Source organism: Grammomys surdaster, unplaced genomic scaffold (assembly GCF_004785775.1).
Source record: "Grammomys surdaster isolate TR1022 unplaced genomic scaffold, NIH_TR_1.0 126131, whole genome shotgun sequence".
In the NCBI taxonomy this organism is placed as follows: domain Eukaryota; kingdom Metazoa; phylum Chordata; class Mammalia; order Rodentia; family Muridae; genus Grammomys; species Grammomys surdaster.
This window is the reverse complement of record NW_021620939.1, coordinates 2,654,635-2,726,723: the sequence shown is the minus strand read 5'-3', so window position 1 is coordinate 2,726,723 and position 72,089 is coordinate 2,654,635. Positions and strand designations below refer to the sequence as shown.

Below are 72,089 nucleotides of genomic sequence, written 5' to 3'. Positions count from 1 at the left end.
ATAAATCTGTAAAAAGTGCTTGTGATGGTCATTCTTGATTGTCAGCTTGAGTCTATCTGGAATTCATTGAAACCTAAGTGACACTGACAGCTGTGAGGGATTGTCTTTCTTGATAAGATCATTAGAAGTGGGAAGATCCACTGTTATTCTGGGCCATGCCTTGTGTTGGCGGTTGATATAAAGAAGCTGAAGATGTTTATGGAAGGTGTTTAAAGATTTACACATGTTCTGTCTCCGCTGCCCACCCCACTGCTCCCCCAGCCAGGTAGAATTTTCACCAGATGTTATTTACATACTTTCCTGTTGCTGGTGAGTTATTACAACCAAATTCGATACATAATACATATATATATAAACCTAAAACTACAAAAGCTGGAGGGTTACGATGGCTGTGAGGGGTATGAGCTAACCAGGGAGCTGTGTATCTCATCTAAATGTGGGTATCTTGAAAAAAAAGGTTCTTCTGGAAAAGCTTAGAAATTAGTAGAAAGTATTTCTTTAAAAGACAGATTCTGAGACGGACATGGTGTCACAGTCTATTACCCCAGCACCAATGAAGGCTGAAGAATCAGAAGTTCAAGGATATCCTTGGCTACATAGCAAGCTCAAGACCACCCTGGATAACTTGAAAGCCTATTGTGGGGAAAAATAGAGGGAGGAGGAGAAGGGGGGAAGAGGAGGAGGAGGAAGAAGAAGAAGAGGAGGAGGAGACAAAAAGCTGCACCTGACTGGTTTTCTTTTTTTTTTTTTCCTCCAGAAGAGATCAGGAACTTTCAGCTATACCAACAAAAGAAAAAGTATCTTTCCCTCAAACCCACATAAGAGGAGAATCTCTTTTTAGCCTGGTTGACCCTCTACCTGAGTGGGCTTATGCTGTTGGTTTCTTTATCCTGCTATACATATATACATACACATACACATACACATACACATACATATACATGTGTGTATGTATGTATATATGTATGTTTGTATATATATATATATATATATGTATATATATATGTATGATTTGAAAGGTTAAATAAACAGAGCAAAGACTTCAGAACCAACAGGGATCCACAGCGTTGTTTAGGAAGCTCACAGTAGCTGCAGATCACCTGGTTATTAAGAGGTTAAATCCTGTGTGCCAGAGGTAGACATTTAATCGACCAAATTATATGTGTAGTTTTCTGATCCACAGGTCTACAGAGCAGGCAAAGGACCAGGTGCTGCTTACGGAAAACACGAGCTTCTTTAGTATCATCTGTGCTCTTTCCCGGCCAAGGGCACCCATAATTACTGCTCCTAGGCTGAACCCTCAACCCCACTGTGCCACATGTACACACACCCACTGCTGCAAATTGTATTGGCAATTAATTTGTCAGGAAAATGCTAGGGCATGTGAACACTGGTAATTTTATACCATAGATATTCAAATTAAGCCTCCAGCCTGAGTATTTTTGGTGTCAACTTGTAGAATTGTTGTAGAAGAACAGAAACACAACCTTCTCTTGCTAGCTCCTGAGGAGGACCAGAAAGAATGCCACAACGTGTACGTAACAGCCCTGGCTCCATCTGTAGCTTGTCTTGGGAACATGAAGAACAGAAACACTAATTATGGGTGACACCCCCTGTGTTCCTCCTCTAGTGAAAGGAAGTGCAAGGGTTGCTTTTTCTGTACCATTCCTTGAGTGCTCAGAATCTTTTTAATGAAAACCAACTGTATCAGTTACTGATGACCTATGGACCACTCCATTAAGGCAAGGTATTTTCCCAGAATCATGGTACAGGTGTACAAGGATGATAGAAAGACCCTGGGCCCAGTGGTAGGCATGAAAGATTCACCAGGACCTGAGTGCCAGACAGCATCAGCAGGCAGTCCCCAAAACCATCTCGATATGCCTCAGGGATACAGAAGCTTCATTAAAGGGAAATGTATCACCCTGGTTTCACTGTATCACTGTGATAAAACACCCTGGGAAAAAGCAACTTAAGGGAGAAAAGGCTTATTTTTAGATCGCGATTCCAAGTCACAGTCTATCATTGCAGACAGGGCTGAGCAGAAACTTTCACCAGCTAGTCACAATCACAGTCAAGAGCAGAGAGAAAAATGAACGCATGCACAGATTTCCTAGGCTAGTTGGCAAGCAAGCTTCAGGCATCCTCCTGTCTCTGCCTCCCCAGTACAGAGCTGCCAGGTGCACACCGACATACCTGGCTTTGATACATGGGTTCCAGGGATAAAATTTAGGTCCTCATGCCTGATAAACAGCTTACTGCACCCATATTCATTGTTTAGTCTTTAATATATTATACAAACTGAGTGCATGGAATTAATTACATAAGCATGTTGGCATTGTTACAGAAGGAATGGAAGTTACAGATACCAAAGTTTAAGCTCCACAGAAAATACAACTATTTTTCAAAGCAATGAATAGAAGTATGAGAAGCTTAGTTTAGAAAAGACCATTAAACCCGGGCTCGAAAAAAAAGAAAAGAATATTAATATTTTTTGAGACAGGGTCTCACTATTTAACTCTAGCTGATCTGGAACTGACTATGTAGACCAAGCTGTCCTCGAACTTGCAGCAATCCTTCTGCCTCTGCCAACTGGTTAATGGAATTACAGAAATGAGCCACAACACTCCTCTTGAGTAACCTAATTTTTTAAAAAAAAAATCATATTTCTAGTCACTAACTTGGTTCTATTATGCCAAATTTTCTTCATATGGGACTCAAGAAATTACATTTATTTGATGAGTTCTATAGGAGATTATAAAACTCTTAAAGACTGAGAACAACCATTGAAACAAATATTATGAAATAAATGTTAATTACACAGTACTATATCTAACTAAGATTCAAGAAGTGTGTAGGACACAAAGTCTTTAAGAGGTGGGTCTTGTCCTCAGAGAACACAGACTAGCACATTATTCCCAATGGAGAGTTTGCCCATACTGAGATGCATGAGTAGCTTTGAGAACTGTTTCCCTCTTATTCCTCCTCTCTGTTTAGCACAACCATCCTCATTCCTGTTTCATTTGGCTCTGTTTTTCACATTCAGACATGACTTCTTTGACATATACTGGAAGTCAAGGATGGGACTCTATCTCTGTGCCCCTATCATGGTACCTGTGACCAGCTTGTTTAGTTCTGGGATCTGTGAAGAAAGCAAACCCCTGACATGAGAGATACAGAACTCAGACCTCTTAGACTCTAGGTAGACTCTTAAGGTCAACATCAATGGATTTGGCATGACTTCCTGAACACTGCGCTGAGAGAGATTTCCCAGCCACATCCAGCTGAAATGGAAGAGAAGGGATTGATCCTGGAAGCAGGGAGAGAAAACAGCAAGAATTTGCTCTCCTTGCTCAGGGAAATCCTGAGCACCCAACATCAGAGAATTCAGGAAACATCTCCTCTTCTAAATATCCCATATTTAGTGTAAGAGAAGCTGGATGCAGAAAGAATAAATCCCCCAAAGATGCATAAGTACTTGCTAATGCAGAACAAGAGCAGGAACATGTTTTATCCCCTCCCCACCCAGTTCTTTCACACCAGAGAGACATCTCACAATGAGACAATTCCCTCTAACTCCTGCCGTATCTGTTACACAGCTTCTGGAAGAAACATCAAGAAAAATCTTCTCAGTGCCAAGTCAGAGGACAGATGTCCCACACAGCAGGTTGAGGCACCCACCCTCCCCACCACATACAAACCATAAAGAAATAATCTGGAATAGTCCAATTCTTAAATAATCAACTAGTTAGTGACCACCTCCAATCGTCTACACAGACACCTTTCCAGGAAATATGTGGGCAAGGAGGGTTTTTCTGAGACAACATCTGTTCTGTGAAACAAAACAGATACACACAGCAAATACCAAACGCATACTGTGTTTTCTTGCCTGGAAGTCCCTTAGGCTGAGGAATGGAGACCACCACTTGAGAGAGCAGTTACAGATTCTCCTTTTACAGACCCAACAGTGAAAGGGGTGGCCTCCTTCTGGTGGACTCTCACCCCGAGATGTTCCCAACTTCATAGATGTCATACTTAGATGCAGTGTCACCAGTGTAGTCAAGAAGGCCTGGAAGGAAAACCACTACTTAGGCATTTTTGTTATCACGCAATCGTTGTCAGTCCTTTTATGTGACTCTTCTTTCTATTAGTCCTAAATAGCTTTCTTAAAAGAAAAGAAGTGAGGAGATAGAGAGAAAGGGAGGAAAATGGAGGGAAGGAGGACAGAGAGAAGAAATCTCCTATAGAACATCTTTTCTTTTTCTAGGGTCATGCGCCATTTGGTTCCGTACACTCTGATGTCCCATGTAAGAAGCCTCATCCAGAGCTACAGAGACGGCTTGAAGGCTAAGAGCATGTGTTGCTCTTGCAGAGGATCTGTGTTCTAATCTCAGCACCTATATCAGCATTTCTCTTGTGTTTTTGGTTGTGAGCCTAGCCTTTAATGGCTGAGCCATCTGACCAGCCCTTCATCAGCATTTCTCAACCTGCGGGTTGCGACCCCATGGCTGTCACCTAAGACCATCAGAAAACACAGATATTCACATTACTATTCATAACAATACCAAGATTATAGTTATGAAGTAGGAATGAAAATAATGTCATGGTTGAGAGGTCACCACAACATGAGGAGCTGTATAAAAGGATCGCAGCACCAGAAAGGTGAGAACCACTGACCCACATGGTAGTTGACAACCTTCTAACTACAGTTCTAAGTAGCCTGTTGCCTTCTTCTGACCTCAGAGGGCACTATACACGCAGGCAAAACATTCACACACGTAAAACACATGAATCTGTAAAATTAAAATAAAAGGAGCCGTTATCTGACTCACTGTAGAATGAAGTACATTATTTACAGGTGAATCACAGACAGAAAGAACTGAGTGAGACCCGAGGCTAAGGACACAGGCAGGCTGGGGGCGGTGCCTGCATCTGCGTCTTGGGTGCTTGGCAACAGAAAATGAGATTCGATAAAGAGACACATCTCCTTCTTCAAGCATGAGGCTTTTCCTGTCTATCATCTCTAAGGCTGGCCAGATCCAATTAATGGTAAGGATAAAGGGTGACATGAGGGAAGCAGGGAACCGAGGTTAGACCCTTCGGCTAGATTAGCCGGCAGACTCTACTGCTAGCTTATTTTGTGGAAATTAGAAAAAAAAAAAGTGCCTGCTCAAAATATTTTGTCGCCATCTACTGGGACATTGTCAAAGTAACTCAAGTACTTAGGGTGGCTGCCAGTGAATGCTGCCCCATAGAGGTGTGCCCTGTTTCTGCACATCCAAGACTATTGTAACAGGACACTCTGGGAGGAAATAGATTCTAGCAGGTGAAGAAGGGAATCTGCAAGCAAAGGTTCAGACCAGAGCTTACGCTGCACCGGCCATGTACAGTATGTAAGTGAGATGAAGCATAAGAATACAAAGAAGTCAATCGAGGGCCCAGCTCCAGGAGCCAGTGAGACACGGTCTGGGACAGGCTGGTCACACAACCAGCCTGAATGGAGCTGAAAGGTTCCTGGTGCAGGACTCAGGTCCCAGTACCAATGAGACTGAGGAAGCAGAGTGGACTCATTCACTAAGCCAGATGCCGATCTTCAGAAAGTGACTCTGAGTCTCAGCGAGTGAGGAAGGTAGGACTCCAGGCAGAACCACGAAGCCTCAACTGTCAATACAGCAAAGCTACAAAGCCTGGTGTTGTGGCAGATTCAACAGTCATCTATTAGACAGGTACCGAGTTTCTACTCTGACTTAGGTGTAAGTTACCCTAATTGACTAGGAAACTGGACCAAATCATGATTGTAGGGCTACCTTCATGATTTAAATCAAGGATTCATAGACTAATAAAAACCTCCAGCACACCTTTTAGATGCCAAGTAAACTCATTTTAAAAGATCAAGAAATATTAGTGAGTATACTCTCTCTCTAATATATAGTCCTCTGTAAGCAGTAGAAAAGCCACCAATGAACCAGACACACCCCCTGCCTGCAAAAGTCTACTCACAAGCAAATAATCAGTCATGACCATGGTAGCACAGTGGACTATATTTGTTCGAAAGGATAGGTATTTTTTAGACAAGGTCTCATGTAGTCCAGGCCTCAAACTCACAATGTATGTAGCTGAGAAAGACCTTGAATTCCTGATCCTCCTACCTCCCCCTCCTAAGTGCTAGGCTTACAAGTGCATGCCACCACACTTGATCCAGAAAACCACGAACTATCAAAGACCTCAGTCTTAGGGAAGGTAGAAATTGGCTCCAGAAGAAGCAATAACAGAGGTATACCCTGGAAAGACTGAAGTTCCCCATCTCAGAAAATGTAGGGCAGGAAAATATACCAAGCTATCCACACATGGCTACTGAGTCCTTAAAATGTGACCATAACATTGGAGGCACCAAATTAAGAAACTTTAGGTTCTGTGGCTTGAACCTGGGGACTCACTCGTGCTAGGCAAGCATTCTACCCCTCAGCTACATCCCCAACTCTAACTTTACCTTTCATTTTAAAACACGGTCTCACTAAGTTGTCTGCATTGGCCTTGAACTCACTTTGAATCCCCAAGTAGGACCAGACATGTGATCCTCCTGTCTCAGCCTCCCAAGTGCTAAGGTCACAAACCTTCCTCCCCTGGCCTACAATCACACCACAGCAGTTACTTCGCCTCTTATAAAATTTTATATCATGTGTGTGCCTTTTGATCTATTTCTATATCCTAGACCAAAGAAATAGTCACAGGGCTAGAGAAGTGGAGAGGTATACCCATTAGAGTGCTGGGGGAGACGTCAGCTCACCTGCTACTTATTGGCTCCTTCCTGAAAACATGAAAGCAGAGTGCTCTTGGGAGATTCTAAGTGGCAGAGAAAACAACTCAGGTTTAATACAAATGAAAGCAAGATGACTTCATTAGGAAATGAGTGGCGTGTGCTTAGGCAAAAAAGCAGCAAGACCTCTTAGAGCAGAATAACATGTAATCAGGTTCGATGTGGAGTTCAGCTGTTCATTGCATAACAGCCATCAGTGTGCATAAGACAGTAAGTAACAAGGACACTGGCTTAAACCTAAGAACCACTCACTGTTTGTTTAGCAAGCCCATGGAGAAGAGGCCCAAACATAAGAGCCGTTCACTGTTTGTTTAGCAAGCCCATGGAGAAGAGGCCCAAACATATCTTCAAGATCAAGCAATGACTACTCTTTATGTCGGCAACATGAGAATTATGTTCATTTTCTGAGGCTCGATCCCCTGAAGATTTCAAAGAGGCAACAGGAGCTGGAAGGGCCAGTTGGAATGTTCCTTTAGACTACCGGCAATGTCGTTTTTTGACCCTTTACTCTCAAGGAGGCAATGGGAAACTAGAAAGCCATTGCATACTTACACTGCTCATAGGTTGTGCTGTTGCCACCAGGAGAACCAACAGCAAGGACTAAGAGAAGTCAGAATGTCAACTGCACATACCAACCCTGTGAGATTGTATGATCCTTAAATAAATATCCCACTGCCTGATTCTTAGGGAGTAATTGGCTAAAAGGCAGCCAGCCCCCTTAAATGGGTACACAGGAGAATCTCATGATTGTATGTGAGGGCAGAAAGATGTGAAAGCACCAATCAAGACAGCCCATAGTAACCCAAAGGCAACTTCTTCCAATCCGACATTCTCACCTAGTAACAATGATATCATCCCAGAGCACTGTCTTCAGAGAGAAAAACATGTGGGAGTCACAAGGACCATGAAACTTGTTTTATTGAGAAAATATTATTCATGTTTCTCTAAAGGAGATGAGAAAATGCCAAAGTGCCCAAAGTTCTTGAGCCAAGAATAAGTTATTTTTTTCAAATTTTTTCAAGGCCACCAATTCTACTGGATACATAGGATTTTTAAGACAAATCTCTACAGACAAATAAGTTAACGAGAGCCACAAAGTGGAGCCGGAAGCAACAGGACTGGCAAGAGGATCTTCAAGGGACAGTCATGTAGAAATTAGGAGGAAGTTGTAAATTCACCCTCTGCTAGGACACACCAGATAACTGAGAGGAATAATACATTTGAAAATCAAGTTACACCTGGGAATTAGGAGCACACGGGGCCCTTTCTTTTCTAGAGGTGTTTGTGTAGTTGTAGTTGACACTTGGTTCTGGATGTGTAGGTAAATGTTGGTAATACAGAGGCAAAGAACACTAAGTGCTACCAATTTTCTGTTCAGAGCCTAATGGAAGAGACAGGAAACAAGATCACTGCCATTCATAGTACACAAAGGCTTTTACTAATGATGCAGTGTCTATAAGAAAATGTCTTAGAGTTTTATTGTTGTGAAGAAACATCATGGCCAAAAAGCAAGTTGGGAAGGAAAGGGTTTATTCACCTTATAGTTTCACATCATAATCCACCACTGGAGAAAGTCAGGCCAGGAACTCAAGCAGGGCTAGAACCTGGAAGCAGACACTGACGGAGGTCATAAAGGGCTGCTGCTTACTGGCTTGCTTCACATGACTTTGCTCAGCCCACTTACTTATAGAACCCAGGACTACCAGCCCAGGGTTGGCACCAGCCACCATAGGCTGAGCCCTACCCCATTGATAACTAATTGAGAAAATGCCTTACAGCTGGATGTCATGGAGCTATTTCCGCAACCGAGGCTCCTTTCCCTCTGATCATTCTGTGTCAAGTTGACACACAAAATCATCCAGTACACAGGGTCACACAGAATGTATTAGCTATGTTTTCATATTGCTATGGCTAAAATACCTCACAGAAACTACATGGAGGAGGAGGGGCTTACTCAGCCCCATCAGTTCACAGTGGCAGAGAAGGCATGGCTAAAGCCCCTGGGTCCTTGACAGTGGGAGCTGCTATGAGACCTTTTCCTCGTGGCTCAGGGAATCGAGAAGCAAAGATATACAGACGAGGTCTATCAGCCTAAAAACCCTCAAAGTCCCACATCCAAAAGATTCCATAGCCTCCGAAATCAGATCCACAGGCTGGAGACTACGGGTTCAAAGCTAAGAGCTTGTGAAGGATGTTTAGCATTTAAGTCACAACACAGAGAAAGTCAGAATTTGCTTGAATTTTTACAACGATTAAATTGAGGCTGGAGAGATGGTTCACTAGTTGAGCATCCCCTGTTCCCCAGAGAACCCAGGTTCGATTCCCAGCACCCATATAGCAGCTCACACAGTCTGTCACTCGAGTTCCAGCAGATCTGATGCACTCTTATGGTCTCCTCATGTGTGCTCATGTTACACAGACACACACATGTAGGCGAACATTCACATGCATGTAATAAGGTATTTTCCTGGTCATGAAAACAAGAAAGCAATTAGAGGAGAATAACGTTTTGGGAGCTAGGAAGAGAGTTGCAGAAAGTGGGTCAAAGAAAGCATTAAAATTTCTTACCAAAAAAAAAAAAAAGAAGAAGTTGCTGAGAAGACAGGCAAGGAGACTTTGTATAGCACAGAGGTATCCCACCCACTTCACCTTATTTCGATTTTTTTAATAAAGACAATTCCATTTTATGAGGCCTAATTTTCTTCTTCATCTATAAAAAGCAGGAAATAAGCCTTTCCCAGGGTTCTCAGTGAATAAACTATGACAATCATTAAAGTAGCTGGGGAGCTCTCTAGCAGTGTGTGGACATCTGTGGTTGTGTTTATCCTTGTACACACATTGCTGGTCAGCTGGGTATAAAAGCATCACAATGTGCATCAACTCCACAGTCTTAAGGAAAAAAAGAAGTGATGCTACTGTTTCCCAGTGAATCACTGGAGACAGAAGACCCAGGAGACCAGCTTCAGTTGCAAACATACACAGGGATAGCTGAAATCATGCTAATTAATGGTATAATGACTCTGCAAGCAAGCAGATGCTGAAATCTGCTTTAGGGAGCACTACATCCTTAGCAAATGGAGTATCAGTGAAACTCGAGGAACCTAGAATGCAACCTTTCATTTCTATCTAACTTACTGGCTACTAGGTATGCCCTAATCCTTTTTCATGGAGCAAGAGAGCAGCCTTGTTTTTGGAGGCAATAGTCAGATACAGATAGTTGTTAAAGCTTCACAACCATGACCAGCATCCGAGCTATGCCTACTCCCCTTGATGGTTGTGATGGCTTTTCTTAGTTGTCAACTCAAATATACCTGTAATTGACTAAAATCCCAAACTGTGTATACCACTGAAGAATTTTTCCTTAATTTTAAATGGAAAGATCCACCTCTAATGTGGGCCTGCCTCTAACATGGGTCATGCCTTCTTCTGAAAGCCTATATAAAGACATGGAAGAGCTGGGCAGTGGTGGCACACGCCTTTAATCCCAGCACTTGGGAGGCAGAGGCAGGTGGATTTCTGAGTTTGAGGCTAGCCTGGTCTACAGAGTGAGTTCCAGGACAGCCAGGACTACAAAGAGACACCCTGTCTCAAAAAATCAAAAAAAAAAAAAGTTTTAAAAAAAAAGAGACATGGAAGAAAAAAGTTTTGCTCTTTGCTTGCTTGCATTAGCCTCACTTGCAAGTCCATTCCTTTACTGACATTACAGCCTACTTCTTTGGGATTCCTGAATATACTGAAGACCAGCTGAGACATCCAGCCTCATGGACTGAACAACTACTGGATTCCTGGACTTCCCATTCATAGGCAGTCATTGTTAAATTAGCTGGACAACAGCCTCTAAATCATTCTACTATATCTTTGTTCTATATACATATTCATTCTATAAGCTCTATTATGCTATAGAACCATGACTAATACAGTGTCTGTTTGCAAATCTCTTGAATATATGTTGTAAGGAACTCTGCTGAGATTTAAGGTAGTGGCTGAAACCAGGATGAATTCATTGGCATGCTCGCCTGGGCTGTGTAACCAAATATCCCTAAGGACTGAGAAGAAACCTTAGCAATATGAGTACTGATTGTTCCTTATATGGAAAAAACAGAGCAAGTGTGTGCTGTTCTACTTTTGTGAAGCTAAATAAGGCATTATGAAGACTAATCTTCAGATAGACTCTCACCCAAAGCCCACAGTGAGCTGGTACTTTATGAAGAAGATATTCTACCAGAGACTTCCCTGGTTCGTGGCTTTGTCTACCCAAATATAATAATAGTCTGTTTCAATCTCTATTCTCTTTCCTGGATCAGCTAAGTGAGTTTCTCCAAGAAACTCCTTTTAGAAAGATCCACTCCCACAAAAACATATACCTTCACAAATGAGTGACAGTACTTATTAACAATGTAAAGATTTCCATGGAACTCTGGTACAGATTCACTAAGTCTTCTGTTGCTGTGATAAAATACCCATGACTAGCAACAATTTATAGAAGGGATTTATTTTGGTTTAAGATTCCAGAGGGCTAAGATACCCATGATGGGGGGAAAGGCAGACTACAGGAGTAGGAAGCTGGATGGTCATGTTTCATCCCACAAGAAGTCTAGAGAGATTCTGGTTCCAAGTCACTATTTTCTTGTAGAGTAGAAAACATCCACTGCTGAAAGAAAACAAGGTCACTATGGATGACTAACTCTAAAAGTTATGCCTGTCCATTAGTTAATAAGGCCTTGCTAGTTAGCTACCCATTTCTTCCACTTCCTTCCACTGGTCTCAACCAGCAAGTGTTTACCGAGTGCCTACTATGTAACAACATGGTGCTAGGTACTGGGGAAACATGGTTCTTGCTGTGGAAAATATTTAATCTCAAATTGGAGGTTTCCACTCAGCCTTTGATCATTCAGATCCCAGATAAAAGACACACAATATTATAATAAGCCTGTATAGCACTAGAGCTGGACAGATAACTACCTCCTATGTCTACTTCTCTGCCAATAACCCCACAATATGACTTGTCATGTTCTATCTGGACTGCTCTTAACTCTAATTGGCCAGCCTTCATGGCCATGTTTTTAAGATTCTTACCCCATAGTGTCTTCTCCTCTCTCCACCTTCTTCTTCCTCCTCCTCTCCTCATGGTCTCTCCTCAGACCTCCAGCTCAAGAGCCAAAACCCCACCTATCTCTTGCCCAACTATAGGCTGTTGGCATCTTTATTTAACCAATAATTTTTAATTAAAAAGCAAGGTCTCATTGTATACATGGATTCTCTCATTCCTGTGGGGAACCAGGCCTTAAGGACCAGTATTTAGCATTATACTACATAGCAAAAGACCAAACCTCAACAGTTCTTGTCCATAGGAAGTTCATAGTTTACTGGTGCTGAACAGCAACTGTATCATGCATGGCTTTATATTTCCCAGTAGCCATACCAAAAAAAAGGGAAAATACACATGATAGTTACTAAGGTTATTTAGTCAAGCACATGGAAAATATCATCTCAACATGCTGTCTACACTTCTGAAATACTAATGAGAAATTTTGTATTTTCCATATTAAGGCTTTAAAAAATCCAGTGAGTGTTTTACATTGACAAAACATTTTCATTTAGACTAATTTAAAATATTCCATAGGTGCCTGTCTTTAATACTCCCACATTAGACAGCACAGGATTAATAGAGAAAGTCATTATTTTGGAGATTAATAACTACACAGACTGACAGTGCAGAAAAGCCCTGTGCTGTGTGGCTAACAGTGGTACTGTAGTGGTTGTTTAGCAACGGAAAAAGAGGAGAGTGCAAGATTGACTTTTCATTTCCATGGTGGTGCAATCAAATACTAGGCTACTGTGATACTTTCCTTGGTATCATTAAAGTGCTCTTTGGGTACTGAGGAAACAGACTTCACTGTGCTAGAAGGGGACCACAAAAAGTCAGCTATGGCCTTTCTAAATAGAACTTCAGTTAGTCAGGAAACCAACAAATGAAGCCTCATGAAATTAAAAAGTTTAGAATACAGTTACTCAAGTGAAGAGACAGACTACTGAAGGGGACATAATCTTTATTAACTGTGCATCTGACACAGGATTAATATCTAGAATATATAAACAACTCAAAAGACCAAAAAACTAGAAGTCAAATAGCCCAGTCACTAAGAGGATTAATGAAATAAACAGGCAATTCCCAAAAGATAAAACACAATAGCTAACAAATATATAAAAAAGAATGCTCACCTTCATGAATCATCAGAGAAATGCAAACCAAAGCTACTTTGAGATCCATCATCCCTGTTGGAGTGGCAGCCATTAAGAAAGCAAGTAACAAAACATGGTGGCTAGTGAATACGTGGAAAAGGGAAACCCCAGTACACTGCTACTGGCTATTCAGACTAGTCCACGCCCCATGAAATCCATATAGAAGTTTCCTGGAAACACTAGGACAGAATGGAGCCCCTGAAAGGACTAGAAGCCAGCATAGGTGAGACAAGTGTGCATCAGTGTCTCTTCAGAATGATTAAGTTCTAGAACCAAATCACCTGTCCAACAACAGAGGCATGGGCAAAGAAAATGTGATGGATATGAAATGGTTTGGTTTCAGCCATAAAGAAGAATGGGATTATGTAGTTTTCATGCAAATAGATATATCTACAGGCTACCATATCAGGAGAATTCATTCTGTCTCAGAAAAAAAAAAACAAATATCTTCACTTTTCTCTCATTTTTGGTTCATAGTATTTATATATCCTTATGAAATGCATATATAAATGGAAAATGGAAACAAGGCTGTCTAGGAGAACAAGAGGAACAAATTGGAGGGGGAAGGAAAGGGGCAGGAAGAATATGCTGAGTGTACAATCCCTACCTGTGTAAAGACGTTTTTAAATCTACTCAAATTTTAAAACACTTAGAACAACATAGATCCCAAAGAAGAAATAAAATAAGCCTTATTATTAAAAATAAATAAATAAGTCAAATCCATTAGGTAGGGCAGTGGTGGCACACGCCTTTAATCCCAGCATTTGGGAGGCAGAGGCAGGCGGATTTCTGAGTTCAAGGCCAGCCTGGTCTACAGAATGAATTCCAGAACAGCCAGGGCTACACAGAGAAACCCTGTCTCGGAAAAATAAAATCTATTAGGCAGTATGTGACCTGTTTTAATAGACAGATGAGCTAAAACCTAGAAGAATAACTACCTAAAGAAGTCTTCCCACCACCCATCTGTGAAATGAGAACTACAACAATTGTTGTAAATCTACAAAGTGATACAATGTATGGCAGAGTCTTGATAGGACCCCCCAAAAAACTCAAAAGTTTATGACCAAACATTTTTAATTTGACAAAAGTTATATACATTTATGGTTTTGGTCACATGTTCTTGTTTTGATGCATGCTACATTGTAAGATACTAAATCAAGCAAATAATATACACACATTGCATTCTTATTTATGATGGTAATGTTTAGAAACCACCATTTTAGCCATTTGTGAGGATTTAATGCATGGCTGACTATACACACTACATTGTACAATAGAGAGCTTCTAGACTTATTTCTTCTTCCTGCATAAAGCTATGCCCTTTGAACATTCCTGATACCTTCTCTTCCTCAATAAGTTTTCATAAGTAATTCCTTCTCCTCCACATAGTCAGAATGGAACTTACTATAGGATGATGACAGGTGAGCGTTGAAACACCCTAAGAAAGACCCTACTGGAAAGATGAGTCGTGATACACTAAAACTGCCCAGCCTCCTCCACAACACACGCCAGCTGTCCAGGAAAGTGGCCTCATGGAGCGATACAGTTGAATCACCTTTGTCTGAGTCTCTGATGTTCTAAGCACTAGTAAGAGGGAAGGGAACATGATTTACTCACGAACCAGTAATTATCACGAAGTAATTCAGTCTCCCAAAGAAATATTGTCAACCAATTTCCATCAGTCACAGTCTCCAAAGCCCCAGTTGTGATTAATGGGCATTTCCATCAAAGCTGCTCCCACAGTGGACCTTAACCAGATGGTGGCAGGTGATTAGCAGATCCACATGATAGAGGGCCAAGTATTAATAAGTACCATTATTTATCAAGTGTTTTCTTGAGCTGGCTCCAGCCACACAAGCTGATGCATCCTGAGCTGTTCATAAAGATTATAATGATGTTCAAGCTCTGAGGCAGGTGGGAGCCCTCCAGCCAGCATCCTCCCATCAAGACACAGAACGGCCTCATTAGCACTCACACCCTAAGTTCAAGTTAGAAGACTCAGTGCAAGATCATCATCACTGGTCTTTTAATGCAAACATACAGGATGCTTGGAAATACCCAAATGTCTGGTAAAGTGTCAGTCTTGTGGTACAAGAATCTGACAAGAGGAGGAGTTAGTAGAAGGGTTGGGATTCTACAGGACATCTTGTGACACTTAGGGAATAGTTACATTAATAAGTTATTTTGAATACAGATTTAGCTTGGTGCTCTGTATTATCTATGCACGTATGTGTCCATATACACACATGTGTAAGTACACATGTTGATGGTAGGGACACATGTTGATGTGTCTATGCATGTATGTGCCCATAGATGTGGAGCCAATGTCAGGTGCCTTCCTCAGTCACTTACTTTTTGTGGCAGAGTCACTCACTCAGATCAGAGCTTACTGGCTGGCTAGACTGCATGGCCACAAACCCCAGGGATTCTCCCGACTCTCCCTCCCCAAAACTATGATTACAGGCGTACCACTACTGTGCTTGGCTCTTAACGTGAGTGATGGGAAGTCAGACGCTTGTCCTTAAGCTTGCATTTTACCCACTGAGCCAGCTCTGTAGGCTTGGTGCTCCCCCAGATCAGGGGTAGCAGCTGGCTCCCTTATTCTCCTTTGTATTGATAGCCCCCTATGCTCCCCTATTCAACAAAAAGGAAGATATATATATATATATATATATATATATATATATATATATATATATAATTCTTAGACCAATTTTTATGCTTTGAAGTAGACATGAGATGCTATTTACTATTTTCTCTTTGGCTTTACAGAAATAATAAAACCCTTGTTGTTTTATTGGCTAGAAGGGTCTTTGTCTTGTTTTTGAGTTAGTTCAAAGACTCCAGGGCATCTAAAGGTTTGTCTTGCTTCTGTTATCTCAGGCTCTTCTCTTCTCAACAGTTCCTACACAGTAATTGCTATGCAGAATCAACCACAGAGAAGGTACTTACAACATCTACCACTTAAATACGTCAGATTCAACAGGACACGTAGGCTTGCCTAAGTTACATACAGAAATAAATGGCAGAGACAGGATTCAAATGCAGGTGTGACTCCAGGACCTGTAGTGGGATGTGTCTGCTGCAAAAGCCCTCTATGGAGCTTGCTGGGGAGCTTTGCTGTTGGACACTGAGGAATCTTCCAGAAACAAGCCTGTCACCATATTTATAGGATAGCCCTTCTTCAAAGAAAGCAAACAGATCTGCTTGACATTTTAAATTCATTACAACTTGGCTTTCAGTAACAGAGCAGCAGGAGTTTGAGAATAGACCCAAGTTTGTTGTCACCATGTGACTTGTACTGTGGAGGCAAGCCTGAAGAGAAAAGGGCAAAAGATGTGTTCAAGACCTGCAGCACCAGCTCAGGAGCCTGGAGATGCTGGTGACAAGTGTGTCATTCTCCTCTGATTGTCAGCTGACCCCTTTTCCCTTGAACAGGGAAAGAAAGCCACAGTAGATGAGTATATGATGCTTTAGTCTCCAGAGCCACCCTGGCTGTCTAAAGATAACCAGAAGTACTGTGTTCTCTGGTGACAGGTGACCATTGTTTAGCCAACAGTCTTTGGACAGTGATGGCCCCAGTGGTCAGGAAGTGTCCAAACAGGACCTCAAGGGGATTACTCTAGCAAATCATGGCATGAGAGCACCAAGACTGAAGGCAGCGTCTGTGGAGGAACCAAAGCCATGTGAGACCTGCTGCAAAGACTTCCGGGACCCTTCAGGGAAACTAATAGCCCACAAGACAGCTGGGGACAAAGACCAAAACAAACTCATTATTTCTGTAAAATATCCTAGTCTCTGGCTGACTTTCTCTGAAGTAACGAGGGTTCATTAAAAACCATGGCAAATCCATTCTCTTTACACAGTTTTCAAGTTCAAAGATCGTCTTCTCTCAATCCTTACAAGATAATGAAGAAGATATAAGAAATAATTGGTGTAAAATAACTTAATACATACATCCAAGAATGTCTTTCAACATAAAAATCTGTGCTTAAATAGATAAGTATGGTTTTTTTTTATTCTGTCATTTAAAAAGTATTAATTCCACTGCAGATCTACTTCTGGGTTTTGCCAATGGGAATACATTCTTTAATCCCCTTAGCATTCTGTGATCCCTTGTAGGGGTCAGTTAATTTCATTTATTTTTGTACACATCTACTATTTTTTCTCATACTACTCTGAAAAATATGAACATTGCTATTAATAGGAAATTTCCCCATAGCATTGGTCTTGTGCCTTACAGGTTACCAAGAGCCTACATGAACATTTTTTTAACTCACATATACTCTGTGGGTATACAGGGCTGCTTGAGTCAGGAATACAGGTTAGCTGCTTATTAGATCTCTATTGAGTCAAACACAATGTAGGTTATGGCTTGCTGTAATAGTTACCATTTCTGAAAGAATTCTTAAGCTCAGACACTGTGGTAAATTCCTTCCTTTGAACTATTTAATCCCAGAAGCCATTGGTTATAGGCCATACAGCCAGACCCACCCATCAAGACCCTGTCTATTGAGGTAAAGAACCTTTCAAGATGGATTCTTTTCTGGGGGGTGGGGGGAGCTATCCTAGCTCAATGCATAGCCCTGTGTCACCTCATTCCCAGAGCTGGTGCTACAAGCTTGTCGTAAGCTGACCAGAGCCAGAGAGCCCTTGTTCTAAAGGCTTTTACACGGATGTTCACTGGATTAGAAGCACAAGGAACATGATGGAGTGGAACCTTGGCCCTGTGTTCATGGTGGCCAGAATTTCTTGAGAGAGACAGAGAGAAACAGAGAGAAACAGAGGCAGAGAGACAGAGACAGACAGAGGCAGAGAGACAGAGAGATAGACAGAGAGATAGAGACAGAGGCAGAGAGACAGAGACAGACAGAGAGATAGACAGAGAAAGACAGAGAGAGACAGGCAGAGAGACAGAAAGAGACAGGGAGAGACAGGAAGAGACAGAGAGACAGAGACAGAGAGACAGAGACAGAGAGACAGAGACAGAGAAAGTACCTTCAAATCTCCCAAGCTATAAGGCAGGAATAGATCTAAGATCCAGGGCTTCAGCTCTGCAGTGCTCTTCAGTGGAGCCACCGAGACAAGGCATTCTGAAGCCAAACTGCACTTGTGGGTCATGAATTGCAGGCCAGGATGTAAGGTATGCAGTATCCACAAGGCACGGGATTTGGGAGTCTGGGATTATATTCAGTGCTGAAGATTGAATGCAAACCCTCAGACATGTAAGGGATCTGCCACTGAGATGCCTTTTGTTTTCTGTGCTTTCTCATGCCTTGATATCTTGTGGACCTAGAAGAGATCATCCCTCCAAGGTTCATTTCAAAAAACGGGCAAAATAAAGCACCAGAATAAGAGAGGCTGAAGACTGAAGTCAGAAGGGTCAGTGTCTTCACATGAGGTGGTTTTCCTTGACTTTATATGTAGAAGAATTTCTGGGTCACATGGTAAGTCTCTGTTCAACTGTCAGACTGTTTCCAGACATGATACAGCATTTTATCTTCCCACAGGAAGCATGCTAAAGTTCCTGCCTTCCACATCTTGAGCACTCAGTTTTTCTATTGTATCTGTGCTAATAGGTGTGAGGTTGCATCTCATTGTGGTTTGGATTAATATTTGATTTCTATTCAGATTGATTATATTAGCCATGACTAATGACATCTAGGATCTTGCCAGTCTTCTTTTTCATCTGATGCACTCTTTAGATAGCTATTCTATTCAGAAACTTTATTTACTTGTTGATTCGGAGGCAGAATCTCATGTATCCCAGGCGGGTTTCAAACCTGTTTATGTAACTGAGGATGACCTTGAACTCCTGACCCCAAGTGATAGAATTACAGTGCATACCACCACACCCAGTTCAATGCAGTGCTTGGTATGGACTCATTCCCTAACAAATGCTAGCCAAGCACTCTACCAACTGAGATACATCTCCAGGCCCCTTTCTTTATCTGTGTCTGATCAGGATGTCTTCTTGTTGTTGAGTTGGAAAGATTACTTGTATTTCTTGATTACAATTCTCCTCAAATAAAGTTTTAATTTTTAATTTTTTTCTCCTATGAATTGTGATTTGTGTATCATATCTATGAAGCCACTTTCTAATCCAATATCACAACAACTCACCCTTATATTTTCTATTTTTCTGGGTCCTGTAAATGTCCATATAACTTTAGAATCATTTTATCAATATCTAAATTCAAGATATTGAGATTATGGTAGCATTTTAATTTTTTTAATTTAATTCCATTATATTCAATGAACATAACTTGTACAAAATTAACTTTTAAAATATTTCCCTAAAATCAATAGGTGATAAGATTAATTTTAGCTTTTATTTTATTATTTCTAAACTGTGTGTGTGTGTGTTGTGTGTGTGTGTGTCTGTGTCTGTGTCTGTGTGTGTATGTGTGTGAATGTGCATATGAGTGAAGGTGCCAATAGGGTCAGAAGTGGGAACTGGACACCCCCATCCTGTGCTGCAAGCTGGAGTTACAGGTGGTTGTGAGCCAACAATCACAGGTGCTGAGAACTAAACTCATATCCTCCAGAAAAACAATATGTGCTCTTAGCTCCTAAGCAATGTCACCAGCCTGAATTCTTAGCATTTATATAAGACCTAGAATGATCCAATATAACTTTGTGCTTGGAAAAGTAGCACGCTACATCTTTTTATTCAGTGGGTTTCCTAGTATACAGCATGATGCCTTCACTACAACTGTTCAGATATTAATGGAATGAATAAGATCGTGGATGGATGGATGGATGGATGGATGGATGGATGGATGGATGGATGAATGCATATAAATGGATATATAATGGAATAAATAAAAATATATGAATGAACCTGTTTATCCATGTGGATACATGAAGAGACCAAAAGAAATGAACATTTGGTGTCAGGTTGAAGCAAGATCTGCTCAAAGATCTGATTTAACTGAAACCACTGAAAGAAAACCCAGGTGGCACCCAAGAAGATAACAGGTGTGGGAAAGGGCTTTCCACATAGCATTCCACTTGCCTAAGGAATTGAGACCAACCATTTGCAAGGACCCTCATAACTAAAACACTTCTACACAGCTAAGGAAAGAATCATGTGAAGAGGAAGCCCCCGGGATGTGAAAGAATCTTGCCAGCTATATTTCTGACAGAGGGCTAATATCCAGAATATATAAGAAATTTTAAGAAAAAAGAATCAAAACAACCCATTTAAAAGTCTGTCTTCATAAAGATTTCTCATCACACTGTAAGAAAAAGGAGAGCTACTGTAGCAAACAAAATGAATTCTTTGCCTAAAGGTTTATAAAATTCTGGGCTCCACAAAGGTGGGTTTGTCTTTACTGCAAAGCTTCTTAGAACCGTTTACTACGCAAACGTGTTAATGGGAGGTGGAGCATGCGCTGTTCCCAGGCTGCTTTAGGCACTCCCACATGGGAAACTGTTCTCTATACACGGCGCTTATGAGGAGAAACACCGAGAGAACCAGAGAGAAGGGTTCTGATGCCTGATTTCTAGGTCCAGATCCCCTTGGAAGCAAACTCTAAAGGACTCCAAGCAGAATCAAATATAAGTGTTTTGGGAAGTGAAAAGAACGTTAGACCGGAGGGTAGGGGACTGAGGCAGGCAGGATAGAGCGTGCCTTATCCAAGCAGCTGTCACATAGTGGACAACTGGAACTCTATCTTTCTGGGACATCTCTGGCCACACTAGGTCTCAAAGGTTGATGGAGATGAAGATTTTGTCCCATGATTTCCATTGTGGGAACTGTTCCCTGAATGTGTGCTTCTAGCTTGTCCGGTACGTAACAAAGAGGACAGGTGGCCAGAGATGGCTCTCGGGTGCGGGTGAAGGCATGTGGTGATGTCATCTGTATGGGTGGTCAGTGGGAAATGAAGGGAGCATCTCCAAGAGATCGTTAGCAGCTCCTGAGATCTGATGTTCCCCAGATATCACTTTCCAGAACCAAGCAAGAAGAATTGTTCATTGCTCCACATGTAAAGTATACATGTACTGTCCAGTTTGGGATTTAAATGTAGGATTATTTTAAAACCTCACAAAGACAAAAGCAAGTATGATAATGAAATGGTAGAGTGGCAGAGAGGAGGAAGGAGCTGCTGACGGGCTTGCTAGTGCAATGCTTTGAAACATCCAGGTCTACAGAGAATTGCTCTATACATCTTTGCTGCGTTTTATATCATTTCTTTTTTTAAAGATTTATTTATTTTTATTTATATGAGTACACTGCAACTGTCTTCAGACACACCAGAAGAGGGCATCGGATCCCGTTACAGACGGTTGTGAGCCACCATGTGGTTGCTGGGAATTGAACTCAGGACTTCTGGAAGAGCAGTCAGTGCTCTTAACTGCTGAGCCATCTTTCTAACCCCATATAATTTCTTTTATAATGTAATTATATAACCCCTCTTCCCTTTCTTCTCTCCAAACCCTCCCACATATCCCACCTTGCTCTTTTTCAAATGCATGCCTCTTTTTCATCAATTATTGTTATATACATATCTATATAGAGAATATATATATATATATATAATTCATTCCTAAATACCTAAATACAACATGCTTGCCCTTGCTATTTCAAGGAGAAGGTTATCTGTACAAGATTGGACCCAGAATCTATTCCAATCCCAGCATGCAATGTTCCATCTACATGCTTTACCTGGTGCTGCTATTATTCTCCTGTGGTCCACAGAGTGAGAAAACCATGAAGTATCACAAGGAGATGTTCTGGGCTATATGAACCACAGAAGGACTGCAAAGATAAAAAGGGCTGTCTCGAAGGATGCTCCAGGAAGAAGTTATCCAGCTGACTCCCTCTTCCACAAAACTGCAGGAAGAAATATGTAGAATTCCAGGTTCACACTGGTCCTCACCGAAGACCCCACCTCTCCTTTTACTAGCCATGTTACCCCAAGTCAGGCAAATCCCTTAAGCTTTAGGATCCCTAGCCATAAAACAGGGATGAAGATACCTTCCTTGGGGGCTTGTTGTAAGTACTGAGATGTGGAGAGTGGTGGTTTTTGTATGTGTCTAAAGTTTGGTCCCATTTAGTTGTATTGAACAACTGAGAAGTGTTCAGATCCTGATGGTGCTGACATAATCAATAAATTACTCCTTTGATGAACTCATAATACACTGATATTATTGGGAGGCGCTGCTTTCTCCTAGTTGAAGAAAGAAGGTCACAGTGGGAAAGGTGGTTATATCCCAGAAGGACGTACCTTGTCTAAGTCCTTTCTTACCCGTCTCTGTGCCTGGCCTCTCGGTCACCACTTAGTGAGCAGCTTTTTTCCACCACAATCCTTCCACCATGATGCTCTGCCTCCCCACAGGCTTAGGAATGATGGAGTCAGCTAACTATAGACTGAAGCCTCGACAACCATGCACAAAAATAAATGTTTCCACATTATCATTTATTTCAGATATTTGGTACAGCAGCAAAAACTAAATGCCAGGCATAAACACATTTTCAACAGCTGTAAACCATCACATGAATATTAGTCATTACTATCTGCCTCTTGGATCCATATCTAAACCTTGTCCAGTGGGTGTGTAAGAGCTGCTCTATCAACTAAGGGAGAACAAAAAGAGGGTTTTGCTCCCATCAACTCTGCTTCCATGAGAGGAAACGTTAAGCATCCCCTGAAGTTCTAACCTTTTATTATGTTTGTAAGAGAAAACTGTATGCTTCAAAACATACCTCCTTACAGAGTGCATCGTGTCCTCAATTGCCAGTAGTAAAATCTAGTTTAAAGGAAGGAACACTTAGTTTGTTTGTTTGTTTGTTTTCTTTTTCTTTTTCTTTTTTTTTCCCAGGGAGTTGAAAGATGAAGCACTTAATTACGAATTCTGTAATTAGTTTGTAATTCTCACAAAAGGCACATGGGGAACGTTATATGGTGGCTGTGTGCCATGCAGCAGTCATGGCAATTTCATATTAAAGGACTGACCCAGGGAAGGGATCCATGGAGCACACTTTGAGATCACCTTCAGCTCTGTGCATCGACAGGAAATCCTAAAGATGGTTCCCATCAGAACAGTGAACAACAAAAGCAAAAGTCTTTACAGATTAGAGTTTGCCAAGGCATTTGCCCAGAGAGCTGACGGCTTAATTATCTTAGTTGTGTGGAACTATTGGTCATCCCCCAAGAAGGAGATGGAACAACACGGGGATGACATTTTGTGTTGGATGGTCCCAGAAGCCATGGGGCTTGATTGTTTCTTTTAAATTCTTCCCTTTGTCAGCATCCTACATTCCTCACAAAAAAAAAAAAAAAAAATGTTCCCTTGGGTAGCAAGCAATTACCTAAAGCTTTTTAAATATGATGGGCCACGGGGTATATTCAAGGCAATCAGGACCAAGAAGCCTGCTCTCCGGGCCCAAGACCAAACAGTGGGGCAGTAATCACTGTGCTTCCACCAGTTCACTCAGTGGGTGCCAGAGCAGGTGTGCCCCATGGGAAGAAGAGCTGATTTTCTGTATAAACTATAAAGTGACTTAGATTCCACTTTTTTTGCCTCCGCCTGCTCATAGGAGAAAAAAGAGCAAATGGACAGATTGTTTGCAGAAAGTGGCCTCAATTATTCCCCCCACGTATCCATACCTGTTTGCAGTACAGTTCTGCAGTTCTTCCTGTTAACAGCTATTTCCCAGCCTCCTGTGTCTCACCTGGTTCCATGCTTCACTTGGCCAAGGGAATGTTATTGTGGTAACACGAGACCAGTGCCCAGCCTGTACTTGAAGGACCTTGAATTTTTTCTTGGAACCATACCCCGCTAATGTGCAAATGAGAAGCCCAGGCTAGCCTGCCAATTAACAAATCCATACTGTTACAGATATGGGTCTGAGTCCAGAGAGGGGGTCTGCTGAGAGTGCTTATGTCTGGACCAACTAACTGAACCAGGAACTTGCAGTTGATAGAAATAAAGACAGTTGGTCAGAGAACAGAAAATCTCTGTGGAGAGGATTTCAGAGTCTATTCTAGGGCGGAGGTGAAGCAAGATGGTGCCAGAGAAACAGTGCACTTGGTTTCTGAGCAACATGGCAAATGCAAAGGTCCGTCCTAGACAGAGATTCTGCACCAGCCACCCATGCAGCCCCCCTTCTGCATCAGGCTTTGTTCTTCCCACTTGGAAGGCTGTAAATACCAGACCCTATGCATACAGAAGCCCTTCTCCACCTTTGGAAGGAGCTCCACCCCTAAGCCATAACACCTTGTGTTCCATTTCTCTCTTCAAGTCTCACCCACTAGCTCAGTCCCCACTAGTCACCTGCTCAGACTGTCCTGCTGATCTGAGAGAGCTCAGAAGGGGTTCTGTCTCCTCTTCCTTGTCCTGTTCACTCCCTGCTTTCTGACCCCTGTCTACACACTTGTACAGGGACTGTTCGCCCAGAGCCACTAATGGACTCGTAGGTCCTATGTTGAATGGCCTCATATCCATTTTCTTCTTAGTCAACATTACTTTAGTACTTGACACTTCTCTGTGACTTAAGGTGGATTACTTATGAGTGCTTCTGAAGAATCTTGTTTTAGATCTCCTTTTATTCAAAATAGTCTCAAGGCTTGAACGTGATTATCACAAGGGACTTGTACCATCAGAGTCCTTTCTAAAGAAAATGATACATCCTTTTCCAAAGAGATGGCTGCTGTAATAAGCCAAATGTGAGTTGTTTGGTTCTTTTTTTATTTTGTTTTGCTGTTTGGGTTTTCAAGGGCACCAAAAAGCCTGGTCCACAGAACCACTAAGCAAGGCTCATGGGGACTCTCAGAGATTGAACTGACAATCAGGGATCCTGTATAGGTCTGACCTATCCAGGTCCTCTGCATAAATGTTATGGTTGTATAGCTTAGGATTCTTGTGAGACTCCTAACAGTGGGAATAATGGTTGCCTCTGACTCTTTTGCTTGCTTTTGGGACCCTTTTCTCCCACTAGATCACCTCATCCAGCCTGGTTATGAGAATTTGTACCTAGTCTTATTCTAGCTTGTTATGGCACGTTTAGTTGATATTTCTAGGAGGCTTGCTCTTAAGAGAAACATGAGGAGTGGATCTAGGAAAAAGGGGAAGTCAGGTGGGGGAACAGGGAGGAGTTGAGGGAGGGAAAATTGCTGTCAGGATATAATATATGGGAGATAGATAGATAGATAGATAGATAGATAGATAGAATCAGGAGTTGATGACTGATATCCAGTTCTGTATCTCCTTGCCTCCTTTCTGTGTAAACTACTTAAAATCTTTGAGTGGTATTCTAGCATCTGTGAAACAGAAAAAAAAATCTGTCAGACTAGGACCACCCACAAGTGTAATTTCTTTGTCTATTCACTGGTACCTACAGGCCCTGCTGCATTGCCTACAACATGGTAGGTACTTGATAAATGTTCAAATGTGTATTGAGTATATTTTCAAAATGCCTGAAGGTTCAGAGACTCAAAATCATAAACTTGGTCGGCATCATTACCACTTCCCTAACTTGCCAAACCTACCAGAACTCAAATCACTCACTGTGAGGATTTTTCCCCCACTGCCTGAAATTGTCCTTGATGAGAATATGATCAACTTTATCCTTGACTGGAGTGGTCAGCAATGGAACAAAAGATAAAGGTGGTGCTGGCTGTTGTCAACTTGGCAGAATCCAGTGACCTAGGAGATGGACTCTGGGCATGTCTAAGAGGATTATTTGATTACATTAACTGGGACTAGAAGAATGACCACTGTGGGTAAGACCATTCTCTAGGCTGGGGATCCTGGATTGCATAAGGTGGAGAAAGCAAACTGAGCATAGACATGCATGCATTCATCCCTCTATCTCTATGACTATGTTGCCACCAACTGCTTCAACTACCTACTGCCTTAATTTCACTATCATCATGGGTTGTGCTTTGAACTGAGAGGTAAAATAAGTCCTTTCTCCATTAAGTTGCTTTTATCAGATCATTTTATTGCAGTAACTAAGGGTGGGCCTCAGAATCACACAAGTAAATGCGTGTGTCTGTGAAGCCTGCACTCCTGGGTCTCATTCTCAAGAATTCTGTCTTTTTGAAAGCCAAGTTCTTCAAGTGATTCTGATGCCTGTGGCCTTTGGTTATGATTTAGGATGCATGCTTACATTTCAACCCAAAGCTTTCTTCCTCTGCTCCAACCATCCTCAGAGAGTCTTAACATTTTTACCTATCTCATCCAAGACCTGAGATTTCAAATGCATTTAATTAAACTGGTACTCAGAGGGGAATGAGTTCTTGGTCTCCAGAGGGAGCTGAGTTCTGGTCCAAAATAGTAATTCAGAACCCGTGGAGCTGGCTTAGTGAGACAGGCTCAGTCCACTATGAAGTTATGAGTCAGAACATCTTTTTCAGTCTTGAAAGTGATTAACAACGCAGAACAAAGTCTTTGAAACATTGTTTTCCCCTATAACAAAGGGGCGAGCATGCATCTATTTAAGTTGGTGCGGTTGTTATAGAAACTACCTATTTTAAGTGTGCAGTAAAGCAGCGCATACTCGCCTGAAATGAACAGGCTCAGGAGGGCTTAGCGGTTCTAAATGTACATGTTGGCTGGCTCCCTGTTCATGCTGATGTGTTTGTCTCTCTTCATGGAGACTTTGAGTGATGGATCCTCAGAGCTCTCTCCCTCCATTCCCTCCTAGCATAAGCCTTAGGATTCCCAGATATCCCAAATCCTTTATTTCACATACCCTGTCTAATCCTAAGAGAAATGGAACTGGCCCGCCTTTTTTCCTCTAATACATGAGTGTAACAATATGAAAACTGTTGGCTCTTCTTATGATAACATCACATCAGAAAAATAATCTTGGATCTCCTTGGATCCCATGATGGGAGGGAAAAAGAAAGACCTGCCCCAGACTGGAAGTCCTCTCAGCAGGTGACTCAGGAGATTACTAACCTAAGCCTAAGTCAAAGGAGGCTAAGTTTCCAATAAAAGTTGAACAGGAACACTCCTGGTCACTCATTTCCTCCCCCACTCTCCCTCATCTCCTACCCTGTATCTCATAGACACCATGAAAACTCCTTTGGAGAAAGACGCTTTGCACTGTGTTGGTTCTATACCAGGTGTCTGTGGCCAAGATAAAAGGATGTAATAGAATAAATATTTCAGATATTTTAGACACAACTGTTCATTCTGCTCTTATAACTAAGAAGCGAGTCAGGCATAGTGGCATCCACTGTAATCTCAGCATTTAAGAGGATGAAGCAAACCTCAAGGTGCACACAAACTACATAGATAGTCCCCTCCTGGAACTCACAGTGTAAAACCACCACCACACCTGACTTAAGTCTTGCCTTTGTCATAGTTGGCAAGCCTATTGGGATTTTATTTTAGACAAGAAAACTAAGAACCAGCATCAGAATTGGAGTGTCTAAAGAATAATATGTTAAAATGAGATTGAAATATCCTTGAATGGGTTTCATCTCCTAATAACAGAGAATCTCAATTTAAAGGCAAGAAAGGAACGATATCCAGAGGCAAGGTGCCCTTCTCCACCACAAGCTATGTAAAAGGTGCTAAGCCAGCATCCTATCCAGGCTGACTCATTCTGTGTGATAGCATACTAGGTCAGGGAAGAATTGTTTCTCTGGTTCCTTCCAGCATTAATAGCAGTCAACTAGATGAGAATAGGCTGGCCTTGTTTGATTGTAAGCAACAGGAAGCACAACCCAAGAGCCAGGTACAGCGGTACACACTTGTAATCCTAACACATGGAACACGGAGGCAGAATTAGGAGTTCAAAAGTCATCAACTATATAGAAAGTTGGATGGTGGCCTGAGCTACATGAGACCTTGTATCAAAAAAATAAAAGGAGGGAAAAAAGAGGGAGGGGGGAGTGAGAAGGGAGGCAGAGAGGGAAGGAAGCAAGAATCATGGAAGAAAAACAGAACCCAAAAGGAATCTACCATCCTGTGTAACTGAAACTCCTTACTGGGAGTTTATATTTGTAAGTCAGGCTTTAGGTATGTTCCTTTCAGGAGGCCTTGCCTTCTCTCTGTTTCTTCACTCTGCCATTTAGGTATCAACCTCAGTCTAGACACCCACATGCGAGTAACATTGCTACAATGGTGCAAACATCTACACTGCCTCCAGTGCCAAGCCAGAGGAAAGAACTCCTGCTTCTACTTTGCACCCCCTGACAGCCTAAAGTTGCTTCACTGGTTTAAGCCTAGTTTTCTAAAACTCACCTCAGTGGCCAGAGTGTGTACAATGACTTGAGTGGCTTATACAACCTTCCACACTGGAGCTCGAGAACAAGAGTAATCCGTTAAATCCCAACCATTGGTAACAACAGACAGAAACGCCCAAATAAAAGCAGGCAAATAAAATCTGGCCTTGTAAGTGTATTTCATGTGTGTTATAGATGTAAGTATATGAGTAGACAGACAGACAGACAGACAGACAGATAGAAAGAAAATAGAGAATTAGATAAATAGATGATAGATAGATAGATGATTGATAGATGATAGATAGATAGATAGATAGATAGATAGATAGATAGATAGATAGATGATTGATAGAGAAATAGAGATATAATATGTAAATTGCTTTTAAAGATGTTTCCCTGCTAATAGGCTCATATGAGTTACCCTCAAGAAACCATAATCAAGAAGCAGTCATGATAATCTACCATGTGTTTGTGTCTGAGTTGCTCGTAACATAGTCATTAGACTCCATCTCATTCTTTCGCCTCCCAAGAAGGAAAACAAACCCCAGATTCTGATTTAGAAAGATGGGTTGTTTTTTTTTTCCAAATTGAAACTGTGGCTTGTGATATTTTTTCCTCGTAGACCTGAAGAGTACCAGCAGATAACCTCCCCACCACCACCCCCTCTAGATACCAAAATGAGAAGATTCAAAGGTGGACACAATCTGGGTTTTTTGTTTGCATTCCTCACACTTCTCTGGGTTCTGGAGAAGGAGAAGCTTCATTCACTGTTCCGCTAAGGGACAGAGGTTCCAAGGATTTTTTTTTTTCTTTAAAGTCTGAGGATACAGCCTGTGCTGGATGGTGGTGGCAGTCAAGTTTCTGCTGTCATTCTGGCTACTCATTTACGAGAGTTTCAGAGTTAGGTGATGGGCAGTCTAGCAAAACTGACAGCAAAAATGGATTGTGACCAGCAGGCCAGATGCCATGTGCCACCCTTCCAACTTATGCCAATGCATCACCTGTAGTTAGTCCATAAGAAGGGCTACTGACACAAAACTCAGGTGAGTCACAAAATGAAAAGAACCTGAGCCATATTTGAAGGTAAGGCCAGTAAATGTTCAAATGAACAGAGACCCAGAAGGCTCCCGTGCAGGTGCCGTGGGTTTCATTAAGGATGAGTTACATCCATGCTTGTCCCTGCTGTCCTAGCAGAAGATGGGTGGACAGCCTCTCCAACACACAAACAACACAGTGATGGCTTAGGTCTCAGCTTCAGTGACTGTACAAATTTGGGCAGGTATGTGTGCATAGCTGTGTGCACATTCATGTGCAAGCCGGACCTAGGGTGGGGGATAGGAGGAGCAGGGTAGAAGCCAGAAGCCAACCCCAGCTGTTGTTTCTCAGTTACTATCTACCTTGTTTTTGAAGCAAGGTCTCATTGGCCTGGAGCTCAACAAGTAGGCTAGGCTAGCTCACCAGTGAGCCTCAGGCACCTTCCTATTTCTGCCCCTGCCCCTGGCCCGGGGCCCGCGCGGCGGGGGGGCGGGGGCGCCGGGGGGGCCCCGGCCCCCGCCCAGCACTGAGCTCAGAAATGTGCCTTGCTGTTCCCAGATGTTTTTTTTACTTTCTATGGGATCTGGGAACCACACTCAAATCATCATGCCTGCAATAGAAAGCACTTTACCATCTAAGCTGTCTCTCCAACCTTGACCTTGAAAATTTAATGTACTTTTTTTGCAAGTAAACAAGTTATAACATTTAATTTGCTGCAATTCATTTTACTTACTCATTTTCTTCAACATACTGTCTTTTATAGAAATTGAAAAAAAACATAGGACACTGAAAAATAGAGGGCAAATTTATTATGAGTCCAATTTACCAACAGTAGCATTGGTTTCTTTCTGTCCTGCCCGTAAAGAAAGACAAAGATGAAGAGATAGGACATAAATGAGGACTATGAAAATGTAGTACCTTGTAGGTTGGTGAGTAGTAGCTTTGTAGAGGGAATAGCTCAGAAACATACAATATTTTTAAAGTACATTTTCAGTGGCTTAAAGCATCCCTGTATGTCAATATAAAAAGCTATGGGCTGGCAAGATGGCTCACTGGATAAAGGCACTTGCTATTCAAGCCTGATGACCTCACTCAGATGCCTGAATCTCATAGTGAAAGGAGAGAATCTATTCCCAACAGCTGTACTATGTGTACTATGACATGTGCCACATGTCTGACCACGTTTACATATATACATACACACACACACAGACACACACACACAAACACACACACTTAATGAAATAAAGAAACCATTAGCCAGAGAGCAGCAAACTATAGCCCAAGGGACCGAGCACACACCTGGCTCAATAACTCAAATTGGTGTAAACATAGTCTCCCTAGTTTAAGTTTGTCCCTGGCTGCCTTCACACTATAGTGACAATGATAAGTGGTTGTCATGCAGACTATCACCTGGTCTTAGACAAATAACAAAGATTTTCCAAACCTCTGTCCCAAAGGCCAGAATCCAATGCCTTCTTTAGTGACCTTGCCTTAGTGTCTAGGCTTCATCTCCCCATTGGCAAGGAAAGTGTTGGGACAATCTCTTATATGAAGCATCACCTGTCTTAGTGTTTTGTAAACATCTTCTCCATCACCTTCTGATTAAAGAGCTGGTTGTCTATAGCTAAACAGGAAAGGTTAGGTGGGACTTCTGGCAGAATTAGTAAATCTGGGAGTCAGAGGCAGGGTATTTGCCAGTCAGACACAGAGAAAGCAATGCTGGTACTCAGCGGGTAATGAGCCACATGGCAGTACATAGATTAGTAGGGATGGGCCAATTTAAATTCAAAAGGTAGATGGGAACAAGTCTAAACTAAGGCCAAGCTCTCATAATTAATAAAAGGTCTCCGAGTCATTACTTGGGCTGCTAGACAATCCAGTGATGGGAAAATCCAAGAACAGATGCACTGAGGTGGAAAGCAGGAGCACCCTCACTGCCCTGGGCTTTCACAGGGAGGGACTTCTCTCTCATAAGAGCCGACACACTGCACAGACCCAGAAAGGAAGTTCAGACTGACAAGTATCAGGTACCATGACTGTTGGATGATTGGATGAGTATCTGCTCATACTCTCTCCCTTTTGTTTGTTTGTAAAGACTTCGTGTTTTTAAGTTATGTGCATGTGCATGTGCACATATGAGTGCAGGTGCCTACAGAGGCCAGAAGAGGACATCAGTTATCCTGAAGCTGCAATTACAGGAGGTTATAAGCCACCCAACTCGGGTACTGTGAGAGAAATACACATGTAACTGTGGCTGCCACAAGAGTAGAACACAGTCTTAACTGTTGAGCCGTCTCTCTAGTGCCTCCTGCTCCCATTGTTATAGTCCCCACAGCATATGTTTCCACCACCTCAGACAGACTTTGACTCCCTCTTCTTCAATACTACCCCTTATAGCTATTCCCCAAAGAAGAAATAATTGCTGAAGATAGTTTAATAGTTATGTACACCTTCTCATACCCAATTTATCTTCCTAACATTCTGACCCAGTAGCCATCTCAGTCTGTAGCCCATCATATGAGTAACCCTTCTTAGATGAACTTCTCTATTTTCACTACATTGGGGGGGAGAGGTTTAATTACTATCTCTGTAGTGAGACCCACTGCCAGGAATGAGTTATATATCTGCCTGCCTTGGTATCATATGGTGCTCTGAAAAAATTAAGGTACTGTGGGAAATGCTGTTCACTAAGATCAGCTTCAAGAATTGCCATGTGCTAAGCAGATTAAGGACTCTGGAAATAATACACTGGAGAAACATGATTACCTTTAACCTGGTGTGTCAGGCAGCTGTTGACCCAGTGGTGTTGCCTAACAGCCATGCTCTCAACTAGCTTACAGAGATAACTTGCCCTCATGATCACAGATCTGAAAGTTGACTGCGTTGTGGGGTATCCACCAGAGAAGACAACTCAGACATGAGTTTAAGCCAATAGAAAGTTTTTATTAGCTGGACACTTACTACACTGTGTGTTTAGGAGCCCAGTGTGGCTTTGAGCCTTTCTTGAGGTGAGCTTTTAGCAAAAAACCATGTTCTGGGTTGACACACTTCAGTTAACAAGAACAGTTAGCCAGAAGCAGAACTACAGAAGCCAAAAAGCAAGGTTAGAACATTTAGAGACTTTCCCAGAACTATGGACTTTGATGGATTAGGTGTTTGTTTTAGTTTGGGCAAGTGGTGCTGTCTGTGTGCTGAATTTTACAGCCTGAATGGCACTTCCATCATGGAGTCAGTTGCGATAAGGTCTTAGGACCTACTAAGGTCTGGGGCCCTGTTACAACTATAATTTAACTAATCTGAGATGGGCTTCTGAGTACCTTGACTTAAGATGAAGGTTACCTGGGTTTGACTTTAAACTGTCATTGAGTTCCTGCCCACAACCAGAGTCGAGAATAAAGAAGTACAGATACCTGCTCAAGGGAAGATCTTGACCATGTTCAAGCTTCAGCTCCCAGCTGACTTCCTAACATCTCATTGGTCAGATTATGGACAAGCCAAGTCCAGAACTGGACAAACACTCACCTATGCCAAGGTGATGGCATGACCATGGGGATGTAACTTACTGCCTCTGACAATCCATTGGCCTTCTGACCTTATTCTGCCTTGGCCCCATCAATGTTCTCACTACAATCCTCAGAAGCTCCTAACTCCTTTGAACACAGGCAAGACTAACAATCTCTTCCATGGAACGTGCATCAGGCTCTTCTAAGCTAGACACATTGCCACAAAATGAAGCTCATTTTCTGTGTAGTCACACAAGCAGGGGGGAAAAAACACAATATAGAGAGTCTTCCAGACCCCAACCTGTCTAAACATTCATGTGCCTCATCTATATATCACACAGACTTAGAAAACATTTGCAAGACTACACTAAGAAATGATATGGCAAGTCTCTACAGACTACATGTTCTTCTCATTTGCAGGACCATGCCTTTGCCTCTCACAGCCTCACTGGGAGACCACTGCCAATCTAGTGAGTGGATTTACACTGGTAGTTATCCAACTCTCATACCGGTAGGTCAGAATTTCAGAGATCTAGCCTGAAAGCCCAGGCTAGGCTGTGAGTGAGAGGTGACAGTTTCTTTCTCATCCAGTGGAACTCACTATGAAGGAAATCTAAGCAGTAACACGAGAGGAAAGTGAATCTGTAGTGTCCTCTGAATTGGCTGTTCAGGTTGGCAGAAAACAGTTGCTGGAAACAGCTAAGACACATCAGCCGATCCATGAAAAGAACACTAGTCGATTTATATCAGAGAAGATCCACCAGGCGGAGCCTAAAGACACCACAGATAGACTTGATGATTATGTCCAAGGGATTGATTCTAGGTTACAACATTCTAAAATATGTGCAGACAATGTATGTCCTATGGTGTGCTAGAGCATAGCACATGAGATGGTGTTGGAGAAGCTAGAGGGACTTCTTAGTAGGATTTTGAAACCCCTTTATGACAATATCTATGGTGTATATGCAAGAGGGTTATATGGTTCATAGCATGTTCGAAATTAATTTTTCAGTGAAATGGTCCCACTTTAGAGCATCTTTAAACACACTTTAAGAAGTAAAGGACATAGCAACACAAATCAATGAACTATTGTTACAGAATATTTGATCACACTGTGAACCTCGAGACTGCGTTATTTACTGGGGGGGGGGGGGAACTATTTCTAGTTGTGGTGTGGCTCAGTCCTAGCATGCACCTTTAATCCGAGAGCTTTCTGTTTATTGTAAACAAGATTAAATAAAGCCAACCATGGGTCAAGAGGCAGAGCGAGCAACCAGTTGACAGGGAATGAACACAGGGAAAAAAAAAAAAACATAGAGAATGAGAGGAAGTCAGGAAGATGGGTAGGAAGATACACGGGAAGTAAAAGGGAGGGATTCAGTTTGAAAGGATTTTGAGGAAAGCTGGCTTTTCCTTCTGGGATGTCAGCTGAGGAGGAAGGTCAGCTGGGTGCTTTCTCTACCTCTCTGAGCTAGCAGTCTTTCACCCTAGCTTCTGGCTCCTAAGGCTTTATTGGTAAAATCAAATGTTTAAGATTTTGTTAAAAACAACAAACTATGCTTCCTACTTACAAGCTGCTCAATGCCATGGTAAAGGTAAACAAAAAAATTCAAATATGACAAGTTATATAGTGAAGCACTTTAGGGTTGTCCTCGTCTCTTCTTTTGTTGTTTCTTCTTTTTATTTCCCAAATGCAAAACAAGATACTTTAACATGATTAAGCATCTTTCCCTTATTTCCTTGCATTGGACTTACCATGATCGATCTGAAACATTTATTTCCCTTGAGCAAATGACTGGTGGCTGTACCAAGAATATAAAAAGAAAAACAGTTAATACTCAGCTTCATGGCTCCAAAATGGGATTTTGTAGCAACTTAATGGCTTATAGAAGCAAGCTTTTTCAGGAGAAAGGGGATTTCTTAAATCTCTTTAACTCTTCAACTTAGTAAAGCTAAGTCAGCTAATCATACATGTCCCTCCAACTTTATGTGCATGGAGGTTACCTGAGATCCATGAGAATGCTATAGAGCCTGAAACTGCATCTCTTATGAATTCCCAGATGATGCCCCTGTGTATCCAGAGACCATATGTTCAGTGAGATACCATGGCAGATTATCTTTGGGTATTTGGTGGCTCACCGTAAGGCTCTCTTCACTCAAGTAGAAAAAAAAATTTAGTGCTGGGGAAGTGGAAAAGCCAAGCCTCTCCCATCTCAATGGTGGACTATAGTGGGATGAACAGAGAGCCAGCCAGAAGGCAGTAAGATGTACTTCAAGGTCTCTTCTTTAGATTTCAGACCAGACATCATCAGTGTGTTAAGAAGGGGTGGAGGAAATGTCCTAAGGAGAAAAGACTTTGTCCAGGTGGGATTGTCAGTACTGGAATGCATGCATCTTGGTTTGTAGCTGTTCTGGGGTGAGCCCTTAGCCCCAAATCAAACTGGATGATGAGATGGGCTTCTGCAAACTCTTCAAAGCTGCCTCCTGAGGATGGTTTCAACAGCTTCCCAAGTCTCCTGAAAGTCAGTCAGGGGAGTCTCACAGAGGCAACTACAGCGGGGTGCTCTCGGTAGATGCCAGAGGCACCAATAGCACCCTGGGAACCTGGGAACTAAGTTAACAGGGAAACCTAACATAGCCAGAGAGACCAGACTAGTAGGCACAAATGGAGAAGATGTCAACAGTAATCAACAACCAGCTGAACACTCCTCAGATGGAACTAGTTGACCTTGGATATCTCTAACCCACACAGCATCCCAGCACAGCCCCTCTGCCCCAAAATCCAGGATGGTTCTAGAAAACCATTCATGGCCCAAGAATCACACTCCCAATACAGTGGGCAAGGCCACACAGCCTCTAAAGCCACTACTACTTTGAAGACATGCATAGGCTGAAGACAAGAATCAAGGTCGTGTTGTACTCAGAAGAAAAGGTGCATAGTCCTATAAAGAGGATTGAACTTGCTGTCCTGGGTTCAGTAAAGCTGACCAACTGCAGATTTATAACTACTCATAACTACTCACGTCTGAGGACAATAAGCACTGGAAAGGAATTCATTTCTTCACATCTAAACTTCCCCTTGTTTTGTGGAGCTTCGGATAATTAACTGTAATTTCTCTTTGCTCTTCCTCCAATATTTTTGTGGATGTGTGTCCTGACACACTGACAGATGTCTAAGGGAAATAAATACCTTCTTACAAGAATGCATAGCCCACTAGGAGACTCTGGGTAATTAAATAATGCTCCCTCTGAGCTCTCTGCAAGCTCACACTGTCAGGAAGAAATGTAGAGGTGTTATCTGAGAACCTCCCTGGTACAATGCTGGTACTGCCCAATGAGTAACATGCTTGCTCTTGTGTCTCAAATGGGAAGAGATTTGACCTGCCGAAAGGATTCACAGATAAGATTTATAGCATCCCTCCTGATCCAACAGCAGAGAGAGAAATGGTGTGGCCATAAAACACCTACAGAGAGGGTGAGGAAGGGAAAGAGAAAAATTCTGACATTACAGCTATAAAGTAAAAGCACCACAGAGAATGGGGAGGATTTCTCAGGATTTCTGTGATGTCTCTGATGTTTTCCGTATTCCCATACTCCATCCCATGGTGATGCATGTGTGCATGTGTGCTTTCAAACTCCACCTTCAACCTCATTCCCATGAAAAGCCTCACCGCAGAGATCTACCATGACCAGTCCAGTCGGGAAGCATTTTGTTCTCAAGTTGCTTAGATAGTAAGAGGAAGAAAGAGGGGAGGAAGAAGAGGCTAGGGGAAGGAGGAAGGAAGGGGAGGAAGAGAGAAGAAAAGGAAGAGAAAGGAGGAGAGGAGGGGAGGAAGAGGAGAAATAGGAGATGGTTCAGTCAGCAAAGTGCTTGTAAACACTAGTACCTGAGTTCCATCTCCAGAACTCACATTATGAAAAAAAAAAATGGTGGCTGCCTTTGTAATAAAAGTGCGGAGTTGGCAGAGATGGGCAGATCCTTGTGGCTCCTTGGCCAGCCAGCTCAGCATAATCAAAGAGCATCAGGCTCTGTTTCCAAAACAGGAGGTGAACAGTTCCCAAGGAATGACTCCCAAGGCCATCTATTCTCTGACCTCCACATGCAGGCACACTTGTCATGTGCACCTGTATACACAAGTGGGTTCACGTGTGCACACACATACATGTACATATGCATATACACAAAACAAGAAAAAATTAACATAGGACCATCTTACATTGGGCAGACACACTCTGTTGTGTCTCTAACCCAAATACGAGCCAATGTTCTGCAAATGTCCTGGGAACATAGTTAAGCCTTTTACAAAGCTCACTTGAAAAAGGCATGATATTTTAGACCATTATGTAAGTAAACACAAGAGAGCAGGGATGGAGAGGGGAAGGCCTATAGGTGATTAAGTATAAAAAGCAAAAAAGCAACCATGCCCAGAGAGACAGGGTAGACAAAGAAAGTCACATTGAGTTATAACTGCCCCCCGCTGCTCATGAAGCTGATTAGCAGCTGGTGAGGGGTTAGAAGACAAGCTCCTGTCTTTTGCTGTCTGAGGGCCTGGCTAACTGGACCTCGTTCTCATTGCAGAGTTCTTTTAGCGTCGTCATAAAGATCTAGGTATATTCGTATTTATCCAGACAGAAACTAAGCAAACCATACCATATTCGGAGTCAAGATTATAGTGCCCCAGCTGGTCATAGGAAAAAATTGGGCAACTGTGCCCTGCAAACTGTCTCACTGTGAGCCACTGTGTCTTGTGTATGTGGCATCCATATTTACCTCTTCAAAGTTAATGACACACTCCATTCTTAAAGCAAGTGAACTGTGTTCTTCCTCAGAACATATGGGAAAACATCCAGGAAAAACAAAGCTCACTAATGGCCAAAAGGTGGGTTTTATCCCCCCCCACCCCCCCAACACATTACCAACAGGTACAGTAGCCTTCAACACACACACACACACAGAGAGAGGGAGAGAGAGAGAGAGAGAGAGAGAGAGAGAGAGAGAGAGAGAGAGAGAGAGAGAACCCACTGGGCTCACTTCGCAGTCCTCCGGGCCTTTCTGAATCATCTGCATCCATTAAGGCTCAGATCAAATTTCCCTTCCTTAAAGAAGTCTCCCTTGGCCAGTCAAGCCTCCACTCAAGCCTCCATTGATCTCCCGTTTCACAGAAACTTCTAGAGCAAGTATCGATTGCACTGTAATTGCAGTATTTAATCACATACTGTCTTGTATTCCTTAAGTTCATTTGTTTTAAATGCAAAGGTATTTTCCAAAAAGAGCTGGAAGATCTCGCTATCATAGGGTTTCTCAATAAGGGATTGGGTTCTAGGCTTCCCCATAATGATAATATCATTCTTTTTTAAATTATATGGTTCATTGATGGAAGCCCACTGTTTCCTGCTCTTACCACAGCAATGGACCACTGGAAGACTGACTCTTGAAAGCTACCTGGGAAGAGGCTGGAATTCCCAGAGCTTCCTGATAAGCCCAGTCTTAGCACTCACCCCTGACTGCTAGCCCCCGGTAATTTGCCAGCTAGCATCCCCAATCCCCCACTAGCAGGGCATTGTCTTTTCTCCTGTGAGACTGCTGCTTGCTCTCTACCTCAGCTCTCCTAGCTTAGAGATGCTTATGTAGAAGTGTTCCTTGCAAACACTTCCCGGGTAGCTGGCTCTTTGCTGCAAAGTTAACATCTGCCTGGTTGATAACCTTGGCGCACAAGGCCTCTCGGAGCCATTTGGTAGCTCTCTGCTGCTCCCTTCTGGCAATTTCATGACACTGCGTCAAATCTAGTTGCACCCCGTAGATGGGGGGTTGGGGAGTGCTAATGGCAAAAACCAACCAAATAAACAAACAAAAAATACTTAATATCACATGAGAGATGAATATTTTCAAATTTACCTACATTTTCTTAACACTTACCTATTTCATCTTTGGTACTCCAATCAGCTTCGTCCGCACCATTAGATACTAAGACAGTTCTGCTTAAAAGCGTCCCCTCTACAATAGTCGCCAGATTTCTGTATCAGACACTTCTACAGATGCAAGATTCATGTATGTGTGAATGCATGTGCTCTCTCCTTCATACAAGAACAAAAGTTAAGGCTGACGGCAAACAGAGGTTAATTCACAAAGATTAGTTTATATGACTGACTGAGAAGCTTGTTGAAAACTAAAATTCCTAAGCATCTCCCCAAGAGACTCTGATTTTCTAAATGGGGCCCAGAGACGAATTTTTAGCCGGCTCCAGGTAATTGGACAGACTGTGACAGACATTAGTATCCATCTTCTCCCCTATGAATCCATCCCTTGATTCGGCCGTAGCCTATTTAATCTGAGCTTTAGAAACCAGAGCCACAGACGCTGGGGGAGGGGAAGTGGGGACACGCTTCTCGGAGTAAGCATCTAAGTACAGCTATCAGAAATTCCTTCTCCTTTGCAGTGTGATCATTGCAGTGCCCAAAATATGCCTAACGACAGCATCTGATACAAGAGCGTGTGACAATTTAATAACGCTCTGTCCCATAATTTATCACATAAAACCTCGCATCACGTAGAGCCACTAAACTACTGAGTTAGCGAGTGGTTAAGCATCCAACAAACAACTATTCAAAATACATTGTGGTGCACTTCATTAGACCTAGAGATGAGGTTTCGAAGACGTTTTGTTTGATTTCAATTATTTGCTTAAGCAAATGAAGAAGTACCAGACCAACCTGATTTCTTAATAATTGTTTAGCAGAAAGAAAGGAACTTCTGCAAGTATCGTGGCTGCTAAAACTAACTTTTCTTCATGTCAACGGTGGTGTACGGTATTAGCGCTTGTCCACCCTGAGCACGCACTTAGATCGTTGTTGAGAGGTAGGTTCATTTTCAGGTCTAGCATGCATACCGGATTCTGCGGTTTCCTGTGAGCTCTTGGTGAAAGCTAGAGCCAGCCTGCACTAGTCGGCTCGCTCACCTGCGAGCTCGCTTAACAGCTGGTATCATCGGTTTTCTGGCTCCTCTATCTAGACAGAGCATTCCCAAGAGCTTTGTTCGTTAGCAACTCTGGCAAATTGGTCGCCGTGGTGATGGGTGCCCTATTTTGGCTTTCAGAGACAACTTAGGTTGCATAGACCTTCTAACATCAGAGGCCAGAACTTCGCTCAGAGCCGACGCTCAGAGTCAGCTAAAGCTGCTGTTCTCTGAGCATGCGCCCTAGGAAGAGCAGTAAGATCTGGCTGTGCATGAACACAGACCACAACTACTTCGCTTTCTCGGCCTTTAATCACCTTCCCCCACACTCTAGACCACCCTTTTTTCTTAAACCTCTAAGTACCTCTACACTGTTTCCTCCGAGAGGTAGAGTTGAGGCGTCCTGACCCAGCTTCACAAGCGACTTCTTCAAGAAGACGGTCTTAGTATCAGTTCCCACATGGTCTAGCGGTTAGGATTCCTGGTTTTCACCCAGGCGGCCCGGGTTCGACTCCCGGTGTGGGAACATGATCTTTAGCTGAGTCCTGAGAAGGGTGTGAGCTCTTTAGCTGAGTGATGGAATATATGAGCTGTTTAGACGAGTGTTGAAGGAACCACTTGAAAAGCAGAAGTGAGTAACAGGCCAATTCAGGCCAGCCTAGTCTACAAAACTACGAAAAAAAGGAGAAATCCACATGACAGCAAAATAGTCAATGCTCTCTTGCAAAATCCACTTTATTACGGTAATTTACACTCATTCACTTGTAGTAATTTTTGTACTGCACATGTATTAGTATTTGTAGTGCTTGGGATTGAATCTAGGGCCCCACACTTGGTAGGTAAGCACTCCAGCACTGACCTTCATCCTGGCTTTCTTTCTTTTTTTCTTTTTTTTTTTTTTAATGTTGAGAAGGGGATCTCACTAAGTTGCCCAGGCTGACCTTGAACTCTGTAAGCCTTAACTCGCCATCGCCCGGCCTCAGATTCTGGAATAGCTGGATTTACAAGCCTGTGCCACCCAGTAAAACTCATCCGGGATTCAAGGCAGGCTTTGCCGGTTGCAGCCAATCACGTGGTCAGCCTCAAGGCTTGCTTTCAGTTTCTGCTCCGAGGATGGCTAAATGCCTTATAATCCTGCTGGCAGCCTTTATTAACCTGCCTAAGGAAGGGCGTGTTTTCGGTATACTTGGTTTTACTATGGCAAGCAGTTGAAACCGTCTTCCTATTCAACAAGTGACCCCCTGCTTTCCCCGCCCACTTGCATCACGTTCCAGCCTGGTATGTGGTCTTCTCCACTTGCTCACACAGTGGAGACAGAGAAGGGGCTGTGACAAAGCGATCTGATGACATTCTTCTGCTGACTTTAAAGGCAGAAGAAAGGGCAGTGAGCCAAAGAATATGGAAACAGACACTATGGATAGATTCTCCAGAGAGGCTTCTGAGAGTGTAAAGTCCAGCTCACATTTTGCCTTTAGCCCACCTGAATAAGCTGAAACTTGTACTTCCAGAGCCCTGAGGGAAGAATGCAGTTAAGCGTTGACCTGTACTTTAGTGGACTCCCCCACTGCTCAAGTGCACCAACCTGAGTTGTCTGTTGCTTCTGTATAGATGGTAAGCATCTGTACAGAACAAGCAAAGTATGAAGCAAAAATATCACTTACTCAGAGACAGAGAGACAGAGACAGAGAGAGACAGAGAGAGAGAGAGAGAGAGAGAGTGAGAGAGAGAGAGAGAGAGAGAGAGAGAGAGAGAGAGAGAGAATAAAAGGCAGAATTGCTGTCACTTGTAGGGTAATTATTATACCCTGTACACTCAATTGACATACTCAGTTCTGACACCAAACATAGTAAAGAAGGAACTATTGCTACCCCTAACACACATATAAAAGAAACCAGAGCTCAGTTAGTTAGCTAACTGGCCTGAAACCATTGCCCAGAGCTGGAACAAAACCATCAGAAGTCTCCCTAATTGCATTACAATGAGAAAAGGAGAGTCCTTTCAAAACCCAATTTACCCTAGAGTGAAACAAAAATCTATCAAGTGCCACATAATGAGTCTGACTTGTCATTTCTGTTCGAAGAGAGATGAGGCCAGCCTACATCCTGTTTAATGAAAGCTTGGGCGCAATTCCTTTTCTTCTAAAGTAGAATATAATCAAGAGCCTTTTGATTTTTCTCTCTAGGGACCCCTGTGATATTGCAGCCTTCAAGAAACCATCAAATAGAAATCAAGAGAAATCTCCGTGTGTCTCCCATCCTTCCCTCCACAGGCACGAGTGATCACTCTGACCCAGCTCAATCAGCCTGGGCTGGTAACACTGTTACCATAGGAGAGTTAGCTCAGACTGAAGTGGGCCACGTGCTCTCTTTATGTGTGTTTGATTCTTCATTTGACAAACAGCACACACACTTATTACTGACATATTTCAAGGGAGGGTGGTTCTGTCAAAAAAAAAAAAAGTGCTTCTCCTGCAACCATGATGACCTGAGTTTGACTCCCCAGAACCCAAATAAAGATGCCAAGTGTGTTGAAGTACTTGTAATCCCAGTGCTGGGTAGACAAACAAGAGGATCCCAGATGCTTCCTGCCAGCCAATCTAACCTAATTGGTGTGCTCTGGACCAATTAGAGGCTCTGTCTCAAAGGAGATGGATGACCTTCCTAAGGATGACACCTGAAGTTATCAGCTGCCTCCACACTTGCAAATACACACTTGTCATACACACACACACACACAAAAGGGAGGAGAACAGAGACAGAGACACACACATACATACACAGAGAGACACAGACACACATACACAGAGAGGGTACAGAGACAGACAGACACACACACACACATACATACACAGAGAGAGAGAGACACACAAACATACATACACACAGAGACACACACATACATACATACACACAGAGACACACACATACATATATACACACAGAGACACACATACATAAATACATACATACACACAGAGACACACAGACACACACAAAGAGAGAGACACATAGAAAATTGATACATTTTTTTATTTTTTTTGGAATATTTATTGAAATTGATGATATACATTAAGCAGAAGAAAATTACTCTTTAACGTTGTGTCAGTTTTGATGTCTGAGTTTGGTTCTCACAGGTCAAATATGTACCTACAAGGTGGCTCAGCTGATAGTCACCTGCTGCCAAGCCTGGCAGCCTGAGGTCAATCCCTGGGAGCCATGGCATAAAAGGAGAGAACTGACTCCTGAAAGTCGTCCTCTGACCTCCGTGTGTGTGTGTGTGTGTGTGTGTGTGTGTGTGTGTGTGTGTCAGGACCCACAAGTTGAGTTCATTGGCCATGGAAAAGAGCTGCAGTGGCTGAGGGGTGTATCCCTGTCCTTAGAACAGATGGCCCTGGGGTACAGTCATTCTTACCTCTTGACAAACAAGTTTGAGATCAAGTCACCCTCACTCTGGCTTCCCTGCAATGCCCAGCTGGGAAATACACCCTTGAACTCTCTTAACCTTCCCTTTCAGCCACACTCCTATCTCATCCCCACTTCTTGGGTTCAATGCCATGTGCACACTACACATACTGCGTGCATGCACACACATATGAATGAATGAATGAATGAATGAATGAATGAATGAATGAATGACATAAATAAATAAGTCATTAACATTTTTGAAAGCATGCAAACCAGACATGGTGGTTCTTGTCTTTAATGTTAGCACCTGGGAGACTGAGGTCAACCTGATCTTCGTATTGAGTTCCAGGTCAGGCAGGAGCTACACATTAAGACCCTGTCACACATACGTATATGGTACATACCTGTGATTTCAAAAGTCAGGAAGCAGAGTCAGGAAGTTGGTGGAGGTTAAAGGCAGGGGCTTCTCTATACTATCTTCACAACTCTTTTTTGCAGGATTAAAAGTTATTTTAAGCTTAAAGGAGTTGCAAAGGGTATGGTTAATTAGATTAACCCCTACAGAAAAGAAAAACTAGAGGTACACATAAGAGGTATGTGTGGGTATGTATGCCTGTGTGTGTGTTTATGTATAGGTGTGTGTGTATGCCTGTGTATGTATGTGTGTGTTTGTGTGTGTGTATTTGTGTGTATTTGTGTATATTTGTGTGTGTGTATTTGTGTGTATTTGTGTATATTTGTGTGTGTGTTTGTATGTGTATGTATGTGTACACAAAGTATGTATGTAGTCTCAATATATGTGACTATACTTGAGTTCTGGTGTTAGAAAAGGGAGTGGTTTATGAGCCAATGGGCCTGGAGCTCCCCTGCCAGGGAATCAATGAGCCGAGAGGAAATGTTTCGTTCAGTTTGGAGCTCTAGACAAATGTTTCCTGTACCCTAGTCGAGCATGAACTTGCCAACTGAAACAAAAACTTAACACAGGGGGCACCTGGATTTGAACCAGGGACCTCTTGATCTGCAGTCAAATGCTCTACCACTGAGCTATACCCCCATGACCAACATAGGCCTCAGGTAAACATTTGTTCTGCCTTTATGACCTACATCACACCTCATAAATTACTCTCATGTCTGAGATTCCTCTAGGATTAAAAACCACCCTTAATTATCTCTTCACCACACTGCCTCCTGCTTTTCCCAGAGCTTAAATATTTATTTTTCTTCCTGCCACCTAAAGTTCAGACCTGTCTCCTCAGTCTAACCATCTTGTCATCAACTGCACACTCATCTCCAGGTAAATCAGCGTTCTAATCAGAGCGGCCACCAATGAGTTGGGGCTAAGAAAGGATCTTGTTGTCTGTCTACGAACAGACTTCAGAAGTTCATGTTGGACTCTGAATTTAGAAACAAATGTAGCATATGTGTCTGTGCCATGCACGTTTTCATCAGATTTCCATATAGGGACATCAGTTCTATTTCAGAGTTAAAGCAAAGAAACAAAATCAAAGCAGAGAAAGATAGCTCGAAGTTCACAGTTCACCCCGATTCCTAGTCTCTCAGGTTCTAATCTAAGAATTCTCAATCCTATACCTGGCTAAAATTAAGCCAACAAATCAGGGAAGCGCCCTTCACTGTAACAAACTTACCCTGACGAGGCCTGTCAGCCACTGTAGGGCCAAGGAGTAAAGAGCAAGAAGCTGGGGCTGTGGGTCAAAGGCTTTCTAAAGGTCTCAAATACCCACTTCCTCCCTCTACCCTGATGCCCAAAGGGGACCTTAGATTTCAAAATTGTTATGCCCCAAATTAAACTCGTTACATCTCCAAGTAGTTTGCTCTTTTGTAACATTAGCTCAAGGCTCAAACCCAACGGGCATTTGCAAGGTGCCCCACACTGTACTGAACATCTCCCCCTCCCCTGCAAAGGGAGAAATGGAGGCACAACGCAGTTCAAGTATCTAGTCCAAGGTCCTATAATTAGTAGGTTATGGGGCTGGGATTCTAGTGTTAAGGTCAGGACTTAGCGCTGGGCCTGCATACCCACCCATCTGACAACCTTCCTCCTCCCTGCCTTGCTTGTTGATGCCACTGTCATCTAGAGCAAATATTTCTGACAACTCTGGGCCATGCCCATGTCCTTTTCCCAGCTCGCGGTGAATCACTAAGTGCTGTCGATTTTACGTTTCAGGTTGCCCCTATCAATCGCCGCCCTTTTTCCGGTCCCCACCTCCATCCACGCTGCTCCCAGGGCCTATCAGAAAACCAAATCTGTTTACATATCCCTTGCAAATGCCTTCTCAATAAACTCCTAAACCAACAGGCAATGGTCTCCACCCTTAATCTCTACTTGTTCCTTCAACTTCTCACACCCCACGTGTCACTCTACACAGCGACCTGGCTCCGGCTTCTTCCGGCCCACTACCATTTCACACAGAACTGCCTACACCACTTTCTCCCCATCCACTTCTAGTCCACGCTCCATCTGTGGGATATTATTCTCTGAAACCAACTAGCCATAAGCTCCTCTCTGAAGCCTCCTCTAACCTCCCCTCCTCTAGACAGAAGTAATCATACTGCCTCTTGACTCTAACCCGGAGCACCCAGCGCAGCACACATTGCCTCCTATGGTTCATGCTTGTGTTCCCATTGAGAGTGAATGGAAAACAGCAGCCGAGTCTCACTCACCTCCGGGGCCATGCTTAGTACAGTCCAGGTAATGTCATTCAAACCGTTACCAAACAGCCAAGTTTGGCTACCCATCCACCATAAGCCAATGAAAGGAGTCAAATTAATAGTGAAAATCAGAAAAAGAAGATCTATCCAATATGGACCACATTGGAAGAGAGACAAAGAGATCCTGAGACCCTCCTACCCCTTCCAAGTCCGTCTTCTGGGGCCTGACTTAAGAAGGTTTAGCTAAAAAGCAAGGCATATGCACAACTAAGCAGCCTGGCTAAAGTGTGGTCCCCTGCCTACCATTGCTGTAGCTCCAAGTCTCTCCAGCAAGGTCATCTGAAGAATGTAAATCTTTCTCCAGGAGACAAGTTCCCCGTCTGGCTGCCTACAGAGCGCCATATCTTTTTTTCCCCACAGTAGGAAATCCCTGGGGAAATTCTAATGTCTTCCAGTTCATCTTCTCAATAGTCTGATAGTCAAAGATGAGGTAACAAGTGTGTGTCTCTTAAGAACACACTCATCCCTGCCAGACTGGTGCTTCCAGAATTGACTAAAAGACACAGCCTTGCCTATGCAGTGTACCTCGCCTGATCCCCAGCTTAGCATCTAGGGACAAAATGAAGGCAGCCGAGGTAAGAGTGATGGCTACTAAAGATAGAGAGATAGAAGGTGACAGACACCCATCAAGCCTTAGAGTATGAAACAGTGGTACCCACCCTTCCTAATGCTGTGACCTTTACTGCAGCTCCTCATGGCGTGCTGACTCCAACCATAACATCATTCCTGTCGCTACTTCATAACTGTAATTTTGCTACAGTTATGAATCATAATGTAAATATCTGTGTTTTCCAGCGGTCTTTGGGGATCTCTGTGAAAGGGTCCCTCAACTCTCAGGGGTCATGACCCACAGATTGAGAACTGCTGGTGTGGAAAGTATACAGTTTCTTAACTTCAGGCCAGTTTAGATTTCACCCCAGCAGTACTCTGTGGATAGCCATTTCTATCCCATTTAGTACCCACACCTCTCTTGCACACCCTCTGTGTGTGTGTGTGTCTCTGTCTGTGTATGTGTGTGTGTGTGCTTGTGTCTCTCTGTCTCTCTGTCTCTCTGTCTCTCTGTCTCTCTCTCTCTGTCTCTCTCTCTCTCTCTCCCTCTTTCTCTCTCTCTCGTTTACTAGGATGGAGCCTCACACAACTGCAGGCATGTGCTGTCACTAACCTACAACCTCAGGATTTTTCTTGCCTTCTCTTAGGGCACAGTCACTAAATTTCTTGGATCTCCTTGTAGCCACAATGTGGTAAAAATCAGGGGACCTTGGAAACCTCACATGAAAGGATTTTATCACAAAGTTGTTTGGTTTGCTTTGGTTCTTAAGATAGGGAATCATATAGCTCAGACTGACCTCAAACTCATTATAAAGCCAAAGCTGCCCTAGAACTCCCAATCTTCCCATTGCTGCTTCCCAAGGGCAAGACTACGGCTGTGTGTGCCAGACACAGAGTTTTCCATCAGAACAGTGAAGTAAGTGGTGTAGTGAGGTCACTGAAAGCATGTTCTGAGTTCGAATCCCAACTTGCTCTTTGCAGCATTTGACTTGTACATGTTACTGATCACCCCTGAGTCTCAGTCTCCATGAAAGAAATTCACACAGTATTCACACTGCTAAAACTTCTGGAAGAAATGCAGGAGACAGTGAAGAAAGTACAGAGAGCCGAGACTGGTACTTGCAATACCCAAAGAACTCAAGGGAGGTTGTTACGATTCAGCCATCCATGAACCACATCCACAACAAAAATCTAAAATCAGCCCATATTCTAAAGCAAAAATCAAGAGTACACAGGGGGCACCTGGATTTGAACCAGGGACCTCTTGATCTGCAGTCAAATGCTCTACCCCTGAGCTATACCCCCAGTGAGATGGATTTGTTTTTATAGTGTATCTGTCTCTCTGCATTCCAGTTCTTAAAGCCTCCAGTGACTCAGGGGAGCTATAATTAGGAGTGCTGCCTGGAAGGAGTCTGGGCATTAGAAGTTCTAAAGGAAATTTATAATGAAACAAGACAGGGATCTGAAGAACTAAGTTCCCAGGGCCAAGAAAATCTCCTTTCGACTAGCCATTATTCGACACTTCATTCCTGCCTGTTATGTTTCATATAAAGCAAACCTCACTTCCAAGGACAAATCACTGGTTTTGCCATGGCTGAAAACATTAATATAAATAATACAAGTGATTGGCTTTCCATCATCACCGCCTCAGCTCCTACTTACATGATCCCCATCGCTCTCCGTGGCCTCACAGAGCTCAGCTCCAAGTTGGCACTTGAGAGAGAATTGCAGCATTAAATTGACTCGGGGAGGGGTGTCCCAATAATGATTGGTGAGAGACAGCTGTCGGGAGCTATAACTCTAAGTCGATTTTAGTCCGCTGAAAACAGATGGTCTGTGGCACTCTTATGTAACATAAATATTAGGTTATACATAACATAACTCGCCCGAAACTTGCAATATTGTCTACTCTGGAAGGTCATTTGATTTAAGAAACAGAAATGAATGTTAAGAGGCTCATAAGCACCTAACTAAATTGTTGACCCCAGTCCCAAGGCCAGAACTTCTTCTTAGCCTCCAAATGTCCCCACAATTCCAGCAGCCTGTGTTTCATGGCCTCGTAAATATTTTCTCTTCCCTTAGTAACATGCACATGAGCATCTTATGGAAATTTGATGCACACATCCATTGGAAGTATTTCTCCTAACAATTTTCCAAACCATATATATTATTTAGGTCTTTCCAAGTATCTTCATTTTTGGGAGTGACCAATCAGTATGAAGATTGCGGTGATCAGGATCTCTGTGGCAAAGGCAGTGCGTGCTGAAGACTGTTCACATGGTGATGTGAGAAGTTTATTCTTTTTTTTTAAGAAAAATATTTGTTTTGTGTATATAAATACACACACCAGACACCAGACACACCAGAAGAGGGCATCAGATCCCATTACAAAGAGTTTTGAGCCACCATGTAGTTGCTGGGAATTGAACTCACGACCTCTGAAAGAGCAGTCAGTGCTCTTAAATGCTGAGCCATCTCTCCAACTCAAGAAGTATGAGTGACTGGATTTTCATCATGGTGGGGGGTCTCATATGGTCTCAAGATATTCTATCTGTTTTTGTTCTGCCCGTCAATAAGCCTCCCTTACCTTTGTAAGATTTTCATGCAAACCTTTGGATCTCCCCAACCTGTTAAACTTTTGTTTATACAAAGGTCCAGACTCATCTTCAGAACCCGATGATCTCGGACAGCAACCCCTTCCTCTTTCCCCTCCTTTCCTTTTCACCAATTCTTTTTTCAACTAGACAACTGTGAAAGACTGTGAGAAAACAAAACAAACAAACCAAAAACCATAAAATGCCTTCATTTGCCGGGCAGTGGTGGCACACGCCTTTAATCCCAGCACTTGGGAGGCAGAGGCAGGTGGATTTCTGAGTTCCAGGTCAGCCTGGTCTACAGAGTGAGTTCCAAGACAGCCAGGGCTACACAGAGAAACCCTGTCTCGAAAAACCAAAAAAAAAAAAAAAGAAAAGAAAAAGAAAAGAAACAAAAACAGAAGAAACAAACTGAAAGACTGTGAGGTCAGACCCCATCCAGTGGGGAAAAGATACATTCACCAACCAGCATTAAAATAAAAACCAAGTGAATGTCCTGTCTCCGTATGTTTGGTAGCTGGGTCCTGGTTTGGATGTAGCCGTTTTGCAAAAAAAGGAATTGCCTTGCTGAGCGACTCTTTGTTTTTGTGTTCCCTTGTGCAAACACCAAGACTATTATTCGTCTGTTTCTAATGGTGGCTGGTGGCAGGCTAGAAAACATGGAATGCATTTGAACAAAAGGCGGGGTCCCACTGGTTAGGGAATACTTGTTCAAAGCACAAAACTGTAAAGAGCAGAGAAGCACAGTGCATGCTTCATTGACTCCTTGTTCCTTTCTCGCTGTGGCATCAATGGGAACTGAAATTTTAGCAGTGACAGAGAGGCATGTGTTTCACACTCAAGGCCCCAGTGCTGGACAGGATTTAAAAAGCATCCCAATCACGTCTTTTATAAAGTACAGAGTGAGAAACGGTGAACAGCCTTGCTTAAGATCACTGGTGAACGGGGGAGTAGGATTTGAACTAGAGCCTACTCTACTCAAGGTTCCTCATGGTGGAGTGGCGGGGAGTGCCCTTTGGAAAATCCCATGGCCGGGGACAGTGTTGGAACTCATAAAATATTTGTTGGATAGATGTTGGATTGTGCTCACCTGGCTTTCTAGGGGATTTCCCAGATTTTAGGAGTAAGCACCCTGCATCTCGAGAAACCCTTCAGAGAAGTGGATTCATTATCATCCTAAATAGCACACACCAGCATCCCCAGTATTTCCCAAACCTGATCACTCACTTTTTCCTGTCATAATTTTTAACTATTTCCACAACATGTCCCCTATAATAATATTGCTGGCATTGATGGCTCGGGAGGTCTCAGAAATAGAGGCTATTGACAGAGAGACCTTACCTTATCCACTGCTTCCAGGTTCTAGTACCTTATCCACATCCAAGAGAGAATCCAGTGATAAGATAAAGTAAGGGAAGTTTATTTACAGGCTAAAAGTACACACCTGAGGCAGAGAGTTCCAGCTTCTCAAGAAAAAGCCTCACCGCCCAACCCTCTGGATAGACTCTTCCCTGACAAACTCCAGCAGGTAAAACAGAGGTACAACAGGGAGAAGGTAGAGAACTCCAAGAATCAGCCAGGGTTTTTCTCCAGAAATGTTTCTGTCATTAAAGGGTCTTCCTGGATGTGCCATGCCATCAGATGATTACAGGAGGAGGTAATTTGTAATGCTAATGATACTGAAACTACACTGAAGCAAAAGATAAGTAGCAGATGTCTTGGTTGGCCACATTGACTCCAACTGGTTTGAGATGGTCTCTATTTATTTATCTTTTTACCACTCAAGTGTGGTCTCAAGATGTTCTACTGTCTGTCAGACAGCTCTGAGTTTGCATCAACCTCTGGCTGCCTCGTGGTTGGCTTTCCTAGAGCCTCTGTAACCTACCTCACTAGTGTTTACTTAATATTGGTTATGAAACCAACCCACTGTTGTTGTTTTTTTTAAAGTTAGCCTCATAATAAGCAAAAATATCTTTAAAAGCATGTCAACTGTATTTTGTTCTATTGCACATAGAAATAAATACATAACTATTGGAATACATTAAAAATTGTGTTAAACACGTGCTGTGCTTACAGCTTGCAGTGAATGCTTCTCTTAACGCTTTTAAAATGCTAATTCATGTAGTCTTCAAAATAAGCAGTGTAGGAGGAGCTATTTTCACCTTTATTTTACACGTGGTGAGATCAAAGCACAGAGAAGTTAAATAACTTTGCCGAGGCCATACAGCTAGGGAACGGATACACACAGAGCCCAAGTCAGCTTAGAAATTCTCACTGTAGCCACGGCATGTCACTCAGCTTGAACCACCATTTTGTTTCAACTTGAGTGGGCCATAGGAAGCCCAGGGATTTTTGTCAACTTCATTCTGGGTGTATTTGTGCTGATGGTGCTGGGGGAAGGGTGGGACTTGCATGAGATTAGCATTGCCATCAAGAAACTGAGTAGTGGGGCGGTGGTGGCGCATGCCTTTAATCCCAGCACTTGGGAGGCAGAGGCAGGCAGATTTCTCAGTTCGAGGCCAGCCTGGTCTACAGAGTGAGTTCCAGGACAGCCAGGGCTACACAGAGAAACCCTGTCTTGAAAAACCAAAAAGAAAAAAAGAAAAGAAACTGAGTAGAGCAAACTATTCTCCTTAACATGGTGGGCCTCATACAGTCAATTTAAAGACTCAGAACAAAATTGCCAAGTAAGAGGAAAGTGAAATGCTTTGTGCTGGAGACATCTATTTTTCCTGATTTCCACATTCAACTGAAATCTCAGCTCTTCTTGGATTCAGTGCACTATCAGCTCTTATGGGTGTCCAGTTTAAGAGCTGTAAACAGTGCAGTTTTCAGTATTGATAACTGTTAGAGTCAATTCCAACGCCTCTCCCACTCTCCCTTCCTCCCTGCCCCTCTCGATTCTGGAGAACTGCTAGTGCCTCCATTTTGTCAAAGTATATGTGTGTGTATGTGTGTGTGTATGTGTGTGTGTCTGTGTGTGTCTGTGTGTCTGTGTGTCTGTGTGTGTCTGTGTACATGTGTGTTCGTGTGTGTGTGTGTATATATATATATATATATATATATATATATATATATATATATACATACAGATACACTTACTTACATATACATATATTCAGTGAACTTCAGAATAATCCTTGGTACAGATTGTTCTGAAGACATTGAATAGACATTGAACTAACATGTTCAACATTTTCTACGTTCCTAACTCTGCCATGGTGACATAACACATATGAATCTGATCTCAGCGTCAAAATGTAGGCAAAAGTCAAAGTAATATGTGTCCTAATTAAACGAAATACAGGCCAGTCTGTCCTGAGTTCCAAATCCTAACACTTGGGGATTAGCTACAAGGGACGCACAGCACAGCAATATTTACAGGACTGTAGGGGAGAGTGTGGTTGTTACTCAAAACATAATCAGCCACAGTGTCTGGGAACTGAGCCGTCCTGATGCCGCCAGTTCCCTAAGAACTATTTTACAGGGAAACCTAAAATTTAAGTTTTCAGAACTTCTGCACAGTAAGGAAACAGTGGATATAATGAAGAAGAAAAAAACTACAAAATGGAAGAAATTCTCAAACCTATATCTGACAGAAGGAGTTCTAATCCTATTAAAAGTCCTTTTTAATTCATAACTATTATGGATTAAATTATTAAGTATATATAAATGTAAGGCCCCCGGAGTGGGGAGACCCCGACTCAAGCCACAGGGGAGTTCGACCACCCAGAATCATGCGAGACCGAACTTGCTGCAAACCGTAAAAGGCTTTATTTCTGGATTACGGGGTATCAGTCAGCTGAGGCTGAGGCTCACAGGGAAGCGTCGACCCCAAGGTTCGGGAGCAAGGGGTATTTAAAGGAGAAAACTGCAAGCCAGGGGGTTGAAGGGGGAAACCAGGAGGGGACAGTGGAGAAATCCCAACCTACATCAAAAAAATAGTTGGAAAGTTTCAACCTATTATTCGGCTAGTCTCAGACCAGGGTGGGGAGTGGGAAACATCCTGTACACATTCTATTCAGGAATGTGACCTTAGCCTAGTCATTTACCTTGTGGTCAGTCACTTCCTGGGGTGACTTGGCCAACCTGTATTACTAGTTCTGCCATTCTTTGTCGGAATGACCTGCCTGACTTGCTCCCTGGCTAGTTCTTTCTTCGGGTGGCCAGCTAGTTCCTGGAGCCTGGGCCTGTGAACCTGCCAACCTTAATTCAGATGAGGGGGTCTCAAGCTTCTCTATGAATTTTTATATCCTTACATAATCATAAAAGTCCATATTAGGGCTAGAGAGATAGCTCAGTGGTTAAGAGCACCAACTGTTCTTCCAGAGGTCCTGAGTTCAATTCCCAGCAACCACATGGTGGCTCACGACCATCTGTAATGGGATTTAATGCCCTTTTCTGGTGTGTCTGAAGAGAGCAATGATGTACATAAAATAAATAAATAAATCTTTAAGAAAAAAAGTCCCTATTAAACACACACACACACACACACACACACACACACACACACACGTTCAACATAAAGGAATATGGGAAATGTAAGCCCCAAAAATATTACATGTGAGTAAGGATGCAGATTTAAAAGGCTCCTGTACACTGTTGGCAGAACTGTAAAATGCTGGAATCCTTGTAGAAAACAGTGGGTTTCTCAAAAGTCTGCAGAGAGAACTATTGTATAGTCCAGAAATCTTACTCCTAAAGGAAAGGAAATTGGCATCTTGGCGATCTCTGTATCCTCTTGTCATTGAAACATCACTCATAAATACCCAGGACACAGAAACAACACTCACCACTCATCAACAGGTAAAGGGGTAGAAAGAGGACTACATGCTTGCAGGCCCATACTGTGGAAGATTGATCAGCTATAAAAATAAGACAATTCTGCTATTTTCAACAACATAGATGAAACTTGAGGGCGTTACACTAAGTGTAAGACATTGGAAAGAAAAACTGAAGTACCATATTACCTTGTTTACATGTGGAATCTAACAAAAAGGCTGAGGTGTGGAGGAAATGTGAAAATGCTCATCAGAGTATATGATGCCAATTCTATGATAAACTGGTCCTGGACATCTGATAAACAGTGTGTTCAGGATTATAAATAATGTTGTATTGTGTACTGAAGATTTACTAACAAAGCAGATCCCAAATGTCCTCATCACATACGTGCACACAGTCACATGAATGCACACACACACACATAAGACACACAGACATACATATGTGCATACTCACACATATACACATACGTTGCAACTATGTAAGATGGTAGATGTATTCAATAACTTGATTGTGGTAATCATTTTAACATACATACATACATATATGCATATACATATATAATGTATATTGTGGTGGTTTGAATAAGCATATCTCCCATAGACTCATGTATTTGAATTTTTGGCTATAGGGAGTGGCACTATTAGGAGGTGTGGCCTTGTTGGAGGAAGTGTGTCGCTGTGAAGTTGAGCTTTGAGGTCTCCTATGCTGAAGCTATACCCAGTGTGGCACACAGTCTCCTTCTGCTACCTGTGGATGAAGTTGTAGAACTCTCGGCTTCTCCAGCACGATCTCTGCCTGGCACTGCCATGCTTCCCACCATGATGAAATGGACTGAACCTCAGAAACTGTAAGCCAGCCCAATTAAACATTTTTGTTTATTAGAGTTGCAGTGGTTATGTTGTCTCCTTACAGTGATAAAACCCTAAGACACACACTTTTGATTGAATTGTCAATTATATTTCAAATCTGGAAAAAATATAACCCCAATAGTTAAAAGACTCTTCCCTTTTATAATAGTTCTTCTTAATCGAGTTTTACATGGTTTTGCTTGCTTAGCATTTTGTTTACAACAGGATCTCATATATCCCAGGCTAGCCTAGAACCCATTATTTAGCTAAATAGTACCTTGAACTTCCCTTCTCCTCCCATGAAGTCCTGGGATTACAGGCATGCACCACGCTTTCAAAATTACACAGTGCTTGGAGATTAAGGGTTTCGTGTGTGCTAGACAGGCACTCCACCAACTGAACCATGCACCTAGCCCAGGTTGGGACTTCTATATCAATAAAATATGGCAGAATTAATAATGTGGGGTTTCTATGGCTAGGTCAGAAAGGAACACATAGATTTCTCTTATTTCTGTTGGAATTCCTACTTGTAGATCCCAGGCACCATGCCATGAAGAGGCACAAGCCAAGGCTGCTTGCTTCACTTGTCACCTCTAGTCTCGCAGAAAGTCTTCCTGCCAACAGTTCCAAGTCAGATCCAACAAGAAGACATATGAGCAGCTAGAACCCCAATTTTCAAGTCACCCCAACCATCAGTCTTCCCAGCAGGGACCCTAGACAATGTGGAACAGAGGAATGCATACACACTACTAATTTAGGCATAGTTCATGCACCCATATGTAGCTGGAAGTGCATGCCTGTGTTCCCTGTCACTGCTGTAGCTGTTGGGGCATTTTACTACCCCATCCGTCAAGAAGGATGGAAGATTGTTAGTGACCTTGGGCCCTACACTTTTCCTATCTTACTACCTTCCACCATATCAAGCACACTGTACTGGGATCCTGTCTTTGCTCTGATTTGCTAAGAGAATGTTCTGCTTTGTAAATAAATCCCAAGAGTGTACACACACAGTTCTGGGCTGGTGAGGTGTTTCATTGAGTTAAGGCGTTTGTAGCCTGATAAGCTTGAGTCCCTAGGACTCACACAGTGGGGAGAACCAACTCTTTAAAGTTGTCCTCTGGCCTCCAAACTCATGTTGTGGTTCATGTGTTACCCCCCCACCACCTCCACCGCACACACACACACACACACATACACGCACACAATCCATTTAATTTTAGTAGCACATAACCTCACAGTCATAGTGGCATGACTAAGATTAGGCAGTAAATAAGGAAATCGTTGTCTAACATTGGACCCTTGGCAATGTGACCTGCTGTGCCAAGTCTGAGACTCATCATATTGTTGTCATTTGTCCTGGCAACCCCTTCTAGCAAATGACATTATATCATAAACTTCCTGGAATCAATGACCAATGGATGACAAGCTCCTGGCAGATCCCAAGTTTTGCTTGATTGAACTCCAAGGCAAATACCATTGCATCAGATGCCTCTCGAATCAAGCCAGCAACTGTGCCTTCCCACCAGCTCTGACATCCTGGTCAACATCCGCCACTTCTCCTACACACTCAGAGTCCTGTAAGCCTGAAATCTCAAGGCATCCCAAAATTAAGATATTCTTTCTCTCCCAAAATATCATTGGGCCACAGCCCATATGATCATCAATACTTCCTGATCAATACTTCCTGAGAAGTAGTGTATCACCCAGTACTGCAATAGCAATACCCCTAAGTGTGTTGTAGGTGGGGTTATGGTGGAGAGGGCTGCAGGAACCAATGAAATGTCCCCTGATTGGGTGCTGATTTAGGGGCATGGCAGGAGCCTCTTTCCACCAGCCTTCAATCTTCACATCATATTCATTTGTATGTATGTATGTATGTATGTATGTATGTATGTAAGTATGTATGTATATATAGTTTTTTGAGACAGAGTTTCTCTGTGTAGTCCTGGCTGTCCTGGAACTCTCTCTGTAGACCAAACTGTTCTCAAACTCAGAGATTCACCTGCCTTTGCCTCCTGAGTGCTGGGATTAAAGGTGTGTGCCTGACCACCACCAGCAGCAAACGTCATATCTTAAAATCCACAGGCATGACATCTGTGGAGGACAACGTGATGTCTTGATCAGGAAGGAACCCTGGAATTGACAAATGGGGATCTGTGCATCTGGGGCCCAATCATTCAATATGACATGATCAGTTCACTTTACCACTGAAGCTTGGTAAAGATTAAGTCATTTTACCACTGACGCTGTGTGGAGGTGGGGTGAGAGGGAAGGGTACCCTGTGCCTCCAGAGGACTTACATTTCTCTTTGCTTCACTTCAACATTTCCTCGTTTTCCAGGAACCTCAGATGAGCACAGAAGAAGTGGGGAGCTGCCGATCACAAAACTTTAAACCCTAGCTCTAAACTTTGAAACTCTGAAAGATGCTTAGCTCTAAAAGGATGCTCCACTTTCAGAATCTGCTCTATAAATAGTTTCCAAGGTTGGGGGACTCTCGGAGATTGAATTTGTTTGACAACATTTTTATGAATCTCTTCCATACTTCCTAATGCCACTGTCTATGCCATTTCAAGACCTAAACTTCAAATTATTGTGGACATCTGCTTCCAGCATATATAGACAGAGCTGCCGGCCACCACCAATCTGCTTCATACTCAGAAGAAGAAAAAAAAATAAGAAGTAACCAACAGACAACTCAATGCAGCATCTAAGAACCGGAGCCTTTCTCAACATAGTTCTCTTTTCCATCTCCCCATCCTGTTCCCTCCATCACATCCACGGTAACACCATCTTTCAGTGGTCAAACATGCAGAAGCCATGATTCTTAGGCAACCATTCAACCTAGAAAATTTAAACAGTGAAAGCTGCATTTGAGGATTCTGAATGCTCCATTCATTTCAGCCACAAGCTTATAATGAGAAGAGTCTAACACTTGCTAGGCAAGCTGCCCCCTGGCTTCTGGCCTGATGACCATTGAGTCTCCCTTACCTTGGCTGCTGCTCTAGGCCAGTGTCATTCAATTAAATGGAAGTATGGGAAAAATAGACAAGCTACATACATCAACCTAAACAACCTAAAGTAAGCTGTGTATTTTCGCAATTTAAGCTAGCTCCATTCTGGGGTTTGGTATCATCCTGTGGCTAGCTGCCTGCATATCTTTTTCTACTCAAGGTCTACAATTAAGCCTGAACTAATCCTCTGGCTAGTATACTCCTTTCTGTACGAAGCTCAGAGCTGTGGAGATGGCTCAGTGGTCAAAGCACCTGCCATGCAAGAATGAGGACCAGAATTGAGATGTATAAAACCCAATGCCCAATGGGTACAGGGATACTACTATAATTCTGGTGTTCTGAAGGTAAAGTGAGCTGTCTAGGTAGACTAGCCAAATGTGTGCACTCTGGGTTCAACAGCAAGCTCTGCCTCAATAAGTAAGACTGAAAGCAACTGAGGAAGTCATCCAATGTTATCCACTTGCATCCATGTACAGAAGCACACGTGTACATGTGTACCCCTCACCCCATGCACCCATGTACATGTAAATAGACATACACATATGTACACATACTCATAAGCAAAAAACAATGAACAAATGACTATTTCCCAGATGAGACAATTGGATAAGAACCCTTCTTCCTGAGAATAATTATTTGGGGTAAACCACCCAACACTTGCCAGACCTGGTGGCATACACCTGTAATTTCAGCACTAAGGAGACTGAGGCAGGAGGATTAGGAGTTCAAGGACAGCCTGGGATATGCAGTAAGACACTATCTTGGAAAAACAAAACAAGCAAGCAAGCTAACAAACAAGGAAAAGGGAATGATAGGAAGTCAGTTAAACTTGAGTTCCAAATAAATAAAAATTATTAAAAATGGGGTTTACTGAGTCTGTAAAATTATGCACTATTTATCAAAAATTCAAACTTAACTGGACTTTCTGTATTTTCCTTTAATCAATCCAGTAACTCTACCAGTTCTATTTAATTCAACTGAGTTAGACTGTCTTCAGCTAAGGGGGACTCTGGAAGCATATAGAGGTAGGTACAGGTGAATTTTCACACAGCCAGCAGAGTTGGGAAAGGCCAACTGGTATACCTTGGCCTAGCTCTGGCAGAAATAGTAACATACTGGCCATCTCTTCAAAGAAAGAAGCTAGAAACGGTGATAAAGGGAAAGAGCATAGCAGCAGCTCAAGGCACAGAATGAAAAAACACAGTGAACAGCAAAAGCTGGCCTACTGAGCGAGCCTGTGCTTTTATGAGGAGAACCACCATTACTAAAGACAAAGAAGGAAGGCAGGAAAGCTTATACCCACACTCTATATTTTCATCTTCCATTCTATGAGTTCACCAGGATGTCTGTACATCCTAGAAGAATCTCTTTGAAACAAGGTCTCACTATGTAGTTCAGGCTGGCTTGAAGTATGTAATCTCCCTGCCTCATTGCAGGGGTGTACTACTACCTCTGGAGATCAAAGCCCTGGTATCTATGTGTCTTCTGTAGCTTTACAATTTACTATAGCTTCTCCTGCTCAATAAAAACATGTCAAGGTAGGTCCTGGCCTGCTGACACACACATGTAATTCTAATATAATTGGGAAGCAGAGGCAGGATCAATGGCAGCCTGAGCTATACATCAAGACTTATCTCAAAAAAAGGCAAAACAAACCAACAACAACAACAAAAAAACCTAAAAAGCAACTTGGCCTGGTGGCATATGCCTTTTAATTTCAGCACTTGGGAGGCAAAGGCAAGCAGATCTCTTGAGTTCTAGGGCTACCTGGTGTACACAGTGAATTCCTGGCCACCCATGGCTACATGCCCTGTCTCAGAGAAGGCAGAACATGAGGATAGCAAAAGCTCTTACTTCCATTTTTCATACTATGTGCTATTATGATGAATAAAGAGAGAAGTATTGAATTTGTTTCATTTCCCAAGTATGCCTTCAAGTGAGAGGGGGAGATGTGCTTCCACAAATTTCTTCAAATACCTAAAATTTCCAAAACTGAACATTTTTGGGTTCTCGGAGGGAGCAAATCTACAAAACTATGGGGGAATCTTGTTGTGGTGGTGGTGGTGATGATGGTGGTGGTGGAGGAGGAGGAGGGGGAGGAGGATGTCCCAATGACTAAAGTTTCAGGTAAGTACAGAATTTTCATCTCTTACAGTTTCCAAGGTGATGCTGCTGATACGGGTTCAGAGGCCACACGTGGACCATTTCCTGATTAGAGTTTCCTTAGAGTCATACATAGTACCTGTTGAGACATTTTACTCTGCTTCTGGTTAGCGTTTCTTTAAAGTAGAAACCCAAAGACCATAGCCTGAACAGGCAGCTGCTGTTGCTGATGACCACGTGCTTGAACAATGTGGAGTTTCTACATCATGAGTCAGATGGTCCATCTGCAAAAGAGGCTGGAGGAAATGAATCAAGGGTGATTTGAGAACAGCCTTTTCCTACTCCCTGGTTACCACAGCCCCCTACACCCCTTCCTTCTAAGATTTTCTGAACATCTCTGGTCTATCCTCTGCTTTAGGCTCCAGCTACTGCTCTGGCCTCAGGAGGATATCTCCTAATTCAACCCTCAAGACTGCTGTCACCCAGAAAGATCAGTTCTATGAATATAAAGCCTCCAAGTTCTATTTCTGACTAGCTTGGAGTTAAGGGAACTAGTTGTGAGCAATGTCTTCCCTTCCTGGGGCTAAGCAGAGAGTTACTATCCTGTAGGAAGGATAACACACAGATCCATCATTCCCTGCCAAATGAAGGAGACAGAGTTCCCCACTACAGCAATAATGATTATATTTAGTGAAATTTTCAGCATTTGCCAAGGGCATTCTGACTTTCTATCCTCTCCTGAGGCTTGGTATCTTGACCCTTGCCCTCAGCCGTCCTTTCCAAAAGGCTTCTGCAGGGCTCTGTGCGGTTCATTTCCTTAGAGCTCTATTGATGGTTCCCTGTTTTCCCACAAGCCCTTTTTGAACTTCCAATAAGATCCAAACGTTATTCATATAAGACTCAACCAGTAAATTAAATGGAGCTATAGGGCCAACCAAGATCAAACATAAGGAAACCCAGAGGATCAAAATTCCTTACTCACTGCCAGTTGGACACTGGCTCTATTCCTAGAAGTGCAGGGACCCTTGATGCTCTCCTCAGGATTCAGAACATCTTCTGCAGTCTGCTTTCTTGTACCCATCACATCCATCTCTAACCATAAGGAGCTCTACTCGTGAGGATTCCTCAAGGAGGGATTTTCATTTTGGCCATTTGAGGGCAGATCCACAAAGGTGATGTAAGACGCTGATCGACCTCTTCAGCCCTGATGGGACACATTCCTCCGGGAACTTTAAAAGAGTCTTTGAGAGAATATTGGTTTCAACAAAGACTGATTTCTACTCGGTCAATCCTTGGCATTTCATTCAAAGCTATGGCTAGACAAGCTCTACCCATTTACCTGATTTGTAGAACCAAACAGATCATTGCCACTAAATTTATATTGCAAATTAAATAAATCTGAGAATCTAATCCATTTTTTTTCCTCAGCATTCCTAATGTGATCAACCACTTTCCATGCAGAGTGATTAATTTCTGGGATCCCTCTGCCATTTTCTCCTAACGCAGATTTCTCTGGAAGTCAAAATTAATATTTACTGTACAAAGTCATTTTCTTCCTTTGAAAAAGGAGGTTCCAAGAAGTATTCTTGTGACTTCTTTCCCTAATTTGTTCTGATTTTTTTTTTTAAAAAAAAGGATATTTCTGGAACTGCGTTCACTGGAATCAGTTGTGTAAGGAATATCTGGGATGTCTGGATGCACTAGGAACCTGTTGGAGAATCTCCGTTCCTAACGAGCTTCTGAAATGGCTGCTTTCTAGGTTTATTTTATTTTAACTATGAACATATGTGTCTGTCTGTCAGTTTGTGTGGTTTGTGTGAATGCAGCACCTGAAGAAGCCAAAAGGACTTCAGATTCCCTGGAGCTGAACTTACAGGAGTTTATGAGTATGGGTGTTGAGAATTGAACTTGTGTCCTCTGCAAGAGCAGTGTGCTCTCTCAACCGCTGAGCCATGCTCCGGCCCCAATAGGGGGATGATGATGTTTGCCAATTTTTGAAAACCAGTAATACACCAGGAGTCAATAAGTACCTTTCTGTAGGTGCCCATGTATGTTTATAGTAGACAAGGGTTTAACATAACCACTCCTTTCTAGGGCTCCAATTAATCCACTGTTTTAACTCTGAGAAGAACCCACAAGCATCTGTCGAAATGAAACTCACCACTAGATCTAGAAGTCATCTTCCCTTTCTTCTCTTATATTTACCACTTATTGCCTCCCCTGCACTCCCCCACGAGCCCGTGCCATGATCTCCAGGTCACAAAATACATCTTTTTCTTTTCAAACTTTAATTCAAACCCCCTGATACCATTTCTTGCTATCCAACTTGGATCTTCACCAAATCATGCCTTCTGAAGAAATGTGACCCCTGTGACAGTAACCCAGCTTGGTGTATTCCTGATCCTGCCAGCCTAATTCACCTTCAGGCTTAGTGACTATTAGTGTTGGAGGCTGGGGGATGCAGCCTGCCTCCTTTCCTTAGGGTTGGTAGCCACCCGCATGTTCCTTTTTGTAGTGGCCTGAAGCGAACTGAGCCTTGTTAAACCATCTCTTTTTTATTTCTCCAGCCAACCAACCATACTGCTTGTCCCCGCACAGACTTCAAATGCCAACTGCCACCTTCCGGGTAGAAACAGCTTATTAAGTCTCCCTTTGTATTGGCCCCACACTTACTTTAAACACGCTTCAGTAATTATACCCGTCACACTGCAATGTGGCATTTGTATCCCTGTCCGTTCCCTCAACTAGATAATGAACACCTAGAAACCTAGGCAGGTATCTGGTGGATTACTTTGCAACCTCCAACACTACTCAGCTATTATCAGAGCGGGCATTCAGCAACATGTAGGTTGAATGGATTCCTCAGATTTTTATAAGTAGATATTATCTACTTAAGATTTGTTTTGTCACTGCTAATCCTCAGAGATGTCATGACATATATGGTGTTTCTCATATATCCGTCACAGCTGAGCAGTGATGCCAATGTAGGGTTTTTTTTATGAAACTAATGTTGCTAGAATCTAAAACAACACTAACAGAGTTTTTCTGGAATGGCAGAATTATTCTGTGTCTGCACTGTCCAATACGATGGTCACTACTAACACAGGAGAAAAAAAAATAAAGACCTCTTACGAAGCGAAGAGAATTTTAATATTATTTAATTTTGGTTGATTTAAAGTAAAAAGCCATATAGGGGCTAGAGGCTCCTGTATGGACAGCAGGCCTCAGGTATGCTGATGCTCTCAACCAGGAGGAGCTGATCCACCAAGCTCTTGCTATCTTCACTGTGCACAGAGCCCAGCAGTCGCCCCTGGTGTTCCCAATGGGAGAGAGGATGGAAGTGGTCAGCTGAAGAATGGAGAAAGGTTTTAGTGATGATGTTTAGAATTACTGGTGCATGACGTAACAAACAGCCCAGTGGCTTTTCATCCATTATTTTAAAACTCTTGATGAGCAGCGCACCCACTGGTCTGAGCTATGGGGAGCGCTTTCACCACGACCTTCGACCTTCATTAGGCTGCTCTTTTCAGTCCTGTGTCTTTTCCTGTCCCTGTGTCCCATTTCAATAAGCATTGCTGACGCACAATGGATAATGAGAAATTTCAAGTGCCAATGTAGAAAAAGGCTCAATGTGGAGAAGAAGGCAACTGGGTATTAAAATGCAGGTTTCCAGGCACCTGAGGATGCCTTCAAAGAGAGATGGGTAAAGAGTATTCATGTGGAGAAGTCTCACTCCCCCACTGCAGCCTGGGAGGAATAACCACACAGAGAGACAGTAGCTTAAAGGCATTTTTACCTAATTCATGCCGTAGCTTGAGATGTGTTATGAAGAACCTAGCGCTAAGTAGTGTGAGGAAACCCAGAGAACTTGTCCTTCACCAAGTCCTGCTCATCTTTGATTAGCCAAGCATCCTCCTGGATTCAGACACTCGCTTCAGGCTTAAACAGACCACGCTGATGCATCTCTGTCAACCAGCCACATAGATCCAAATACACCAGACGAAACTGGTAAACTAAATATTTAGATAATATTTGTAACAGGAATTTAGCATTCACACTGGGCTCATCTTTTACAGTAACATGTGCACTTATAAAGAACCTGTGTGTCTTTGAAAATATAGCACCATTTAATATATGTCTACTGGTTGTCATGGAAATAAAACTAATTGTGTGTTAAGAGAAAAAGATACCTTATATCAGAGGATGTATAATATAATTCTGAACATACACAGGTGTGTGTGTGTGTGTGTGTGTGTCTGTGTGTGTGTGTGTGTCTGTGTGTGTGGTGTCACTACATAATGTGTGTGCATATTTAATATGTTTATCTATACATATCCAGAGAACAAGACCTTGAAAGAATGCAACCAAAGATTAGTGAGGATTATATCCATGTACTAAGATAAAAAATAAACTTTAATAAAGATATAAGCATGTAAGAAATATTCCACAGAAAGCATAGAGCAAATAAAAACAAAACAAAACAAAAAACCCACTAACAGTCAACATAGTTGTATCTTTTAGACATCAGGTGCAAGGATCCTACCTGACAGCTTTCAGAGTCTCAGAGTTAGGCATTGGGTTTTCATTTCTTCGGACCTATTAAAATTGATATAAGAACCCTTTTATCCACTACTTACATCAATAAGTGGTTTATCTTTGGTGTAAAAATTCAAGTCCAGCTTTCTCCTAAACAACTTTTGGTTCTATACACTTGTTTAATGAGCAAACTCATGAATTAGATGTGAATTTTTAATGAGATGGTCTAAAGCCATGGTATCTATATCTAAAACCTTGCTATCAAATATTTTTCAACTCAAGAACAAAAGCAAAAATCTCCATAAACACTTGCCTTGCCTGTGTGGGCTTCTCTCCTTTAGAAGTGAGACACTTGGCATTGCTTTCAACTAGGTTCCAAGAAGATGAAAATTTTTTCTTTAAAAAATAGGTAATAGCTGAGTGTGTAGTTTGGTGGTAGACTGCTTGCCTGGCACGTGCAAGGCTCTGAGTTTAATCCACTCTGCAAAACCCCAAATACATAAAAAGTAGATGCTAAGAGTGAATCATTGTTTGGACTCCAAACCAAAATCTAGATGCTAGATTCACAGTGCTTAATGCACTAAGGAACAGCAGGCTCAGACACACTGGCAAGTCTAGGAATCTGGGGAGAACGTGTGTTCCAGAATTGGGTAGTACACTCAGATGTATCCTACACGACAGACACAGGTTAATGCAGATGAAAGCAGACCTGGATTTTAAATGTGACACGAAATAGTTTCACCATAGAAACAATTGGAGGTAATTAGAAAGCAAGCCTGCCCAAGTAGATGACTGGACTTGCATAACAAAATAATCTCAACAAATCCCAGTGCTGGATGAGGCAACTTTGACACCAAGTTGACATACTGGCTCTTCTACCGAGAGAGACTGGGCAAGCTGGCTGAGCTCTCTGAGGCTAGGCTCCTGGTGTAAAATGTAACATCACTGCTAATCTCCCAGGCTTATTATGACTGTTAAAGTATTTATGTGAAAATAGAAATATGCTACTATTATACTCAGGTTTATACGTCTTTAAAGGAATTGGGAAAGAGCACAGGTAAATATATCTGCTATATCAGCCATCTTGAACAGGAAGCTTCGTGATTCATAGTGTTACTGAAAGTAGTAAAACATTTCCTGTACCAAGAACATCAATAATGCGATAGGATGTACCTACTTGGGGTTCCCCACTCATGGAAATTCCACGTGGGAGTTGTTTTAATGAGTTTTGAGTCACAACTTTTGGTTTGCTAAAAGTGGACCTTCAACCTGAAAGAGTAATTGACTCAGACATTTTCCTGAGGAATAGATAGAAGGACAATGGAGTGACGGAGAGAATAAATAGAAGGAGAGGAATCCTTGTGAATGAATTGTATAGAGGTTAAAAATAGAAAATAAGGAAGATTGGAGCTCCTGAAGCACTAGCTACTAAAGGTGACCTAAGGACAAGAAATAAGGGCAAAAATCATCCTACCACTGAGTTTGTAATGGCCTGTGCCATTTTTTTTTCAGAGGAGTGAGCAGTCAAAACCTTCACCTATTACTGAATTAAATTCAATATAGGTTAAAATGAACTTTGGTATGGGAATAAAAAGAAATAGAAATTGTTTGTTATTCTCAAAACCAGCAAAGGATAGGTGAGTTGAGGGAAGATTAATCAGCTATGCCAAAAAGTCAGTGTCTTAGTTGCTTTTTTATTGCTGTGAAGAGATATCATGGCCAAGGTAACTTGTTAAAAAAAAATGGTTAATTTGGGTCTCACAGTTCCGAAGTGTCCGTGACCACTATGACAGGGCTATGTAGGCAGGCAGGCAGGCAAGCATAGCAATGGGACAATGGCTAAGAGCTTTACATCAGAATCTGCAAACAAGTTCCAGAGAGAGAGTGCTAATTGGAAATAGCATAGGCTTTTGAAACCTCAAAGCCCACCTTTAGTGACACATCTTCCAACAAGGCCACACCTCCTAATACTTCCAAAACAGTTCTACCAACTGGAAACCAAGCATTCAAACATACAAGTCTATGGGCACCAATCTCATTCAAACCACAGAGACACAGGGTGAGTGCGCCCTGGCATAAAGAGAGAGTGAAAGGGTTCCAGCCTGCCATGTGAGCAGGTGACAGAATAGACCCAAATCCAGAAGCTGAGAGATTTGGGGGAACTACTGAAAGACTCTAAGTTTTGGTTTCATCATAGATTGAAAACAATAAGAAAGAAATTTTGTCCTCTATCCCAAATGCTTATGGTAAAATCCCAATCCCCTTTACCTCAGAATGAGTCACTTAAGAAGGTAATTAAGATTAGATGAGGTCACAGTGGCAGGGCCCAACCCCAGAGCATGAAGGAACTGTAGATGGAGACACATGGAGAAAGCAGTCATTCTAGTGGCGCGAGGAAAGGCCTTCAGAAGAAAGCAGACCCCCCAAGCCCTTGGTACCTGATTCCCAGCCTCTAGAACTATGGAGACACACAGTTCTGCTGTTTAAGCAACCAACTTTTACTTGGGGCTAGCCTAGAAGTTAATTTATATGCAAATGATACAGGAGTATCTATGAAGATTAAATTGAAAAGGTAGAAAGCAAGAGAAGGCAGATATTTAATGCCAGTCATTTCTTTTTCCTGCTTAAAATGGTGCCCAGCCTGCAGATGGTTACTTGGGCAGAAAAGGGTCAAATATATGAGGGATGGTCTTGCAATGAAAGTCAAAACTCAAAGCCTCTGAGCTTCAAAACTTGACATAGCCACAGATTCTGGGTAACCTAAGAAACACAGATCTATTAGTGTGGTGGCAAGAACTACTTTCCAGTGTTAGATGTTATAGTTAGAACATTTTAGAAATATTTATGTATTCATTATTCACTTATTTATTTGTATGTGTGTATGTATGTGTGTGTCCGTGTGTATATATCTGTGTGGATGTAGACACATATGTGGGTACAGGTGCACATACCTGTGTAGGTATGAGTCCCCGTGCAGATGTGTGCACCTGTGCAGGTGTGAGTACCTATGCAGATGTGTGCTCCTGTGCAAGCGTGAGTATCTGTACATATGTGTGCACCTGTGCAGGTGTGAGTGCCTGTGTAGGTGTATCTGTATATATGTGTACACCTGTGCAAGTGTGAGTACTTGTGCAGATGTGTGCTCCTGTGCAAGTATGAGTATCTGTACATATGTGTGCACCTGTGCAGGTGTGAGTGCCTGTGCAGGTGTGAGTTCCTGTACAATTGGTACCTGTGCAGGTGCGAAGGCTGGAAGAAGGTATCTGTTCCCTTGGAGCTGGAATCACAAGTGTTTGTCACGTGGGCACTGGGATAGAAACTCTGGTTCCCATGACTACATAATAAGTATTCAACCACAGAGCCATCTCTCAGGCTCTAAAGTTTTTAGAATTTTCTAAATTATTTATTTAATAAATTATTTAAAACACACCCATATAGTATTTGTTTCTGTGGAAATGAGTCTTAACCAACAGGTATGCCTACATTAATGCTTAGCCAAGGCCCATAAGCTTTGCCATCTGACCCACTGTGAAAAAATTGTCTCTTTATCTAGAAAACCACGTGTTCCTCATTAGCACATAGTGAGTGCTGACAGTAGTCAGCTCTGAGACAGCACAAGCTCCTTTTCGTGTTATTCCCAGCCTCTACTTCCAAAGGCCGAGGACGCTTGAAAGTTGCCCTGGTATTAGTTTTCTAAAGTAACTGAGTTTCCTGGCACCTCACTTTTTAGCCCCTCTGAGGCAGGCTCTTGAGCAACTGCTTTGGAACTGAAGTCCTTTCCAAAAGGATGGTCCTCACTATTGACCCACAGATGGCGCTCTTGGGCTGTAAGAAACAGTTCCTTAAAAAAAGGAAAAAAGTAATACGGAAAATTTCAAACACTAGGACACTAGAATATTATGATAAATTACCGACTACTCATCATTCAATGTCAGTCAATTATGAGCTCCTGTAATTACCTCGCCCACTGGATTTGTGTGTATTTCTGGGATGAAACTTCGTATTCCATCGGATACATGTACACATTATAGACGGACAGATCACAGCGCTAAGGGCGTGCAGCAGCAGTAGCAGCTACAAGGCAACTCGGAGTCCTGCCCTCGAGCTGCAAGAAACACACAACACGCTTCCATTAGCTATAATCTGCAGTATGGTATTAACAGTGCTCCTGTCTAACTGTGCCGCGGTACCCATTACCAGCCCCATCCCACCCCGACCTCTGACACCCACTACTGCATCCTCACATTCTACAAGAAGAACGTCTTTTAGATTCTTCACATGAACAAGATCGTGCAATAATCATCTTTCCGTGTGAGTTTATTTCGCGTACCTTAACACTTTTCCAGATTATCCAAGTTACTAAAAATGACAGAACTTCCTGTTTAAGGCTGAATCGTATATTACGGTTTGTACACAGAAAAATATTGGTTTTCCTTTAACCACTCTGTTGATATGATATTAGGGTTGTTTCCCATCTTGGCTATTGTGAATTTCCCATATCATGGGACTGCAGGGAGAGAGGTCCGTTTAAACGAGAAGATTTTTATTTTCTTTCTCCGGTAGCGAAATTGCTGAATCTCATAGACTAGGCTGGCCTTGAACTTACAGAGGTCTGCCTGCCTCTGCCTCCTGGAATGCTGGGATTAAAGGCCTGAACACCTAGCTCTCCTCTGCACCTTTTACAAGCAGCCCCCCTCCCCTTTGGTCTTTCTGAAAAGAGCTGGTCTGTCTAGACTGAGCTGTTGAGGTTTGAGGTTCTGATTCGCACCTTCTTGTGGTTATTGACAAGATTCTTTCAGACACCTTGTGGCCAAACGTTTACTTAGTAAATATTTTCTCCCATTCTCTAGGCTTCTCTCTTTACCCAACAGAAGCTCTTCAGTTCAGTATAACTCTTGCTCAGTTTTGCTTTAGTTGCTCACGGTTTGGGAACCTTATGAAAAGGTCTTTGCCAGGCAGCTATCACAAGTCATCGCTCCCCGTGTTTTCTTCCAGTGCTTTCAAAGTTTAAACCTTCCTTTTAGGTGTATGATCCAATTGGAGTTTTGACATTTCTCTAACTGATGAGTCTTCCTCCAGCCCCCACTCCTTGCTGTGGATATTTAGGTTTTCTAGAACCATCTATTTTTTTAAAAAAAATTATCCTTTTTCTCATTGTGCATTCCTGGGAACTAGTTCTCTGACGAACTAGTTGTCTATGAGTCTATGTGTGTTTCATGTCAATATCATCAGTACAGGTTACTATGCTGCATGTTTTATATACTTTGAGCATATTTTAAAGCCAAGGAGTACAATGTTTCTAGCTTTTTCCTTTTGCCTAAGATTGTCCAGCTACTTGGGGGGAGTCTTTTAATGAATTCAAACAAACTGTATAATTGTTTTCTGTTTTTATGAAGAATGTCACTAGGATCATGATAGGAACTTCATTGGATCTGTAGACTACTTTAGGTAGTAGCAATGAATATTTTTAGGAAGATTTATTTTTACCAATCCATGAACATATGCCTAATGGGTGATTTTTTAAATCAAAACTCAACCAATATATCACAGATTTAAAAATGCTCTGGCATGTACACATAAAAGTTGACAGCAAAGAGAGTACCTTACTAAGTCACAATGTGTTGGGATATTTATTTTTTAATATACATAAACAAAGATATATAAAAATATATTTTATATGTTTATTTACTTTTTAAACCTGTTAATTCACAAAGGATCTTTTAAAGATTTATCTATATTATTTTTGATTGTACATCATGTGTATCTGTAGGAGGTCTACATACATCCACACATGTACTGGAAGAGTCCAAAAGCATCAGGTCTTGTGTAGCTAGAACTACAGGCCATTGAGAGCTGCCTAATGTGGGTACTAAGAATTGAACTTGGGTCTTCTAGAAGAGCAGTCTGAGCTCTAAACCACTGAGCCCACAAAGAATTAAAAAAAAAAAGAACTTTTTAAAATGAACTCTTCAGTGGCTGGGGAGACGGTCTGGTGGGCAAAGTGCTTGCTGAGAAAACATGGGGATCTGAATTTGGATGCCTGGACCCACGTAAAGATCAGGTCATGCCACTGTGTACCTAAAATCTCACTGCTGGGAAGCTGGGCCCAGAGTATCCTGGATGCTCACTGACAAGTCAGCCTAGCCAGTTGATAAACTCCAGTCTCAGTGAGAATCTTGTCTTCAAAAACAAGGTAGCCAGAGATAAAAGAGGATATCCAACACCAAACCTCTACCTTTCACACTTGCTTGCAAGGGTGCCCATACCGACACATGCATTCACATGTGCACACAAACACACACACACACACACACACACACACCAAATAATTTCCACTATTGTTTCCTATCAATGGCTCTTAGTGCAAAGAACTGCAATGCTCTGCTCTCTCCCCACCCAGCACCCACCCACAAACCCACTCTTGATCAAACATTTGCATATATACTCAGCCCACACATGACCACACCATAAAAACTGGCTAGTGCTATTTAGACAGCTCATAGTTTTGACGAAGCTTCATTACATCAAGTTTGTTATTCATAAGGAAAGGCATTCAGAAATAGGTCAGTAAACAACTGTATTTCATACTTAGATGATGGATTTTTGTTCATGGAAAGGTCATAGGGGAAGCCTTGTCTTTAGAAACCATAGCAACATCCTGAGGGTTTTACAAAGTGCTCTCCCTAATAGAGTTCTGATGTTACCTCATACTCACCTCAAGCCATGACTACACACACCTTCGGGATGAAGAAGAAGCTCATTGTGGGGAATGGCAACATTTAAAGATCATCATGAGTCTTCAAAGAACCCAGCCTTGAAGCCTTCCATTCCTCTCACCACAGGATCTCAGCAGTGCCTCAGCGGCTCTGTGCCTCAGTTTCCTTTTCTGCACTTGAAGTATGAATCATCATGCTCACTCACCCTCTCAAACACAACTACAACAGAGGTGAAAGATGAGTGGGTCCTGTCAATCAAATCTGCATTTGAATCCCTCCAGGTGTGACCTTCGGCAGGTGGCCAGCTTAAAAAGAACCTACATCATGGAGGTGGTTTTAGACCAAAAAGTACATGCGTGAAAAGCAGTTACCAGAGAGCTCAATTGATTTCTAGGCTAGGGGACCTCCAAATCAAGAAACAGAATGGACTATAGAGCCCTTTTCTTAGGACAGAATCCTCTGCCCCAATAATAAACTCTTCCCAGAACCCCACATCCTTCTCCACGGCTCCTTGGCCAGTGTAGTCTTCCCAGAGTACTTTAAACTAAGCCTCGTCTGTCCTGAACCTAACACAAAGGGAAGCTGAACTCCTGGATGATGCTTGGGGAATTCTGGTCCATTACTCAACCTTCTTGTCATCCACTAATACCTTTAAGCAGTCAACCCAGATGTTGCTAAAAGAAAACAATGACTGTTGCTCTGTGGAAGATGGTAATGAGTTACGATGCCGGTATGTGGTGACTCACAGGCTGCTGTAATGTTACTCCATCCATCTGCAGGAAGCTACAGCTGTCTGTCTGGGGTTCCCCCGAGCATTTAGCCTCCTCGTTCTCAAGTGGGAAGGACAGGGAAGGGGCAGATGCCTTAGGCTAAGTCTAGATGCAGTTCTCACAAAGTCCTGTCGGATTCACAGCAAAGAGAATTAAGAACCTATCATTGCCTCTGCCATTTTAAATCAACCTCTTACAGCAGGAAAAGCTTGTAGCACTCAGGTGTGACTGTGACACAGGTCACCACTGAGGCATGTGGAGACTCAGAAAAGATCCCGTGTTTGGCACTAAGTGTTCCACG

At 42.5% G+C, this 72,089-nt stretch overlaps 1 long non-coding RNA gene and 3 other non-coding genes across 4 annotated transcripts; 1 reads left to right on the top strand and 3 right to left on the bottom strand.

Annotated features, from left to right (window-relative positions):
* Positions 1–32,769: 32,769 nt before the first annotated feature.
* LOC114611981 lies at positions 32,770–40,171 on the bottom strand. The gene is made up of 4 exons (XR_003709919.1): positions 40,106–40,171; positions 38,707–38,864; positions 34,545–34,591; positions 32,770–33,560 (listed from the first exon to the last, which is right to left on the bottom strand). It is a non-coding gene; the product is annotated as an uncharacterized LOC114611981 (long non-coding RNA).
* A 24-nt stretch (positions 40,172–40,195) lies between these two features.
* On the top strand, positions 40,196–40,267 carry Trnae-uuc. The gene has a single exon. It is a non-coding gene; the product is annotated as a tRNA-Glu (tRNA).
* A 3,860-nt stretch (positions 40,268–44,127) lies between these two features.
* Trnac-gca lies at positions 44,128–44,199 on the bottom strand. The gene has a single exon. It is a non-coding gene; the product is annotated as a tRNA-Cys (tRNA).
* A 3,458-nt stretch (positions 44,200–47,657) lies between these two features.
* On the bottom strand, positions 47,658–47,729 carry Trnac-gca. The gene has a single exon. It is a non-coding gene; the product is annotated as a tRNA-Cys (tRNA).
* Between the last annotated feature and the right edge of the window lie 24,360 nt (positions 47,730–72,089).